The 60,948-nt window shown below is 40.6% G+C and overlaps 1 protein-coding gene across 1 annotated transcript; it reads left to right on the top strand.

Moving 5' to 3' along the window:
• The first annotated feature begins 284 nt into the window (after positions 1–284).
• LOC143735797 (protein shisa-4-like) lies at positions 285–28,246 on the top strand. Its single transcript, XM_077226053.1, has 5 exons — positions 285–354; positions 528–691; positions 8,124–8,239; positions 8,343–8,546; positions 23,696–28,246. Exons 1-5 carry the CDS (start codon positions 301–303, stop codon positions 23,818–23,820), a joined length of 663 nt encoding a protein of 220 aa, XP_077082168.1. The 5' UTR covers positions 285–300; the 3' UTR covers positions 23,821–28,246.
• The last annotated feature ends 32,702 nt before the right edge of the window (positions 28,247–60,948 follow it).

Raw genomic sequence — 60,948 nt, 5'->3', positions numbered from 1 at the left:
CCTAAACGTAACTATCAAACAAATCAGGCACTGGATCGACAAAAATGAGCTCCAAATTAGACTTATTAATTCGAATCCTTTTTCATATAACATTGTTGTTCTTAAAGGTGCACAAAAAAACAAGAAACTCTGTGTGATTTTTAGATTTACACACTCAGACTTTTTTTCTTCTTCTTTCGCTTTCGTTTCACCGTGCAGTTGAAGAAGTCTAGTCGGTTCCTTATATGCCCACCTACTTAAATATTCACAAGGCTCAGATGGATTTGTTAATGCTGCAGAGGTTTCATCAGAAGAAGAGCTATGGGCTCCACCGTCGCGGTTCTTCTGCTCCTGTCTGCGGGTTTATTCACAGTCACAGACGGTAAGTTAGACGGGCTGTTACAAAAATCTAAAGAAACACTTTTATCTTTTTGGGCGATTTACAGAAAATAAATACATCAATTCTGATACTTTTGTATTCAGTAATTCTGATAATTTATCGGTTATTTGTTTTGTATAAAATGTGTCACATTTCCTCTGCTCTTTAAGGTTTTGGGGATGACTGTAGAAGCTACATCACCAGCAATAACGAGTACAAAGCCTCGATAAGTTGTGGTTTTGGGCAGTACTGCTGTGGGACTTGCGATAACAGATACTGCTGCTTCATTCCTTATTTGAAGTTAACCCAGCATGAGCAAAACATGTGCAATATGTAAGACATTTTAATTTGATTCTGTCTTAATTCAAATGTCTTTTAGACCGGAACGTCCTTTTTACACACCCTCCTGTCGTTCCAAGCTCGTATGATTATCTTTCGCCTGCTGAACGCAAAAGGAGAGAACATTTGAAGTATTTTAAAAAGAACATCATTTTAATTTTGGGGTCAGTTATTGCTTTTATTTCTCCCTCATGATCTGAAACTATTAACTATAGTGATAGCCTAAATCAGTGAACTGTAAAGTCCATATTGATTTCTTCTAAAATGTTTGGTGTGTATTTAATTGATGAGGTTAATCTCAAATCTGCAACCTAATCAAATGTACTTGTTTTGTAATGTTTTTGCGATGTGTGTTACTTGGAGGTTTTATCTCGCTGTGTGTCGTTCCGCCCATCGTTTCATACAGAGGTTGTGGTCGTTTTGGTAACAATTTAGAATATGGTTCTTTTGTTAATGAATAACTACACAGGAACAAATGAGTAACACAATATTAACAATCTAGAAACCACTATTAACTAACAAGACATTCTGATTAACAAATTAGCAATTAGCTTCTAATCCTTCAAAAGATATTCGCACACTCATATATGAGCTAGGAGACATACATAAAAACGTATTTTTTTGCGAGGTAAATAATAAAATCACTGTATATGGTATTTGGATGGCAGATAACTCAATATGTTCCAGTTGTCACCGTGACTATGATTCAATGCCAGTCCAGAGGAATGCCGGAAAATTGGCCACAGGACAAAGGTCCCGGCAACTGCATTTAAAAATTAATTTCTTAAAAATTATTCAGTTGATAAATTGTTAGAGAGCATCGGCTAATTATTTCCCAAATCAGTCTGCTATGCTATTACATATTGATAAACCTTGTGTATTGGTTTACAGTAGCAGTTAAAATGTTAATGTAGTGCTAGTCATTTTTCCTGCATTAGTTATTGATGAGTTTTGAAGGACCTTTTTCAGTAGTTCTCTGGGAAGCATTAAAAAATAGTAATTATTGATTAGTTAATAGTGATTAGTTAATAGTAAACTACCACTTTCATCTGTGTGCCATTACTTACTAATTCGTTAATCAGAATTTCTTGTTAGTTAATAGTAGTTACTAGATTGTTAATATCGTGTTACTCATTTGTTCCTGTGTATTTATTCATTAACAAAGGAACCATTCAAAAGTGTTACCGTCGTTTTTACTTAACCGCAGTTTGCAAGATCCCCCAGATTGACACGATCATATGCGTGGATTTCGGTGGGGAGAGTGGGTACGTGTCCCCGCCAGATTTCGTCATGATGAGTCATTTTGTACCCACCACTTTTGTTGTTGTTGAAAACCTCAAACTCAATTTAGCCGTTCTGCTGCTGCGCTGTTCATAACACTGCAACGACTGTAATCGTTTGGTGATCGTTGTTTATGTAGGCCTACATTAAACCACGTAAAGCTTTTTCACGTTAGGACTTAGTCTAACCTAGACTGTCTAGTTTAATTTACCAAACTATGTTATTTATACACACACACTCAAAGTCACAAGTTTTCCATTGGTTTAGTACATTCTGTTCAAATTTTAGATGTTAAATAAGGTTAGATGTTAGAAACATGGTTAGTTTAATATACAGTAAAAATTCCCACAACAAGCGTTTTCAGTGGTTATGAGGAGCAATATGAGAGAGATATTTGGTAATCAATGTTTATACATTAAACCACGTCATGTCATATTGTCGACATGGTAGCCATGGTAGGTTCTTATGAAGCAGAATAATGGGTCATAGGCTATGTGTCTAATGCTTTTTGAAAACTTTCTTCTTTATAAAACGTGTCGGACATCATCACATGTTTGTATACATTTTTATTTATTTACATTAGTAAGCTACAGGACATCGTCTTTCAAAACGCGCGAAAGAGAGAAAAAAATGAATGCGTCATTGTACCCAGCACTTCTAAAAATGCACTTCCGAATGCGTCTCTGTCCCTCCCCAGCACATTTCAAACCAAACTGACGCCCATGCAGGCTATATATAAAGCCCATGAGAACCGTGGGGAGGCAATCCACACCCAAACACATTTATGTTGTGGCAATGTCTTTGGCACGTTGCATTTCTGCTATGGCAACGTCGCTGTCTATGCAACAGGGCTGTGTAGCAACGTTGTTGCGCGACATTCAGCAACTGAGAGACGATGTTCTGACAATTAAATTGTTTAATATGCTACATAGATATCACCCATTTAGCATGTTATGTTTTGTGGTGAATTTTTATTTAGTCATATGTAAGATAATTATATAGGCCTACTTTTAAAACATTGTTTATCCTTATTAAAATTTATGGGCCTTATGTCAGATAACGTCCATAATAATTGGACTTCGGGTTAAATTTTTTTTAATGTGTTGTAGATTTTTTTCCCTAAACCTAACTATACTACCATAATTTATACTCTAGCGCGTCTATATATTGACGTTAGCTAAGTTCACACTTCAGCGAGTCGAGTCGACTACAGCATGAGTCTAAGGCCACATCCACACGAAGCCAGAGCTCTTCTATCCAATCTTTTTTTTTCGTAAACACGGATTCTTCTCAAGAAATATGCTGACTCGTGGTGTGATGACATCATCGTTTCACAAAATGTACGGATTGGCCCTACACACGAAAACGCAAGGGTGTCGGTTTCAGATTTATCCACCCTGGGACCCGGTTTAAAAAAATAGCGGTTTCAGTGTCCCAAAACGCCGGATCCGTCTGGACGAAACGCCAATACGAAAGAAAATATGTACGTATACAGCTAAACGCGTCTCTGTGTGGACAGGCCCTAATACTCCTCTAGCGAGTCTACAGTCGACTACAGCCGAGGCGATAATTCTAACTTAGGCTACTTGTTTTCTTGATGCGCAGCTTAAATGACAGACAGACTTGAGTAATTGTCCTTTAAATGCTCTTTATTACGGCCGGGAATTCTCGAGCAGTTCTCAGAGAATCTCCCAAAAAGAAGCAATAAGCATGGCCGGAGGATCTCAGACAAATCCTATTGAGAATCCCACCAGTAAACACAAACAGTTTTTATAGAAAAGGAGAATGGGCGAAAATGACATGACATAATTCCCCTACAATTTGATTGGTTCTTCATTACTTCATAATCACAAGTTTTCAAACCTAGACTGTCTAGTTTCATTTCCCAAACTATGTTATTTATACACACACACTTCAAACCAAACTGACACCAATGCGGCTATATATAAAGCCCATGAGAACTGTGGGGCATCAAACCACAGCTGGCCGCTGCTCTGCTGAAAATGTGAAGCAGAAACGCTTAATGTCAGATAATGTCCATAATAATTGGACTTTGGGTTAGATTTTTTTTTTACCGCTTTCAGTGGAGGAGCAATATGAGAGAGAAATTTGGTAATCATTGTTTAGGTAGCTACATTAAACCACCTCATGTCATATTGTCAACATGCTTGAAGCAGAATAGAGGGTCATATGTCAAATGCTTTTTGAAAACTTAAGGCTTTCTTTTTCATAAAACGAGTAGGACATCACATTTTTGTATACATATTTATATATTTACATTAGTAAGCTACAGGACATTGTCTTTCAAAACATGACCTGCGCGAAACAGAGAAAAAAATGAATGCGTCATTGTACCCAGCACTTCTAAAAATGCACTTCCGAATGCGTCTCAGTCCCTCCCCAGCACATTTCAAACCATGGACACGATACAATTTAAACATCCACTTTGTGGTGGGAAAATGCTTTGCTTGATATTTAAAGAACAAAGGATGAATAGTTAAAGTTTTTGGCTGTGAAAGCTGTAGCTGTAAAATATGGACATATTTTATCATGGTACAGTTCAGTCTATTATTGATTTTTATTTCCACTTCCCTTTTATCCAAAGAGACGTAACTATTTGCACTGTATTTATTGGAAATAGCCTACATCATGCTAAAATAATATGCATATATGTAGGCCTACTGTGGCTCACTTACATTAATAGGGTCGCTTGCAAGTCGCAGCAGCACAAGTTACGTGACCAGCAACATATTTCTGCTTCAAATATTGTGCGTAGTTAACAGTGAGTGGTGGTTTCAGACATTATTTTATTAAAGTGCATTTTTCATTACCACACTCGTGACTCTTGTTCTGCCTGACAGAAAGAAAAGCTATACTGAAAGTGAAGCAGTTTGACCATGGGTTTGACCAATCAGATAAAAGGGGCGTTTCAGCTCCGCCCACGTGTGCAGATGAAATATCGAACCCATAAACCGATTTGTAAACCACAAACGAAAAATGAAAAATCAAGCCAAAATCTAATTTTTCGTTTTTTAAACTAAACAAAAACAAACGATTAAACGAGCTGGTTTTCATTTCTCGTTATTCCATTCCAAACAGGAAATTAAATGATCAAAAGATACACAGACCGGGTCCAAGGCAAGAAAAGGCGGGACCAAAGAAAAAGTGTTTTTGTTAAATAAACAAATGTTTTTAGTAAACATGTATACTAAAAAAATATATTTGTGCCAGTCTAGTGGCTAAGTTTGCAATTAGGGCCCTGGGTTTGAATCCTGATTCGATATTGTAGCCTACATTTTTAATAATCCAAGCACAATGCAACTATCAGGGCTGCGTTTCTCAAAAGCATCGTGAGCTAAGTTGATATTAGAGCCCAACAGCCCATGGTTCTACGATCTAATCAGGCCTACGATGCTTTTGGGGTAATGCAGCCCTGTAATACCATGTGTTTTCATTATATGAAAAAAGCAGCTTTTGAATTTTGACAATAACTCCTTTTGTGTTCCACAATACAGGTCCTTCTCAAAAAATTAGCATATTGTGGTAAAGTTCATTATTTTCCATAGTCTAATGATAAAAATTAAACTTTCATATATTTTAGATTCATTGCACACCAACTGAAATATTTCAGGTCTTTTATTGTTTTAATACTGATGATTTTGGCATACAGCTCATGAAAACCCAAAATTCCTATCTCAAAAAATTAGCATATTTCATCCGACCAATAAAAGAAGTGTTTTTAATACAAAAAAAGTCAACCTTCAAATAATTATGTTCAGTTATGCACTCAATACTTGGTCGGGAATCCTTTTGCAGAAATGACTGCTTCAATGCGGCGTGGCATGGAGGCAATCAGCCTGTGGCACTGCTGAGGTGTTATGGAGGCCCAGGATGCTTCGATAGCGGCCTTAAGCTCATCCAGAGTGTTGGGTCTTGCGTCTCTCAACTCTCTCTTCACAATATCCCACAGATTCTCTATGGGGTTCAGGTCAGGAGAGTTGGCAGGCCAGTTGAGCACAGTAATACCATGGTCAGTAAACCATTTACCAGTGGTTTTGGCACTGTGAGCAGGTGCCAGGTCGTGCTGAAAAATGAAATCTTCATCTCCATAAAGCTTTTCAGCAGATGGAAGCATGAGGTGCTCCAAAATCTCCTGATAGCTGCATTGACCCTGCCCTTGATAAACACAGTGGACCAACACCAGCAGTTGACATGGCACCCCAGACCATCACTGACTGTGGGTACTTGACACAGGCATTTTGGGATTTCCTTCTCCCCAGTCTTCCTCCAGACTCTGGCACCTTGATTTCCGAATGACATGCAAAATTTGCTTTCATCCGAAAAAAGTACTTTGGACCACTGAGCAACAGTCCAGTGCTGCTTCTCTGTAGCCCAGGTCAGGCGCTTCTGCCGCTGTTTCTGGTTCAAAAGTGGCTTGACCTGGGGAATGCGGCACCTGTAGCCCATTTCCTGCACACGCCTGTGCACGGTGGCTCTGGATGTTTCTACTCCAGACTCAGTCCACTGCTTCCGCAGGTCCCCGAAGGTCTGGAATCGGTCCTTCTCCACAATCTTCCTCAGGGTCCGGTCACCTCTTCTCGTTGTGCAGCGTTTTTTCCCACACTTTTTCCTTCCCACAGACTTCCCACTGAGGTGCCTTGATACAGCACTCTGGGAACAGCCTATTTGTTCAGAAATTTCTTTCTGTGTCTTACCCTCTTGCTTGAGGGTGTCAATGATGGCCTTCTGGACAGCAGTCAGGTCGGCAGTCTTACCCATGATTGCGGTTTTATAAACAGTAATGAAACAGGCTGGGAGTTTTTAAAAGCCTCAGGAATCTTTTGCAGGTGTTTAGAGTTAATTAGTTGATTCAGATGATTAGGTTAATAGCTCGTTTAGAGACCCTTTTCATGATATGCTAATTTTTTGAGGTAGGAATTTTGGGTTTTCATGAGCTGTATGCCAAAATCGTCAGTATTAAAACAATAAAAGACCTGAAATATATCAGTTGGTGTGCAATGAATCTAAAATATATGAAAGTTTAATTTTTATCATTACATTAGGTAAAATAATGAACTTTATCCCAATATGCTAATTTTTTGAGAAGGACCTATATAAGAGTCATACGCATTTCAAGCAACCTAAGAGTGAATGGACAGATACTTTTTATTTACTACCTACAATTTGCAAGCCTCTTAATTATTAATGCTGCAAATGTTTTATTTTGGAAGTTACAATCAAATTTTGTCCCTACAATCTTAATAATAATGGTCCCAAAAGAGGATTTTAGCAACCATGCCATAGAAGAACCATTTCTGGTTCCCCTAAGCAACATGACATCATGACTTTGCGGTCAACATACACGCCACTTTCAAGTCAAGTGGCGTGTTATCTATACGCATTTTGAGTTATCCGCGTGTATGTCCACGCCGAAATCTTTTGCGTGTATGTCTACGCCATTAAATGTCCAAGTGATTCCGCGTGTATGTGTACGCCGTTAAATGTCCGAGCGAAACGAAGCAAAATCTATATCTACATTTGTGGAGCGATATTTCTTTTCCTAGGATGGTAGGAGAACACTCATAAATGGTATTAACCCCAGTGACGGGTAGGTTTAGGGACGGGGTTGGGGTAGGTCATATATTTATATATACATAATACATTAATATAACGTTAGGTCAAAGGCGTTGATAAACACGCTGAAAAGCGGTTATGCGTGTTGATAGCACGCCAAAAATGGAAATACGAATTGGCGTGTCATACATACACCATTTCATGAGATCAGTCTGCCCTAAGAGACTTTCAGTTAACGGTTCTAAAAATAACTTTATTTTTTTCAGTGTGAAGAATATTTTAATAATCTAAAGAACCGTTTGTGCAATGTAAAGTTTCCATGAGTGTAAGGCATGTATTGTCATGAAACAATAGATGCCAATAAAGAGCCTTTATTTTTAAGAGTGTAGAAGTATTATTAATGTCCAGTCTCCAAACTAACTGCAGGTACATAGGAAAATAAATATTTAAAAAAAACTAAATAATTAAAAATAAAATTATTATATATAAACACGATTTTACTGATCAATTATAGTGTATATAATGCTTGTTCCTTCATATTTTTTCATAATCTGTCCAATGTCAAAAGCAGTGGTGTCGCCGCCATTGTTTCAGGAATAATGGGGATTGTGTTCATATGCGTTGTGTTCATCGTCTGCTTCTGCTGCCCCTCCTGCTGGATCTATCAAATGTGCAGAACACCCAGACGTAAGTGTTTTAGTGTCAATAGAACGTTACAATGTTACATTATTTAGGCTGGTAGTAAAATTATAAGAATTGTATCTTTTTTTTTGTCTTGTTTTTCCCTCAGCTGTGCCAGGAGCACATATAACCACAGTCGTGAATACACAATCCATTCAGCAGCAGCAGCAGCAGCCGGTCATACAGCCAGTTCTGTATCCTGCATACCAGCCTGTGCCGACTCAACCGGGCTACGGCGCTCAGCCTATGCAGACGGGACCATATCCGGGACAGCCATACGCACCAGGACCCCCACCCCCATACCACATGGCCGGTAAGAAGACCTAGCACTAGAGCCGGGGAGAAAAAATTATTTTGTTTCAGTTTAGTTCCAATCCTGTTCCAACACACACATACCTGTAGTTTTCAGATAAGCCTGAAGGACATGATTAGCTGAATCAGGTGCATGTTGAAGGTGCGTTCACGCCATGTCGTAATTACCGTAATGATTCTAAACTGTAAAAAGCCTTCATGTACTTGTAGAACTTGTAATTACAACGTGTAAACTGGTCATTTTCTGAGAGCTACGACTTAGCATGTGGTGTGCACGCAGCCTAGAGCTGAGTTTTGTACCCCTGTACTAGAGATTGCATTCACTGGTTGGTTGGGTAGTTGAATACTTCAACCAGTAGTCGCGGCTGTCGGAAGCCATCGAGGACTCGAGCGTACAATAACCATAACAACGCACTTGTTTTTATTTACTAAGAGCAAACCAGCAAGCCATGAATGCTTGCGAATTCCATGAATGAGTCCGAAATCTCATACTTCCATAGTAGGGGGAAAACAGTTTGTGGCAAAATAAGTATTTTTGAACTCATAGTATCCAGATGACCTACTACGTCCGGGGAGATTCTGAAGTGTGCATAATTATGGACACTTTACTATCCCATGAGGCCACAGGAGAGGATTTGTGAATGGCAGTGAAGCTACACAACTGACACTGGTAGATCACATGACAATGAAGTGAAAGTGAAATCTAATGGCCAAGTATGGTAACCCATACTTAAAATTTGTCATCTGCATTTTAACCCATCCAAGTTAGTGCACACGCTCACAAGTGAGTAGCGAACAGACACACACACACACACACACACAGGAGCAGTAGGCAGCCATTTTGCTGTTGAGCCCTGGGAGTGATTGGGGGCTGAGCCTTGCTCAAGTGCACCTCAGTCATGTCCTGCTGGTATTGAGACTCGAACCCTCAACTTCAGGTTACATGTCTGACTCTCTAACCATTAGGCCATGACTGCATAATGACAACATGGTGAATGTAGTATGAATACATATAATGACAACGTGAAAGGAGCGTGTTTGAAATCTGTCCATAAAATCGCTTATAGAGAGCAACAAAGATCATATTCCAAATTACTCAGTCAGGCACGGTCACAATATTACTCCAATATTATTAACAATAATCCAAGAAATCCAAAACAGCTCTTTAAAACAATAAATTATCTTCTCAGTCCACCTGCTCTGACGCATAAAAACAATACTGACGACCAGTGTAATAAATTCCTTGATTTTTTCACAACAAAAATAACTACCATCCGCGCTGACCTAATACAAAGCAATGTCATTCCATCCACCACCCCAACCTCTGCACCAACACTCTTTCATTTCACTCTTCCTACACATAGACAGGTTGAGACTCTCATACACAGTATGAGACCCTCAACCTGCTCATTGGACCCTTTTCCCACTGACATGATCAAATCAAATACTAATTCTTTAAGTCCTCTCATCACTACTATCATTAACTCTTCCCTGCAATCGGGTCATTTTCCAATCTCGCTTAAAACTGCGCTTATCAACCCTCGGCTTAAGAAACCATCCCTCGATCCGGATATCTTCTCAAATTATCGGCCCATTTCCAACCTTCCATTTCTCTCCAAAGTCATTGAAAAAGTTGTCTCAACTCAAATTCATAATCGTCTTCATTTACATGGTCTCTATGAAAAATTTCAGTCTGGTTTCCGCTCCGGCCACAGCGTAGAGTCAGCCCTGGTCAGAGTCAGAAATGATCTTCTTGTGGCTGCTGACCAGGGCTCTCCATCTCTCCTTATTCTCTTGGACCTCACAGCCGCCTTCGACACTGTTGACCATACTATCTTACTCCATCGTCTGCAACACTTCATTGGCATCTCACATACAGCAATTCAATGGTTTCAATCCTACCTGACTGATAGAGTTGAGTATGTGGCCCAGGTCGAGGCCCTACACAGTTACTTGTGGAGTGCCCCAGGGCTCCGTTCTCGGCCCTACTCTCTTCTCAGAATCAGAATCAGAATCAGAAAGAGCTTTATTGCCAAGTGTGCTTGCACACACAAGGAATTTGTTTTGTACTGAGGCTTCCAGTGGACATATACAAATACAACATGAAACATAATACTACAAATTATAAGAATAAAAAATAAAAATATAAATATATGAGAATATTCTCCATTTATATGCTCCCACTGGGCCACATCATCAGCAAGCATGGCGTTGCTTTCCATTGCTATGCTGATGATACTCAGCTCTATGTCAGGCTGGACCCCACTTCATCTACACCTTCACTCTCCACTCTAAATGCCTGTCTGGAGGAGACGAGGGCATGGATGACGGATAATTTCCTCCAGTTAAACAGCACCAAAACTGAAGGTCTCCTCATTGGGACCCCACACCAACTCCGATCTTCCCCCCTGACAGTCTACTCATTTGCTGGCCATGATATTTCTTTGACATCCTCTATAACCAACTTGGGGGTTCGATTTGACGCCCATCTATCATTTAACACTCACATCCAACACACCTGTAAAACCGCACTTTTTCATCTCCGGAACATTTCCAAACTCCGCCCCTCCCTCTCTTTTTCTGATGCAGAGATGCTGGTGCATGCCTTCGTCTCCTCCAGGCTTGACTACTGCAATTCACTCCTTGTTGGGATCCCTGGCAGGAGCATGCAAAGATTGCACTACATTCAGAACTGCGCTGCCAGGGTCCTGACGGGGGTTCGCAAATTTGAGCACATCACACCCATCCTCCAAAAACTTCACTGGCTCCCTGTTAGATTCAGGATTGATTACAAGATCTGTCTCCTGACCTATCAATGTGTCTACGGTAGTGCACCAGTGTACCTCAAAGAACTCATTAGAACTCATGTTTCAAAAGAACTCATCTTTGCATAATCCACCCCGACATCTCCGCTCTTCTGACAGCCACAAACTTCAGGTACCTAAGTCCAAACTCCGTACTATGGGAGATAGGGCCTTCCAGGTAGCTGCGCCTCGAATGTGGAACGCTCTCCCTAATCACCTGAGGGCGCCACAGTCTATAGAGGTCTTCAAAAATAAATTAAAGACCCACTTATTTTTAACTGCTTTTTCTTAAAACATATCTTGTTCTTGTTGTCACCAACTGTTCTTAATTTTGTTATTGAGCGTTTTAATCTATTTTATTGTTTTATCTGTGTACTTGTAGCACTTTGAGATATGTTCCTTCATGTGTAAAGTGCATTACAAATAAAAATTATTATTATTATTATTATTCGTAAATGGAAGAAGTTCGGAACCACCAGGACTCTTCCTAGAGCTGGGCGCCCGGCCTAACTGAGCGATCGGGGGAGAAGGGCCTTAGTCGGGGAGGTGATCAAGATTTAAATTTATTAATTTATAAATTACAAATGTATTAAATGTTTTTAGGTTCCAATACAATAGTATATACACTCAGAAAGTTTAGTAGACTGAATTTAGCATTTGAAGTATAAATGATGATATCAGAATTATCTGTAAGAGATTCATTGCCAGTCCTGATCTCTCTATTGTAAGTCAAGCAATTCAGGTGTCGGACATTAGCTTTTGTTTGTATGCACTTCCTGGCCATTAAGATTGGTGATACAGTCGGGCAGATTACTGAAACTCTCACCTTTTGTTCTAATGGCTCTCGGAGCCACTGTCCCAGTCGGTGAAGAGTCTGGCTGATTGGATTAGGATATTTACATTTGAATCACCCTGTTATGCTGACGAGATTAGGGCTGTGGAACTTCCGGTAAAGTGCTGATTCCTGTACTTCACATTTACATGCTTTGTTCAGATTGCCTCCCCCCTTTTATGTAAATCCCTCCCCCTTTGGAAGGATAAAACACTGTGTTTTTAGATATTGAGTTAGACCTGGGTACGATTTTGGACGAAGCAGACTACAGCAAATAAATAATCCTGCTTAAAAATAAGCCAAGTCTCCAAGTCTCAAGTCTTCGCTTCTGAGTTTTTCTACACTTAAGAAGAACAAGGTTTACAACACCACTCTTCAGTAAAAGGCACATGACAGCCCGCCTGGAGGTGCCAAAAGGCACCTGAAGGACTCTCAGACCATGAGAAACAAAGATTGAACTCTTTGACCTGAATCGAAAGCGTCATGTCAGGAGAAAACCAGGCACCCCTCATCACCTCGCCAATACCATCCCTACAGTGAAGCATGGTGGTGGCAGCATCATGCAGTGGGGATATTTTTCAGCGGCAGGAACTGGGAACTGATGGAGCTTGAGAGGTTCTGCAAAGAAGAATTGGAGAAACTGCCCAAAAATAGGTGTGCCAAGCTTGTAGCATCATACTCAAAAAGACTTGAAGCTGTAATCGGTGCCAAAGGTGCTTCAACAAAGTATTGAGCAAAGGCTGATACTTATGTACATTTTTTATTTTTATAAATTAGCAAAGATTTCAAACAAACTTCTTTCACGTTGTCATTATGGGGTACTGTTTGTAGAATTTTGAGGAAAATAATGTACTTAATTAATTTTGGAATAAGGCTGTAACAAAATGTGGAAAAAGTGAAGCACTGTGAATGTAGCACACGTGTCAAATAATATTGTACTTGTCACTAATATTAACCATAGGCCAGTAGGTTCGGCTATGGAGGTGTCATAAGGATTACTCTGGTTAAATAATAATGAAAATCTTTATATTTAAAATGAATGCTTGGAGTAATTGTTGATATTCAAAATAAAATCAACAAATTGTCAGTTATTTTTGTTCAATATCAAACCACAGTTATAGGGATTCAATTCACAATAAGTGAACAATTTCACATGACTCTATTGTTCGTTCAATCAGTTGGGTGCACCTCTACGCTATAAAGATTCCTAGTATACTACACCTTCAATATAAAATACAACCCTATAAACATTGATAAATGTTCACAATTGTAAAATTGGACAGGTCACTAAATCACATTCAAGAAGATAAAAAAATTAACAAAATGCAAAAACAACAGTTCAGAAGAAAACAATTCACATAAATCAGTTCAAAAGACTCGTTTGAACTGTTCAGTTCAAAAGGTTGAGTTTGAAAAGTTCAAACGATTTCATTCACTGATCCAGTTCAGAGAATTCAAAGTTCCTTAGAATCGTGGAAAAAAATGATTCTACAGTTCCAAAGAATATCTGTTTGCGCAGGAAAACAAAATACTACGAGCAGTCTTTCCTAAACAAAGCAAAGTCCCGTTTAAAAAAAAAACTAGCAGGCAATCAGAACTTTCCTACCCAATTCAACAGGTGTTGGTTTAACTAAAATCTTGCATTAATCAACGTTTATCTCGCTGGGAAGGCTCACCATCTTAGATCGTAACGCTGAAATGAACGCAGTTCCAGCGTAGGACAAAGACCTGACCAAATCCAAGGAAAATAGATCATATAAATAGGCTTGTTTGAGATGAGCAAAATCTGCGCAGAACCGATCACCGGTGATCAGCGCGCAATGCATGCTGGTTAGAAATGTGTCCGAATGCGGTCCGCCTTGCTCTGATGTCATGCTGACGTGTGTCAAAAAGCTCTCGCGAGCGCAAGGCGCACGTGTCGGATTCTGCAGTCGCGGCAGTTGCTCTCCACCACAGACAGTAAAAGAAATGGACAGAGCGACCCCGTTGATTTCAACGGAGAGAGTTGAAGCCAAACATGGGTACTCCCTTCCTGATAGCCAAGCGTTCTCCGCAGGCTCAAACTGAGCTTGATGACGTAGATGTCACGTGAGCAACCTGACTGGGAGTTGTAAATCTTCTAGTAGCTGTGCCAAGAAAATAAGGGCTTTGACTAGCAGGTGTTGTCATAAAGCGCAATCAAGCTAATCTCGAGCGGTCAATGACGCATCAGAGAAAACTCACATTGATGTGTGTGTGTGTGTGTGTGTGTGTGTGTTTTGGAAATCAAATCGTATAGTAATAATATAATAAAAATTTTATTAATATATTACAATAATATTAATATAACTACTTACGCTATATAATTACAATATGACATCTTACATTAAAACATTATAGGCCTGGCAAAAGAAGTGGCTAAAATCGACTTTAAAATAGCCTACTTTTGGATTGTAATCGTTTGAGTAGCCTGCAGTTCTAGTAATTTTAGTTAGTTAGTTTATTTAGCTTATTTTGAACATGTTTATATATATATATATATATATATATATATATATATATACACACACACACACACACACACACACACACACACACACACACACACACACACACACACACATATATATAATACAATCAAAAATAACAGATAAATAAGTACATGTAGGCTACATCTCAGCACAATCTTCCAAAATTATTAAAAGTGATTCAAATAGGCACATACATACATAAACGCACACATTTACAATTGTTCTTTTTCGTTTCCTTCTACATCAAACAGAATAATAACCCATCCAAAAAAGACTTATTAGTATATAAGCCCAGGAACCATACTATAAAATACTATCCCCTCGCGTCATTTTCGTATATTCAATGTGACCATATAATATTCCAAAATATAAATCATGTAGTTTTGGCTAATAAATCATGATCAAAAACACTTGAACAAAAACGTTTTTCTTTATTTCACGTTATGTAGGCTAGGACATTTGTACATGGCTTCCGAACGGGATCACATTCATCTTCAAGCGTAGATCTATAAATAAATAAAGGAACAACGTTAACCGCGATAGACATTGAGATGGGTTTTTTCTTCTTCCATTGCATGTATAATTTCCTGATAATTTCCCCATCCCCCGTTAATATATATAGGTGAAGTAGATAAATAATTTAAAGTTCGTGGATAAATGTTACTTCATATGTATTCACTTGCCACATATCAAATTATTTCGAATAATTTCAAATTCATCAAAAACGTTGTTGAAATATTTTGTCGCGTTGATTTTATGGACTCTATCTATGCCATGGGCTGACTTTAGACAGTAAAAGATTGCCTGCGAGCTTCTCCTCCTGTCTATACGGTAATGTCTCTATTGTGCGACAGAAAGTCGCGTGGTTATGACGCAATTTTTAGCCTATTTTTACAAGAATGGCTTCTACGGGGCCATAACGTAAGATACAAAGTAATGGAGCCTTTTATACATTGTCGTGTTTCTTTAGAAATAAATAATGGACAAATGGAGTCTTTGGACGCCTCAGATGTAAAGTTATTCGCTGTCAAAGTGACGCCAAAATGAATGGGAGTCAATGGGATGCTAACAGCAGGTGATAGCCAGCTACAATGGCGGCCCCCGGAGGCAGCTTCAACTTCCGGCTGATGGATTACCCCCTTGCTCTCCACCGACTGCGCTGATCAAAAGCATGATGGGAAACGTCATGCTGACGACACAGCTTAATGTTGATTGGTTTAAACAACCGTGATGTATTGTTCTCTTTTAAAATGTTTGATTTAAAAACTCGGATATCATGTTTTATGTGTAGGCCTATATAGCCTACATATAAATATGTTATGTGTGAATATTCCCGAACTCTCGGACATTGCGATCTCTATGGGTTATGCAATGTCATTTTATTATATATATGAAGAGTTCAGATGCAAAAGCCTCTAAGTGCCATCTGAAAATTTCTTCTAGAATGATCATTTTTATCAAGCTCGTATATTTTAGTTCATTAATTTCAATTAAATGTCAATGAAAATTACCTGTTAATTGTCATTTAAGTGAAATTACTTAACTTAAATATACGAGCTTGATAAAAATGATCATTGTAGAAGAAAATTTCAGATGGCACTTAGAGGCTTTTGCATCTGAACTCTTCATATATATATATATATATAGCCACATAACACATAGCCTATGTCTGTATTAAAGAAAAAATGATTGATAAACACTTATTTGGAATGGAATTAAATAACAAGTAGGCTACTTTGGGTGTCTTGGTCATTATATTTATTTTCATATAAAAGCAACAGAACTTAAATTACATCCAGTTTATTAGCAACACTGTGCACGAGCGTGAATCCCGCGATATCCATCATTGATCTCGCAGGTGTCAGATCCACTGCGAGAAGCGAGAACTGTCCGGCTTGCCTGCGCTTTTTTCACTCCTCCCCTCACTGCAGCCGCCTACTCTCGCCTATATTTAAAGCGAGGCAAGGCGCATCTCAAACAAGCCTATCTCTTTTTCAATCCTCTCTGACGATCTTAACTAGTGATGTGACGTTCGGCACCGAGGTTTCGAAGCTTGTATAAAAAAAACAAAAGGCTTGTTCGACTTGAACCGGTGCTGCACAGACCGATTGGTTGATGACATCAAAGTACTGCGAGAGCGATTAGAGAGCAGACGGCTCCTTATGCTTTTGAATCGCTCTCGCGGTATTTTGATGTCATCAACCGATCGGTCTGTGCAGCGCCGGTTCAAGTCGAACAAGCCTAAAGGTGTGTTCGACATCGGCTGCGGCTGGATGTAACCGATCGGCGAGAGTTGCCGCGTGCAGGCAGAGCTGCAAACAGAGACGTGAAGCCGGACACTTTCTGCTTCCCGTAGTGTGACCGCTCACGTGGTGTTTGCATACTTTACCAAAGCTGAAGTGAAATAAATACAATATTTGCAAAATACACAGATGTTTCAGAGACATTTCCATTCAATACTTTATGTACTGCTTTATACAGCGTCTGTTTGAACAAGAATAAAGTTACTACTATCAATGAAGTGGAATCAACGTTTTTTAATCAGTTTTATTTTGATAAACATGACACAATATAACATCGTGATTACATGGAAATAGTTATGAAAAATGGTTTGTGAGCTTTAGTGGAACTAAAGGTGTGGGAATAAACAGGAAACACATGTGATTGTTGTCATGCTGTGAATCCGTACAATCGTGGAACAGTTGTGTCGTCATCTGAGCTCATGCAGCTACTCTTGAGAAACTGCCGGCTGCTCTCGAATCGCTCTCGCGCTACTTTAATGGCGTACGTCACAGTCATGTGGCGTCGGCGCTGCATCAAGTCGGACAAAATTTCTAACCGGCATGCACTGCTTCAAGTCAGCCACCGATCGGTCTTCGCAGAGCTGCATGAAGTCGAACAAGCCTTAAAACATCTCACATGAACCACTGTACCGGAGCTTGATTCGTCTTGTGATAACCATGTGACCAGTGACGTCCGAAGCTTCGTTTTGACACACAGCCACGTTGCTGCTTCATATTCTGATTCATAAATAGCATAGATATCATATAGAGACTAGATGCCCTATTGGCCGCTGTGGGACAAGAAATGCGGCCGCCATCTTAAACCGGCCATACTCCTATTTGCGTTGCATAGCAGCAGTAGATGCCAGAGCACTGTGCAGCATATTCCTGCTCAAATCGGCCGACCATCACTCGGGGATTACTTTTCAGAAGTAAGATTTAACATTTAACATTACTGTACTATTGGTTGTATTTTGTGAACAAAATATTCAATGTGTCCTGTATCGTAGCTACGTGTATGACCTTTGCAGCAAAAAAAAAAAAAAAACGCGTGAAAATCAGTTCGGTATTCAGTGAGATATGATTAATTAAAGCTGCAGTAGGGAGTTTTGAGAAAATGTTGACTTAGCCTGAAAATTTGAACAAGCACAACTTACAGGTCCAACCCCCTTGCTCTCTGCTGCGCTACAGCCCTCCCTCCACAGCTCCTCCCCCACAGCTCCTCCCTCCACAGCTCCTCCCCCACAGCTCCTCCCTCCACAGCTCCTCCCCCACAGCTCCTCCCTCCACAGCTCCTCCCCCACAGCGGAGCCTGCCTTGAACGCGCAGCCTAGTAAGCAGGACCACCGATGACGGCGGATTATAAACAGTTATGGAAAATTCACTAATAGGGACGAAACATCAACAATATGCTTTACATTGACTATGGCCTTCCCATACTTTGACTACAAACTTGGTCCTCAAATCATTATGTATTTAGCAATACATGTAACTTTATAACGTTGCACTCTTTCAATAAGTTATAAATAGATAGTAAGATAACGTTAAAGGATTAGTTCACTTTTAAAAAAACTTTTGCTGATAATTGACTCACCCCCATGTCATCCAAGATGTCCATGTCTTTCTTTCTTCAGTCGAAAAGAAATTAAGTTTTTTGATGAAAACATTCCAGGCTTTTTCTCCATATAATGGACTTCGATAGTCTGACACAAAAGTTTCAAGGACAAAATGACAGTTTCAGTGCAGCTTCAAAGGGCTTTAAACGATACCAGACGATGAATAAGGGTCTTATCTAGCGAAACGATCGTTCATTTCAAAAATAAAAAAAAACTTTAAGTTTTATAAGCACAAATGCTCTACTTGCTCTGTTCTGTGATGCACGTTCGTGATCCTGTTCGAACTCGTTCATCAAAATGAACAAATCTTTTTTCGAAAAAAGATTCTTTCATTTGGATGAACGAGTTTGAACAGGAGAGTCACGAACGACGGTAAGCGCTCGCGCTGTGCAAGAGAGGGTAGATCAGCGCGTACACGAGCGTGATTGACACTGCTAAGACATTCCTCCTGGCTCTGATTGGTTGTTTCTGACCGGGCGCGGTTTATTTCTGCAAATGGCAATAGGACCACAGGGAGGAGCCAGAGGAGCTTGATTTTTTCACAGATTATCTGTCTCATATTCTACTGTCAGGACATAATGACAGTTTTAACAAATATTTGTTTACAAAAGTTACCTACTGGAGCTTTAATTAAATGCGCTGGCAGCTCATTGCACCTGCCAAACAGATTACACTGAGCGGAGCGGGTGACCGGTTTAAGATGGCGGCCCCACGGCTTGTCCGCGCCAATAGGCAGTAGTGGTCGATATCTCTATATGATGTCTATGATAAATAGCGCGAACCTTGCGCAGGTTTCGAGTGTCATGCGCTTGGGTAGTGAACTGAGACCGACTGAGACTGAAACAGAGAGTGAGCTCTTTTGAATTTTCAGCATGGAACCAGCCAAGCGTTTTCAGGTCGTATCCACAAATTCAGTAAGCTAATTATTATTATTTTTTTTGTCATAAGAATATGATTTTAAAATGAATTATGATTTTCAAATTTATATTAAAATAATATAATAATTAATTATGTAAATTGATATTTACATGTCATTTTATGCATATTCAGTGTATAATAAACAGTATATTATGTATATGAAAAATAAGTACTTAAGTTAATGTGACCTCCTTCTGTAGGTTGAGTGCCTAATATGTTCTCAACAGCTTTCTCATAATAACAACATATCGTCACTGTTGAGACATAGAGCTAAACATGAAAACACATCTTCTGGAAGTGGACCAACAACTATAAGACTTTCTGATCAGTCATTCATTTATTTGTTTGTCAATTTCTGTATTTATAATGAGAGATCTTAAATAGTGCATAGTTATAATACTTATGGAGTTATATTTTAAATACTTTACTGTATTGCAGGGATCAGAAAACAAATGATTGATGAGGCTACTCAAAAGTGTGTCTATCCGCATCTTCATCGTCTTGCCCTGGGATGTTTATGCACTCCTGCCTCCTCAGTCCCGTGAGAGAATATTCTCAAAGGCAGGGGAAGTAGTAAATAAAAAAAGAAATAGACTTAGCCCCCACACTGTTGAACAAGTCCTGTTCCTTAATAAAAATCTGTATTTCTTCAATTACCCAACTCCCCAGTTCACAAGCACTTTCACAGCACTTCACCATTCCACAATAGTTTTCTTTTATTTTGATTATGCCTATATGAGCCTTGCCTATGAACTCATAGGTTTAGGACTACGGCTAAAGTTTAAGGCTGCATTTGTTGAACAAAGCAGAGTTAATTTGTCCTATGTATTAATTCTTTCATAAATTAATTCATAGACTCATTTGTTTATACATTGTGTAAACGTCAACACTAACACTAATGATTTTTATTGCTTTGTGGTTTTCATAGCACAAAGTGATTTATTACATAAAATTTAAAAAATTGGGAAAGGTAGCTTTTCCACCTTTTGACCACAAGATGACGTTAGTGTTCACCGTGTTGAAAAGCTTCGAGTAATGAACCAATTTACGATAGACTTGATGGGAAAGCCCATAGACATCATAGAGACTAGATGCCCTATTAGCCGCTGTGGCGCAAGAAATGCGGCCGCCATCTTAAACCCGTCATACTCCTATTTGCCTTGCATAGCAGCAGTAGATGCCAGAGCCCTGCTCAAATCGGCGGACCATCACTCGGGGATTACTTTTCACAAGTAAGATTTAACATTTAACATTACCGTAGGCTACTATTGGTTGTATTTTGAAAATACAAAAATACTCCCACAATAATCTTAAGTCTTTTTTTTATTACTGAAAGGTAAAAATAGTAGCAATAACACAAATATGAGAAATATGTAAATTCAAAATGGCGAAGTAGCAAAATAAAAAAGTATGAGCATTTCACTAAATCTTTACAGGGCCTGAAATAGCTCCCTCTGACGTAGATGGCATGTATAGCTAAGTTCACATCAATGGTGTGGTAGGCTGCCCCTAATAGCAAAACGTGTTTGATGTAGGCTACGTAGCCATATTATCACCGTTACTCTACTCGTGCCTTAAAGGACAAGTTCGGTATTATACACTTAAAACCCTGTTTTAAGATCGTTTCTGATGAAATAGAACGGTTAAGATTGAAATTTGGACAAATGCTGCTGTCCCGAGAATTTTTGGTTTCTGTGTTAGCACCCCCCACCTCTACAATGGTTTCATAGGGGCACTGGAAGAATCATTCAAAAAACGTATTAAACTTTAGTCTACAAATACATGAAACTCACAGAGTGATCTGGGGTGTTCACTGATATGCTCACACAAAAATCGCTGCAAAAGATGCTTTCCAACAGGTGTTTTACCATTCGTTCTATTTTTCCAAACGCCTCAGAACCAGACATTCTATTGTTGAGAGCTTGAATAATAGACACTCCAGCCCAGTTGGTGGCGATAATGCACCTTTGCCAATGTTTGGATAGCATAGCCTACGATACCGCGACTGAAAGACTACAGAAAGAATACAAACAACCTCATTTCCGTTTCCGTCGGCGGAGTAATACCGTACCTCACAGAACATCCAATACAAGTCAATGGAGTTGGACAAAAACTACAATAAAACCTGTTGGAAAGCATCTTTTGCAGCGATTTTTGTGTAAAAATAACAGACAGAATTTTCATCACAAAATCAAAATTCCATTTTAATCATAATATATATGATTAATCATATTAATCATAATATGTGTGGGTTTGTATTACACACAAGACTCTAACTGCCCAGACCGCGTATGCCTTTTCCATAGTAGAATCGCGCTGTGTGCGCAATTACTGAAAAACAATAGGATTGATGATTATTTTATACGAAATCAATATTTCTCATATGTAATACTTTTAAAAACGTGTAAAAACTGCAGATGGATGTTATATTGTGAACGCTTGCTTAGCATGGAGATTTCAGTGGAGTTACGACAGACGCACTGTTTCATAATAGGTAGGGGCCTATGATGTCCTTTTATGAATGACAACACAGTGCATTGGTCTCATAAGGCACAATTATTTTCTCTATAATGTCGTTCAGTGTGCAATATGTGTGTGTGTAGAGACTATATATTTGTCACAAAACACTTAACCTTAATGCCGTTTTAATGAGTTAAAAACTCATACACTTCTTGGAGGGAGCCTGGTCGACAGGATGTCACGTGATTTTCGTGCATCTAACCTGGACATTGCCATTGCCAACATCAGACCGAAAATATGGCAAAATCATTTACTATGGTGATTTTTCTTAAGTATTTAAGTATTTGAAATACTCTAAATACACTCCCTCAAAATATTTTGTTACAAACTACATTTTATTTTTTCCACACCTGCAAAATACAAATGACAAAATACACTAAAGTAATTAAATACGTATTTAAAATACATTTAATTGAAATACTGCCCATGTCTGACCAAGAACCAGCCAGGGGGGGCCCATGGGAAATCAAAAAATTCAACTGGAAATAAATACTTGTTTAGAAAATATTAAGCACGATTTAAAAAATCTTTACGATGCCCAGTGCAAATTATATAGATAAATATAGATGGTATTAAATGTGGCACTGAACAAGAGCCTGAAAATCATTTTGTATTTTACATGGATTTGACCACACAGTTTTTTTCTAATAAATAGAAAACATCACCTAGGCATTCATTAGTAATTTAACATGCTTTCTCAACACAAACATTGAATGTATGTGTGTGTGTGTGTGTGTGGTGTGTGTGTGTGTGGTGTGTGTGTGTGGTGTGGTGTGTGGTGTGGTGTGGTGTGGTGTGGTGTGGTGTGGTGTGGTGTGTGTGTGTGTGTGTGTGTGTGTGTGTGTGTGTGTGTGTGTGTGTGTGTGTGTGTGTGTGTGTGTGTGTGTGTGTGCGAACGTTCTCTGCATGAAATCTGTCTCTGACATGGTTTCTTCTTAAAGAAACCTTGGATGTCCTGTTGCTATGTAAAAATAAACAAAAACCCATAAAGTATCTAAATTACACAGAGTTGCATAGCTATGGTGTTAGTTAACGTTGTCACATTTTAATGTTTATCACGGTACGGCTTTTTTGGAAAAGGTTATTGAGCCTATTGAGTCTTTAAAACAACAGATAAAGTAATATTTATCTATTTTATATGTGGTCGTGTGCGCTGCCGCGCTGAACAACACTGACAAGTCATCATTAGCTAATCTAACGTTACTGGCTTGATCAGTCACACATGAAAGTAATCAGACTAACATACTGTGTGATATTTCAAAATATAGGCTATACTGTAATTGAATGTGTGTATACCATAAACAGTGACGTGTCGAGGTGTCTCTCTCTTCTACTGTTTGAAAAACATGGACCAGTGATTCAGCCTTACGAATCGCAAATCAAGCAGTGATTGACAGTGCTCTGATCCAGAGGGGGCCAATCATATTCTAGGGGGGGCCAGTGCCACCCCGTGCCCCCCTTCTAGACACACCCCTGACTAGGAGATATCAGTAGTCGTGAATATAAAAAACGACTACTGGCACTACCCCACCCCGGCACCAGAGGGGGCCAATCATATTCTAGGGGGGGCCAGTGCCACCCCGTGCCCCCCTTCTAGACACACCCCTGACTAGGAGATATCAGTAGTCGTGAATATAAAAAATAATTAGTGTCTTTTTGCATTTCCAGCAAACCCTGGATATCCAAGTGTTCAGGCTCCAAATGATGTAAGTCAGGTCACGTACCCCATGATGCCCCCTGCCCAGCCCGGTCTTGGTTATCCGCCCCCAGGGAAATTCGATCAGCTGGCCTAGAACCCTGCCTACATGCAGCCACCAAAGACCGGATACTAAACCACAAGCGTCTGTGGATTGTGGAGGTTGACGCACTTGCGCTCGGCAGTAAGAAGAATGCCCCGGATTCTATGAAGATTATACAAGATGAGTGCATGTGTTTTAGTCAGAGTTATTTCTGTTTTAGTTTCAATCAATCCTTTCAGTTTAGGTTTTGCTCTGCGACACACTGTAAAAGTAAAGATTTTAATAAAACAGGGGAAGGAGCTGCTGGATATGTCCCGCCCTGGGGCCTCATTTATAAACGTTGCGTACGCACAAAAGAAGGCGTACGCTGCTCTCTATGCAATAATTGGTATTTATAAAAAGCAAACTTGACGGTAAAATGTGCGGTCCTTCACGCAAGCTCTAACCCAGGCGTACGCACAAAAACGGGTGAAATGAGAAATGGAGATGGAAGAAACACGTGAAAGTGTGTGAAACTGTAGACCGTTGTGTAAAATAAATGGCAATACTGCCTCTCATAAATAACACGAAGACTTCACAAAGCAAGTGCTACAATTAACAGCCTACACGAACACCCGTTTGATCGATCTGCAACAGAAATGCAAATTAACACATATTTGCAAAAAGAAAAGTGAAATATGTTCTGCAATAATATTGGCATGTTGTACAATTCATCCTCATAAATAAGACGGTAAACAGAACGAAATAATGTACAAAACTGATATTCTCTGCAATGTGTCCATCTGGCGGAGCGGAGCGGATGGATGGATGGATGGATTATTTGTCCACTGGGTAAAAATGTCTTCATCAGCTAAGGAATCATGGTATTCATGCATATGCCTTTAGTTTGTTTTATTTGAGATAAAATGACGTAAGTCTCAACCATTCAGAAAGCTGCTAGAAATTACATTAGCGCTGAACTATTTCCCATTTCCAAGTAGATTATAACCGACATCTGTAGCTTGTCAGATGCAATTAAATGGATGGAAATAAAATGCCCCATCACAATGCGTAATGATGCACAATGGCTGATCTTGTGCTCTTAGAAGATGTGGAAAATGGAAGGATTCGGAGTGAACGCATCTTCAGACAGCAAGAAGACTTGCTAGCAAATGAGGACGAGTGGCTTATGAGCCGGTTCTGACTTCCTCGAGACGTGCTGTTGGACCTCTGCGGTCTTTTGGGCCCAGCGTTACAGAGGAGCACTCGGAGGAACCACGCCGTGCCAGTCCCACTTCAAGTTCTAACAACACTAGGATTCCTGGCGACTGGCACTTTTCAGAGGGAATTGGCTGACAGGTCAGGTATATCTCAGCCGACCCTTAGCCGGGTAATGCCAAACGTGTTAAAAGGCATAATAGCTTTGTCCCATGATTCCATAAAGTTTCCATACACGGCGGGTGAACAGGCAAACAAGAAAGCTCAATTTACAGCTATGTACGGTTTCCCAAATGTAATCGGTGCTATTGACTGCACTCATGTTGCCATAAGGGCACCGAATGTTAATGAAAATGCTTTCATTAATCGAAAGCATTTCCAATCAATCAATGCCCAAATTATTTGTGATGCAGACATGTTGCTCACTAATGTAGTAGCTCGGTGGCCTGGGTCAACCCATGACTCATTCATTTTAAGACACAGCAGTGTTGGACGCAGACTCAAGGCTGGTGCTGTGCGTGATGGCTGGCTTCTAGGTACGTTTGATTAATAGACATTTCACATTTTACTGTACTTCAATGTCTTAACCCAGGGGTAGGCAAGTTCGGTCCTAGAGAGCCGCTGTCCTGCAGAATTTAGTTCCAACCCTAATCAAACACACCTGAACAAGCTAATCAATGTCTTCAGGATTACTAAGGGTATAGGCAGGTGAGGTTTTTTTCAGTGTTGGAGCCAAACTCTACAGGACAGCGGCTCTCTAGGACTGAACTTGCCTACCCCTGTCTTAACCCTTTCACTATCCTTGCAGGGGACAGTGGATATCCCCTCAAACAGTGGCTGCTTACGCCTTTCCTCAACCCACATAGTGCAGAGGAAAGGCACTACAACATGTGCCACAGCCGAGCTCTCGCTATAGTGGAGCGCACCATCAGCCTGTTTAAGGGCAGATGGCGCTGCCTCAACTGCACTGGGGGGAGGTTATTGTACACTCCTGAAAAGGTGTGCCAAATCGTGCTGGCATGTGCTGTGCTATACAATGTGGCACAGCTTAAAAACGTGCCTCTACCCCCTGACGCCGATTGCTGTGTTGGCCCCGACCCTGACCCCCATCCCCAGGCATTTGAGCCAAATGCTGCTGCTGTGTGCCAGCGTTTGGAAGTGATGCGTCGCTTGTAAAGAACAAAAGGTGTGAAAAAAATATATTATTTATTCAAGAATTCCCTCATTGTGCAGTTTATTTCAGTCAGTCTTGATTTCGCCCAACTCCTTGGCCACCTCTCTGACTGAATTAATGACTTGCATTTCGAGGACTGCATCGGTGAGGACACGTCCGCTGCTGGAGGGTTGAGAGCCGCGTGCCGTGGAGACACTGGGTCGAGATGGCTGCTCAGCTGCAGCATCGTAACCACTGGCCCTGCTGGAACACCCAGCGACTGAAATAAAGATTGTTCTATATGAATAAACTGTAATCGTGTAGCCTAAATACATGTGACTTGACTGCATTCATTTTACTTATTTCACTTACCTGTGTCATCCGGTGCATCTGGCGTGCAGTGTCACCCTCCGCCTCAGTCACCACTCCACTTAATAGGGATTCCCCCATAATTGCCGCCAGTCTCTCATCAAGAGGGGTCAGCCCCGGTGTCCCCTTTCCCCCACCCGTGGCAGACACACTCTGGCGATGGAGCGTTAGATGCTTTTTTGCCTCGACTTTGATGTCCGACCATTTCTTTTTCATTTCGGCCACAGTCCGAGGCTGTGAGGCTACAGCATTTACGCCGTCTGCAACCTTTTGCCTCTCAAGTGCCTTTTTGGCATTAGTAATGCCCTCCAAAGTGTGGGGCATTAGTGTGCCCTCCAAACAAAATTTTTCTCCTCTTTTCCACCTCGCCAACGATAACTTCTACTTCACATTGAGTTAAGTTACGTTTTTTTTTATTTCCTCTCTGTGTTTGCCATGATTTCGCAATCGATGAATATTTACTTGTGGGCGTTTCACGGACTACTTATGGGCAACTATGGGCGTGACATGAAGACGCAAAAGCTGTGCTACATTTAGAATTGATTGTGATTTATTAAGGGAAAAATGCGTAGGATGTGCTTGCGCACGGTTTTATAAATCCGAATATTTCTGTGCGTACGCACGTCCTATGTTTCATCCGTACGCCACTTCTGACGCAAATCCTACGCAAAGTTTTATAAATGAGGCCCCTGGGGAGATTATTGAAGTAAGTTTTAAAATAAAATACCATTCGAAACTTTCTACTATTTAAAATTTCAACTCAATTTGACATTTCTTTGTAATTGTGAAAGTTTTACTAGCGATTTACGAGTGAAAATTGTTTCTACACAATTTTTTTTTTTTTAGCTTTCAGGGTTAATTATTCTTGTATTATATTGACTAGAATTACATTTTGCTTTTGTATTTTCGTTTTCATTAACAGCACAACACTCACAGAAACATGAATGTCTTCGATTTTTACATTTCAACTAGCAGGATCAGTGTTTTTTTTTTAAGAAAGTGTCAATGTTTTTCATTTTAAATTCTTTCCTTTGAGGGTCTAAAATGCAGTTGCATTTGAATAACAATGAGTGATGCTGAATTTCCATAATTTTGTCTCAACGACTTGTTTTGACAGTTGAAAGGGTATTTTATTAAAGGAACACTTTGTTAAAGCATTAGGAAACCACATATTTTTTGTACAGTCTTTCACAGTTCCTTTTCAGATTATATTGTTTCGGGTTACAGTGTTTATTTAAATGAAGCCTATTTTTAACTGTTATAGATTAAACTGCTGTTTTATATTTCATTTCTATATGTGTAAGAAATGTAGAAAGCTTGATTGTTAAAATAAATATCTTACAATAATATCTCTATTTAAAAAAGAGGGAATTTTGAGAAAGTTCTACAGGAGAACACCAAAATGGTCAAACTCAACAAAGTCGACAACGGACAGCAAACCGGCTGGAGAAGATTTTGGACTCTTTTTTTATTAATGTTTGGTGAAGTTACACCTGAACGTTTATAGGACCCCCTACTGGTGAAAAAAAAAGAAACAATTTGTTGTGCTTGTATTCATCTAATTGTTATAGAGTATTTTTCATGTATTTAAATATTTCTAAATTCTGTGCATGTACTTTTTAACCTGATTTTTACAGATTAGTAGAGTGAATGTTTTTTTACTGTTTTGAATATGATGTTAAATATATTCAAATATATTAAATATATTATTCCTCCCTGTTCCTGTTTTTGGCTTTTGATATTCAATAAATCAGTTATTCCTGATATTGATTCCTCCTCTTTTCCCACCCTGACAAAACGGTTACGTACGACAGCAGTGATGTAGCCCTCGTATTGGAAGAAGTCGTCGTTCTAAGAAGTCTCAAGTACCAAAAGTTATTTTAAGTATTGTCACCTTTAAACAATGAACAATTGAAATGTTATTTTCTTATACAAAAAGAGACCTGTTATTTTCCTGTTTATTTAAATGTTAAACACTGGCTATTGAAACTCTTGGATATTTGACAGTTTTGACCTTTAAACTTGTTAATTTGTAAGGGAAACAGTTGACAGAGTCGTTTAAGTACAGACAACTTGAAAAAGCAAGTTTTATAATATTTCAACTAAAATTTTTAAATCCAGTTTACATAATAAGTAGTTGGGTCAATTATTTAATTATGCCAACAAAACTTAAGTTTATGTTTCACTTTTTTAATTTTCTTTGACCTCTTAATGTTCACTCAAAATGTCTCTCTGGTGACATGTCAGGCTTCTTCAATCATCAGTGGGGAAAATCAAAGTGGCTCTTGTTCCTCATATTTACTTTAATATAATAGTAACAGAATTTAAATGTATTAGCAACTGTGATTCATGAGATCACTTTGATGTTATAGATGGCTGATTCACTAGTCACGGATTTATGATTGAACCACTAGTTTTAAAATCTTCCTGACATTTGCTATGACATCTGCTTCAAACATTACAATGCTCATGATAACTTATTTTATTCTACAATATGTAAATCCACTTCACCAGCTAATTACTCTTTGACAGCGAGGCCATAAAAATATAAGGAGATACCTCAAAAACGGAAGTTCAAAGTCAAAGTAAAAAAAAAATAGCTGCACTTGTTTCTCTCAAGGGGGTAATCCATCAGCCGGAAACTGAAGCTACCCTGGGGTCTCCATTGGTTAGCATTGTGATCGAGCTTTTGCAGTGGCTGGCCCTAAGTTGTGGAATAACCTGCTACTACATGTCAGAACTGCTTGTACATTTGCTTAAAACTCATCTTTTCTCTTGTGCTATTCAATTCTTTGTAATTCTACTGCGTTTCTGGTCTTCATTTTTATATTATTAAAAATGTTCTATCCATTTTTGGCTTTTCTGGTTTTCTTTCATGTACAGCACTTTGGCAAACCAAGGTTGATTTTAAATATGCTTTATAAATCAAATTTGATTTGATTTTGATATTCAATAAATCAGTTATTCCTGCAACTGATTCCTCCTCTTTTCCCACCCTGAGAAAGAGTGGCGGTTACGTGCGACTGCAGTGATGTAGCCCTCGTATTGGAAGAATTCGTTGTTCTAAAGTCTCTGTGAAGTACCAAATGTAACTTCCATTTTGATCCTTTTTCATTGTTTTAAGTATTGTCACCTTTAAATACTGAGTAATTCAAATGTAATTTTATTAGAAAAAAAGAGACCTGCTTTCCAAAAGCAAGCGATTCATCGTGGAGAGGGAAGAACAACGCAAGAAGTGCTCAGAATACAAAGTTCAGGCATTGCTCAGAGTAGCAAGAGCCAGACAAGGAAAGATTTAAAAGGGAAGGAAAGATTTAAAAGTGAAGGAATTTTTTTTTTTTTTTTATGTTAAGTACTCACGGAAGAGATGAGTTTTCAGTTGTCTTTTGAATGATGTCAGGGATTCTGCATTACGGACGAGGGTGGGGAGATCATTCCACCAGCATGGAACCGTGAATGAGAATGTTCTGGAGAGTGATTTAGTGCCTCGCTGTGATGGCACCACAAGCCGTCGCTCCTTGGCCGATCATAGGCTTCTGGAAGGGATGTAGACTTGTAGAAGGGAGTGAAAGTAGGACGGAGCTGAGTCTGTGGTAGATCTGTAAGCAAGCGTCAAAGCTTTGAATTTGATGCGAGCAGCGAGTGGTAGCCAATGCAGTGAGATAAACAGAGGACTAACGTGAGCCCTTTTGGGCTCGTTGAAGACAAGGCAGGCTGCAGCATTCTGGATCATTTGTAGAGGTTTAGTAACACATGATGGAAGTCCAGCCAGAAGAGCATTGCAGTAATCGAGCCTAGAAATAACCAGGGCCTGGACGAGAAGTTGTGTGCATGCTCAGTTAGGAAAGGCCTGATCTTCCTGATGTTATGCATTGCAAACCTGCATGATCGAGCTGTCTTTGTAATGTGGTCTGTGAAGGTTAGCTGGTCATCAAATATTACTCCAAGATTTCTGACCGACCTTGATGGGGTGATTGAGGATGACTCTAGCTGGATAGTGAAGTCGTGCTGTAGAGACGGTTTGGCAGGGAGAATGAGAAGCTCAGTCTTTGCCAGGTTGAGGTGCAGGTGATGTTCCTTCATCTATGCGGAGATGTCCGCCAGACAGCTTGAGATACATGCAGCTACTGTGGGATCATCTGGTTGAAATGAGAGGTGGAGCTGTGTGTCATCAGCATAGCAATGGTAAGAGAAACCATGTGCCTGTATGATGGGTCCCAATTATGTGGTGTAGATGGAGAAGAGGAGCGGTCCAAGAACTGAACCCTGAGGAACCCCTGTGTACAGTTGATGTGCTTTGGATACCTCACCTCTCCATGCAACACTGAAGTACCTACCTGTGAGATAGGACTCAAACCAGTGGAGGGAAGTTCCTTTGATGCCCAGTGATGAGAGGGTGGACAGAAGGATTTGATGATTCATAGTGTTGAAGGCAGCAGAAAGATCCAGCAGAATGAGAACTGAAGATTTGGAAGCAGCTTTTGTGATCCGCAGGGATTCTGTGAACGACAGTAGTGCAGTCTCTGTTGAATAGCCTTTCTTGAAGCCAGATTGGTTGACATCTAGCTGGTTGGTCAGAGACAGGAAAGATGACACTTGGTTGAACGCAACTCGTTCAAGTGTTTTCGCAATGAATGGTAGGAGAGATACAGGTCTGTAATTTTCTAAAAGTGATGTGTCTAATGTTGTTTTTTTAAGCAGTGGAGTTACCCGAGCCTGCTTGAATGCTGTAGGAAAAATGCCAGTGTCGAGGGATGAGTTGATGATGTGTGTGAGTGCTGGTAGAAGTGTGGGAGAGATGGCTTGTAGAAGGTGTGAGGGGATGGGGTCTAGAGGGCAGGTGGTAGGATGACTGGAGAGGAGAAGTTTAGATACTTCTTCCTCGGTTAGCGGGGAGAAGGTAAAGAGAACGTTTCTGGTAGTGGGAGAGGATGGTTTGGGTTCCTGTGTGTGTGGAGTTGAGAACTGACTGCTGATAGAAGTTGTTTTGTTGGTGAAGAAATTAGCAAAGTCATCAGCAGTTAAAGAGGATGTGGGTGATGGTGGAGGTGGACAGAGGAGAGAGTTGAATGTCTTGAAAAGTGTTCGTGTGTTAGAGGCGCTGTTGATCTTGTTGTGGAAATATGAAGATTTTGCAGCGTGAACCTCAGCAGAAAAAAGAAGAGAGCAGAGATTGATACATACTCAGGTCAGACGTGTCTTTTGATTTGCGCCATTTCCTCTCCATTACCCTGAGTTTGGTCCAGTGTTCACGAAGAACCTTGGATAACCAGGGGTTAGAGGGAGTGGCGCGTGCTGGCCTGGAGGAGAGAGGGCAGATATTGCCTAAAGAAGAAGTTAAAGTGTAGCATAAAGCATCTGTTGCGGTATTCACATCTAGAGATGAGATTTGTGAGGGTGAGGGAAGTGAAGATGACACAGCAGAGGAAAGATGGGAAGGAGAAATTGAGCGCAGGTTACGTCTGAAAGTAACTGGTAGGGGAGTTGTTGGAGCATGGGTAGTGAGTTGTAGATTGAAAGTGATGAGGAAATGATCTGAAACATGGAGAGGTTTCACCAAAATGTTGTCTGTGATGCAGTTGCGCGTGTAAACCAGGTCCAGTTGGTTGCCTGATTTGTGAGTACATGTGGTGATGAGCCGTTTGAGATCGAATGAGGCTAGAAGAGAGATGAAGTCTGTTGCATACGCCTTTTCTAGATGAATGTTGAAATCACCAAAGACTACGAGTGGGGTGCCATCCTCAGGGAAAGAGGACAGCAGCACATCCAGCTCCTCAACAAAGCCTCCCAGTTGACCTGGGAGGCGATAAATAACTACAATATGGATCGTAATGGGAGTTGTAAGTGTAATTGCATGATATTCAAACGAGTTGTTATTGCATAGAGAAGAGAGAGTTGAGTATTTCCAGTTGTTAGAAATGAGAAGACCAGTACCCCCACCCCTCCCAGACTGGCGAGGGGTGTGGGAGAAAGAGAAGTTGTTAGAGAGAGCAGCAGGGGTTGCTGAGTCTTCTGGACAGATCCAGGTCTCAGTCAAACCCAATATATTAAGAATAGAATGAGATGCAAAGGCTGGAATGAAGTCAGCTTCATTGACTGCTGACTGACAATTCCATAGACCCATAGAAAGAGAGAGAGGTGTGCGTGTGGATCAGAGAATAGGACGCAGATTAGCAGTATTGCGCTGCCTTCTGTGCGTGATGAGTGCACGTTGTCGAGAGACAAAGGAATGTATTGAAAGCACATATTGAGGAAGGGAAATACGATACAAATGGGAAAGGAAAAGGAGAGAAGACGATACTTAAGTGCCTTGCCGGAGTCCTTGCTCGGTGGAGTCGCACAGGTAGAGTCGATGGTCTTTACCCGAGTCGGTCTTCACACAGGAGACTGAACGCTTCTGCTGGCGCTTCCGCGACAGCGCGCAACACTACATATACCCCTTTTCCACCAACAAGAACCAGGTGCTGGTTCAGAGCCAGAGCTAGTGCCGGTTCGGAGTTGGTTCGACTGACGAGCTTTCAAAGAACCGGTTTGCCTTTCCACAGGCTAGAGAGCCATCACAGAGCCAGATCTTACGTCACTGTATACATCTCATGTTGCCCAGCAACGCTTGCACGGCACACACAAACACACCAGGCTTGTTCGAGATGGTTCGGCACTGTGAATCTCGAACTGCGAGAGCGATCCAAAAGCAGAAGGAGCCGTATGCTCTCCGAACACTCCTGATGCATCTCGAAAAAGCCTTCCAACAACAATGGCGGTCGTTGCGTTACTATTTATGCTCATGGCTTTGCAAACCTACATCGGTGTCCAAACACGGCGAATACAGCACGTTCGTGCAGCTCGCCGTAACTTACATTAACGGAGATTACAATCGAGCTGCTATTAGCACGATTAGCTGCTATTTAAAAAATGGCGGTCACAAGTTTCTGTTTGTCTAACCCCGCACCCAGCCGCTGAAGTAAGCGGTTCTTACTTCTAGACCAGCAATGATTTGGTGCTACTTAAGAACCACTTTTACTGGTTCGGAGCTGGTGCTTTGGTGGTCGAAAAACAAAGAACCGATTTGAAACTAGGCTCTGGCTCCGAACCAGCACCAGCTCTGCCTTGGTGGAAAAGGGGTAAGAGATATAATGCGTACTAACGCCTGAGTGAGGACTGCTGCTTCGGCCCAGCAATTAATACAGCAAACGCAAATTACCCGAATAATGGGAGAAATCGAAACTAGATGTTGGCCAGCGCTCACTTAAGTGCTATAAAATTTAAACTGCAATACTATTCAGAGCGGCTGTTATATAAAGTGGGAAGGCGTCTAATTAAAATACAAATTTGTGAGAAGGCAAAAAAGAAAATAACCAGAGAATCGAAAACAACCTTACCTTGTGGTAGATACTACACTGAAACAACGGGAGAACTGGATATTCAGAAAAACGACGACTTGCGCGCTCTTGTCTTGTCCACGGACTGACCGCTTGTCCTGGCCTTGTTCTGGATCTCTTCGAGTTTATGTCTGTTTTACAGTTGCTAGTTCGGCCCAGCAATTAACACAGCAAACGCAAATTACCCGAATAATGGGAGAAATCGAAACTAGCTGTTGGCCAGCGCTCACTTAAGTGCTATAAAATTTAAACTGCAATACTATTCAGAGCAGCTGTTATATGGAATGGAATGGAAATTATTTTATTTGAAACAAGGACAATGCACAAATAAACATTAAACTTGTTAAACAAGAGAATATGTCTTGGGCCAGGTTGTCACGATCCACACACGGGAAACAGGGGTTAAATCCAAAAGCAGTAGTTTTATTAGGGATAATCCAAAATAGTAAACCAGTCCAAAGCAAGGGTCAAAATCCAAAAGGCAATCCAACAGGAACAAGAAGCAAGGAAACTGGATGACAGAAGTAGCGTGATACATACAAGGACTCCGTGACACATACTGAAACAGACAGGGTTATATACAGGGAATCGACAATGATAATGGGGAATTGGCTCAGTGCAATGATCAGTGATAAGGAACAGCTGAGTGCAATGATGAGACAAAGGATCGTGGGAAATGTAGTTTATAAGTGAAGGACACCGTGGGAAAGGAGGACATCTAGTGGACATCAGGGGAACACAAACCCAACACTGTGACACAGGTTGTAGCAACAATTGCCTGTAGTCCCTGGGCAGGTATGACAAATTTAAAATTAAATAATAATTTCACAGGATTATGGATAGAGTGTTGTCCATCTTAACTACAGATATACAGGTTTACAAAACCGAAACGGTGGAGACCTTTACACTCTCTGTTTCACCCCTCCCCAACGAACACACAAACAAATTAACAGCATCTTAAACACATTATAGCACAATCCAACTCTAGAAACTCATTCAAACACAACACACACACACACACACGCTCACACCATCTTAACAATGTGTGCAAACTTGCTTACTTAGCAACCAACTTTTTGCCAAGCCCGAAAAAGTGCGAAAATCTGTGCATAAACTATGTTCCGTGGGAAGGGTATTCCACTGTCTCATGGCCACACATGAGAAGGAGGAGCTCCCAAATTGTGTTTTACATTGTGGGAGGCTACACTCACCCCTTGTGACAATTCTAGTTGTTCGCATAGTTTTTTCGGCGCAAAGTGTTACAAACTTTTTCAGAGGGGGAGCAGTAGCACTATATATGATTTTATGTATCAAAGACACATTTGAGTGTTTTATTAGATTATCAAGACTAATTAGCTCATATTTGACCAGTATATGACAGGGATGATAGTGACGTGTTTTTTTATCATGAATCTTGAGGCAGTTTTTATACAGAGATTCTATGGGTTTTATGACTGTCCTACATGCTTGAGACCAGGATGTAATACAGTACAAAAGGTGGGAAATTATCATTGCATTTAAATATGTATTGGATGCAACAGTGGTGAGAGAGTTTCTTATGTATCTATAATTTACTAAGTTAAATTTCAATTTATTGCACATATTTTTAACATGACCTTTAAAACTAAGTGTCGAATCTAGAGTTACCCCCAGATATTTAAATGTATCTACATGTTTTATATATTGGCCACTTACTAATATTTACGGATAAGTATTAAGTTTAGACCGGTTTGTGAAAAACATAGTTACAGTTTTCTCAACATTTAATGTGAGGCATGAGTCATATAACCAGTCACTGACCTTGCTCATAACACTTGATAACTTTTTGGCTACTTCTGTTGCACTTCTCCCATGGGTATGTAAAACTGTGTCATCAGCATACATAACAATGTTTATGCCCTTGCAGACCAAAGGCAGGTCATTAATATACAAGCCAAACAACAGAGGCCCTAAAATTGATCCTTGTGGTACTCCCACTGTGGAGGCAAGAGACGTTGACAATGTTCCATTTATTTGCACACATTGTTTTCGATTTTTCAAGTAAGATTTTATCCAATTTTGGACATTTGTTGAAATATCGTATTTGACCAGTTTGTGTATCAGCACCTCATGGTTAACTGTCTCAAAGGCTTTGCGTAAATCTAAGAAGACTGCTCCCACCACTCCTCCTTGATCTAAGCTAATTTTAATTTCTTCAAGGAAGTAGCAGCATGCAATTTCAGTGGAATGTTTTTCCTGAAACCAAATTGCATCGGATGGAAAAAACACTTGGAGTTCAGATTTGCTATTAGTTGTTCTGCCACAACCTTTTTTTAAGCCCACTGGGAAAGAAATTTTCATTAAAAGAATTGTTTATAATCATCGCTAGAGGTGTCATAATAGATGTCTTGTGTTGTTTAAAAAAAGCTGTATCACAACCATATACTGTATATCTTTAGCTTTACTATTAGATAGAAGTGAGATTACATTTTCCACTTTCTCTGGGTTGATTAAAGAGAACTTGAAGGCAGAATCACTACAAGTTAAAGCTTGTTTAAGTTGAATTTTTGGAAATCTTAGACTCAATTCTTGTACTGAATTTATAAAATAATTGTTAAAACATTCCCCAATAATCTGATCATCATCCTGAATACAGCCATCCCCCACGAATTTTAAGTGTTTATTTGCTGATTTTTCCCTTCCAAGTAATTTGTCAATGCTTTCCCATAATTTTTTAGGGTTTCCTTTTGCCTCACTAATATCATTGAGGAAGAAATTTGCTCTAGCATTTCTAAGTTGTTGTGTGACTTTATTTCTTAAACTTTTAAAAATCTGATGATCAGTATTTAAATTTGTTTTTAGAAACTTTTTCAAAGAAGCATCCCTTTTTTTCATTATTTCTCAAAGATTAGTGTAAAACAGGGTAGATTATTTTTTTTATTGGTTTTCTTGCCCCTTTTCCTGGTGTATTTTAATATAATGTCTTTAATGGTCGACATTAAATCAGCACAGGCTGACTCACAGGGCATACTACCAATTGTGTCATACCAGTTTACTTGCTTTATCTCATTTTCAATGAAGGCCATGTCCTTTGGAGCGATAAAAGGCATGGATTTACCCCTCATTGAATTCTGATTTTTAACCCTTTGATGCACAACATGGGTCTAAATAGACCCGACTAAGTTTTAATTTTCTATATCTTTGCAAGAAATTAATTTCATCATTCAGTATTCCAGGTATTCCTCAATTAACTTGTTTTTGATAATCACAAATCCTTATTTTTATTTTTACTTTCTTACTTTTTGAATAAAATTTTTTTTAAAATAAGTTTTTGTATCTCAACCCTTCTAATGCACAACATGGGTCTAAAAAGACCCGCATTCATTTCCTATGTTATTTCAGTGATGACTGAGTATTTTCTTTGCTGAATCTTTAAAATATATGTATTTTATCATTTGTTATTCCAGGTATTCATTAAATATCTTGTTTTTGATTTCCACAAATCATTATGTTTATGTTTCCTTTCTTACTTTATAAACAAACACAGTTTTTGTATTTCTACATCAATTTTACATACATGGGTCTAAAATGACCCGTATTCATTTCCTATGTTATTTCAATCATGGCTAAGTGTTTCTTTGCTGAATCTTTAAAATATGTATTTTATCATTTGTTATTCCAGATATTCATTACATATTTATATTTATGTTTCCTTTCTTACTTTATATACAAACACAGTTTTTGTATTTCTACATCAATTTTACATACATGGGTCAAAAATGACCCATATAAAACCTTTGATATTTGCACATTTTTGCAAGTAGGAACATATTTACTGCATAAATACTATTATTACATACTACTATTCACCTGCCACACATTTCACAACTCAACACAGCTGCTTTTGTATATTTGATGCAAGTCTTATTTTATTTTAACAACAGAAAATATTTGATATTTTGTAAAAAAATAACTGGACATAATATTTGAATATTAGGCTATAGTAACCTTGACCATGAAATCCTTTTGTTGTCGCATGTTTTCTCAACGAGCTCCTCCTACAGCCGTGGGACGTATATTTCACAACAATGTTGTAAAAAAACTCACTTGAGGCCCCTCCTCCCCCTTTCTACCGCTGCTCATGTGCATTTGTTATTATCGGAGCCGGCCAACTTTATCGTGTGGAGCTATACCGAAGTGGGTAATACATCATACACATTGAGGGCGCCGTGTGTGTTTATGTCGAATTGCCGTTAAGCAGTTTGTGTTTCTCGGCAACTTGCTCACAAGACTTCCTGTTTCCAACCCACTGGGACGTTAGTCCCCATGTTGCAAGGTTGGTTTTCCACCTAGGAACGTTGGGGGGAGCGGGGAAAGTCACCATTCTCACCAGAACAGGTTGTTAAACCATCCAAATGATTTCTAAACGGTTTTGTTAAGTTGAAATACTTGCCGAATGCCCCTTTAAAGCTTATTTACATGTAATAGGCCTAAAAGTTCTATTAAGAACCGTATAGTCTTGAATAAGCCATTATGCTGAAATGTTTCAATGTGTTAAGAGTTTAGGGTCCTTTTTTTCCCGCCTTTTTGATTTTAAAATCTGTAACTGTCAAAGCCACCTGAAATAACATAGGAATTGAATATGGTCATTTTAGACCTGTGTAGGGATGGGAATTGATAAGAATTTAACTATTCCGATTCCATTATCGATATTGCTTATCGATTCGATTCCTTATCGATTCTCTTATCGATTCTCATTGGGTGAGGGAATAAGTACAAATTTGTTTGTTTGTATTAACTTATTGAACTTATAACTTAACTTATTTGTTTGTTAATTATTATTTACTCGCTGACACAGCACTGAGTATAGGGGTGTGAACTTACACTGGTCTCACGGTTCGATTACGATTATCATGTCATCGATTCAGTTCAATTCGATATCTCGATGCATTACATGCACTGCATCCTCAATTTTCAATTTTACTTCAAAGGTGATGTGTGCGTGCGTGTTCGCCTGTCACAGAAACAGTGACATTCCAGTTTAAGTTTCATGGGACTAAAGTCTGTTCATGCTGTGTGTGTGGTCAAATGTTTCTGCATATTGGAGGTAGTTCCCCCCTTTGACGAAATGGAAATTTAACAAGTGTTGCAAGTGACCATATTGTTTTGAGGCGCCGTCATACTCTCATTGAGTATGTGCGCGAGTTTGAGTGTGTGTGCTCGCGTCTCATATGAGGTGCGTGGAGAGTTTGTGTGTGCGCGCGTCTCATAGGAGTATGTGCCTGGAGAAGAGTTCCGCGCATCTCGTGTGTGTAGAGTTTGCGTGTATTTGCGTGAGCGACTTTAGGTGTGTCGTTGTGCATTTCATATGCATTTGTTTGAGCATTCAGCAGTGTACATATGTTTGACTACTTAGCATACGTGTATGCAAGTGTTTCATATATGTGTGCGTGAATGAAGTTTGATTTAAGCCCTAGACGGCGCCTCATATTGTCGTCTTTTCGCGTAAAATATAACCAAACTTTAGAGCGCTTCTGCCTCGATGCCATGTTTGCTGTGTTCTGAACCAAAACAAGGCAGCGCGTGTGTGACGCCATGACACAGTTGCAACGAGCGGAACCGATAAGCGGAATCGTTGAGCAGGCATACTAACGGTTCCAAGGAATTGGTTCACTGGGCACCGGTTCTGAAGAAGAACCGGTTCTCGATTCCCATCCCTAGACCTGTGTATGTAAAATTGATGTAGAAATACAAAAACTGTGTTTGTTTATAAAGTAATAAAGGAAACTTAAACATAATGATTCGTGGAAATCAAAAACAAAGATATTTAATGAATACCTGGAATAACAAATGATAAAATACATATACTTTAAAGATTAGGCAAAGAAACACTCAGCCATGATTGAAATAACATAGGAAATGAATACGGGTCATTTTAGACCCGTGTATGTAAAATTGATGTAGAAATACAAAAACTGGTGGAGAGATCCTTCCTCAAGTGGAGGAGTTTAAGTATCTTGGGGTTTTGTTCACGAGTGAGGGAAGGATGGAACGGGAGATTGACAGACGGATCGGTGCAGCTTCAGGAGTAATGCGGTCGATGTACCGGTCTGTTGTGGTGAAGAAGGAGCTGAGCCGTCAGGCAAAGCTCTCGATTTACCGGTCAATCTACGTTCCTACTCTCACCTATGGTCATGAGCTTTGGGTCATGACCGAAAGGACAAGATCCCGGATACAGGCGGCCGAAATGAGCTTTCTCCGCAGGGTGGCTGGGCGATCCCTTAGGGATAGGGTGAGAAGCTTGGTCACTCGGGAGGAGCTCAGAGTAGAGCCGCTGCTCCTCCACATCGAGAGGGGTCAGCTGAGGTGGCTCGGGCATCTGTTCCGGATGCCTCCTGGACGCCTTCCCGGGGAGGTGTTCCGGGCACGTCCCACTGGAGGAGACCCCGGGGAAGACCTAGGACACGCTGGAGAGACTATGTCTCCCGGCTGGCCTGGGAACACCTTGGTGTCCCCTCGGAAGAGCTGGAGGGAGTGTCTAGGGAGAGGGAAGTCTGGGCATCTCTGCTTAGACTGCTGCCCCCGCGACCCGGCCCCGGATAAGCGGAAGAAGATGGATGGATGGATGGAAATACAAAAACTGTGTTTGTTTATAAAGTAAGAAAGAAAACATAAACATAATGATTTGTGGAAATCAAAAACAATATATTTAATCAATACCTGGAATAACAAATGATAACATACATATATTTTAAAGATTCAGCAAAGAAACATTCAGCCATGACTAAAATAATATAGGAAATGAATACGGGTCTTTTTAGACCCATGTTGTGCATTAGAAGGGGTATCCATAGCTTGTGCATCAAAGGGTTAAAGCGTGTTTTTGACAGTTTTTTTGAGTCTAGAGTAAGATTATGATCTGATAGCCCAGTGATGAGGTTATAAATCTTTCTAATTCTATCTAGTTTATTTGTAAAAATTAAATCTAAAAGTGTTTGGGAAGATTTTGTTATTCTTGTAGGCTAATGGATTAACGACTCGGTTACTAACGTAACCTCGGTTCCCTGAGAGGAGGGAACGAGTATTGCGTAAGTAGCTTACGCTATGGGAAAACTCCTTTTCTCGAGAATATTGAAGTCTTTATGTAAAACGCATTGCAGCTGCACAGCTGACAGCAATGAACGAAGGAAGCTCGATCATTGGCTGTGCTGCGGCAACTTGCTCGAACCAATGACGGGGCGACTCTGAATGCGCGACCAATGAGCGCGCTTCGCGCCCGCGCGTGTCAGAGCCCGCCAAGATGGGCGTGGCCAAGAGCTATTTATTGGGCGCCCCGTCATGAGAGTTCTTTAGGTTAAAACGACTGAAGCGAACTAACCAAGCACAAGCACGGCAGCTTACGCAATACTCGTTCCCTCCTCTCAGGGAACCGAGGTTACTAACGTAACTGAGTCATTCCCTTTCGAGAGGTCTCTCCTATTGCGTAAGTAGCTTACGCTATGGGAACACCATGCAAAACGCCGTGCGTGCTGAACTTCGCCTTATGATAGCCAGAGGCAGGTGCCTGAGCTGAAAGTTATCATCCAACTAGCCGGCAGAGGCGAGCTTTATATGTGGGAAAAATACAGAGCGGCTAGAAGGCGCTCAGTGTGACACAAGCACATACATAATCTAGATACGAACTCGTAGTTCAACTAGTATCATGCTGATAGTACATTGGAATGCAATGTCGGGACCTGTAGGTTGTAGAACCTGATAAATGTGGACGGTGAGGCCCAGCCTGCCGCCGCACAAATATCCTCGATCGGTATCCCGCTCGACCATGCCCAGGAAGAAGCCACACTCCTGGTGGAGTGTGCTTTGACTCCCCAGGGGCATTGAAGTCCCTTAGCTTCATAAGCCAGCGCTATAGCCTCAACTATCCAGTGAGAGATTCTCTGCTTTGAAACGGCGGAACCTTTCGTACGGCCGCCAAAGCATACAAACAGTTGTTCTGTCTGTCTGAATAGGGCAGAACGCTCCAAATACACTCTGAGAGCCCTAATGGGACAGAGTAGATTAGCGTCGTGTTCGTCTGCTGGAGACGATAGCGCAGTTAGGGAGATAACCTGTGCTCTGAAAGGAGTGGTGAGCACTTTAGGAATATACCCATGTTTCGGTCTAAGGACGACCCTGCAGTCGTTAGGTCCGAATTCTAGGCAGGCAGCGCTTGTCGAAAGCGCGTGCAGGTCGCCCACTCTCTTGACCGAGGCGAGTGCCAGCAAGAGTGCAGTCTTGAGTGAGAGCTGTTTAAGGTGCACGGTTCGGAGTGGTTCGAACGGGGGCCCTTTAAGAGCGTCTAGGACAGTAGCTAGGTCCCAGATCGGCACTGAGGGGGGGCGTGAAGGGTTCATCCTCCTAGCGCCCCTTAGGAAACGAATAATTAGGTCGTTTCTTCCCAATGGACGTTCCATTACAGGGTTGTGTGACACTGTGATGGCCGCCACATATACTTTGAGCGTGGAGGGGGTGCGGCCCGCCTCCAGAAGCCCTTGTAGAAAAGCGAGTACGTTCGTAATCTCGCATGTCTCAGGGTTCAGGCCCTTGGCATTACACCAGTCACTGAACACTTTCCATTTCTGGGCATATAAGCGTCTCGTGGAGGGCGCCCGCGCCTCAGCGATGGTTTTTAGCGCTCCGCTCGTGAGGTTCCTGGGAACCCGTTGATGGGCCATGCATGAAGGGCCCACAGATCGGGGCGGGGATGAAATATCATCCCGCTGGCCTGACTGAGGAGGTCTGGCCTCAGTGGAATCGGCCGTGGTGCAGATTGCATTTGCATCAGATCTGGAAACCATAGTTTGGTTCTTCCAGAGTGGGGCTATCAGAAGCACTGCGTTTTTCTCTTCTCTGACCCGACTGATGACCTGTGGCAGCATCGCGATCGGGGGAAAGGCATATAAGGGGCGGATCGGCCAGCTCTGGGCGAGCGCGTCCGTGCTCTTCGTGAAGAAAAGAGAGCAGTGCGCGTTCTCCTTGGAGGCGAAGAGGTCGATCTCCGCTTTGCCAAAGGTTTTCCATAACCACTGAATCGTCAGCGGGTTGAGAGCCCATTCTCCTGGGAGAATCTTGTCTCTGGATAGCATGTCTGCCCCCTGGTTCAGGGCGCCTGGCACATGCGCTGCTCTCAGCGTGCGCAAGTTGTGCTGGGACCATAAAATGAGTCTCCTGGCCATTGAATGCATGGAGCTCGACCTGAGTCCACCCTGGCGATTTATGTACGACACTACCGTCATGTTGTCCGTTCGGACCAGGACGTGTTCGTTTTTTAGATGTGGAAGCAGGGCTCTGAGAGCCAAAGCAACCGCTTTCATCTCCAGACAGTTTATGTGTAGGCGCTTCTCCGGGTTTGACCAAATATCTCCGGGTTTGCTGGTATTGAGACTCGAACCCTCAACTTCAGGTTACATGTCTGACTCTCTAACCATTAGGCCATGACTGCATAATGACAACATGGTGAATGTAGTATGAATACATATAATGACAACGTGAAAGGAGCGTGTTTGAAATCTGTCCATAAAATCGCTTATAGAGAGCAACAAAGATCATATTCCAAATTACTCAGTCAGGCACGGTCACAATATTACTCCAATATTATTAACAATAATCCAAGAAATCCAAAACAGCTCTTTAAAACAATAAATTATCTTCTCAGTCCACCTGCTCTGACGCATAAAAACAATACTGACGACCAGTGTAATAAATTCCTTGATTTTTTCACAACAAAAATAACTACCATCCGCGCTGACCTAATACAAAGCAATGTCATTCCATCCACCACCCCAACCTCTGCACCAACACTCTTTCATTTCACTCTTCCTACACATAGACAGGTTGAGACTCTCATACACAGTATGAGACCCTCAACCTGCTCATTGGACCCTTTTCCCACTGACATGATCAAATCAAATACTAATTCTTTAAGTCCTCTCATCACTACTATCATTAACTCTTCCCTGCAATCGGGTCATTTTCCAATCTCGCTTAAAACTGCGCTTATCAACCCTCGGCTTAAGAAACCATCCCTCGATCCGGATATCTTCTCAAATTATCGGCCCATTTCCAACCTTCCATTTCTCTCCAAAGTCATTGAAAAAGTTGTCTCAACTCAAATTCATAATCGTCTTCATTTACATGGTCTCTATGAAAAATTTCAGTCTGGTTTCCGCTCCGGCCACAGCGTAGAGTCAGCCCTGGTCAGAGTCAGAAATGATCTTCTTGTGGCTGCTGACCAGGGCTCTCCATCTCTCCTTATTCTCTTGGACCTCACAGCCGCCTTCGACACTGTTGACCATACTATCTTACTCCATCGTCTGCAACACTTCATTGGCATCTCACATACAGCAATTCAATGGTTTCAATCCTACCTGACTGATAGAGTTGAGTATGTGGCCCAGGTCGAGGCCCTACACAGTTACTTGTGGAGTGCCCCAGGGCTCCGTTCTCGGCCCTACTCTCTTCTCAGAATCAGAATCAGAATCAGAAAGAGCTTTATTGCCAAGTGTGCTTGCACACACAAGGAATTTGTTTTGTACTGAGGCTTCCAGTGGACATATACAAATACAACATGAAACATAATACTACAAATTATAAGAATAAAAAATAAAAATATAAATATATGAGAATATTCTCCATTTATATGCTCCCACTGGGCCACATCATCAGCAAGCATGGCGTTGCTTTCCATTGCTATGCTGATGATACTCAGCTCTATGTCAGGCTGGACCCCACTTCATCTACACCTTCACTCTCCACTCTAAATGCCTGTCTGGAGGAGACGAGGGCATGGATGACGGATAATTTCCTCCAGTTAAACAGCACCAAAACTGAAGGTCTCCTCATTGGGACCCCACACCAACTCCGATCTTCCCCCCTGACAGTCTACTCATTTGCTGGCCATGATATTTCTTTGACATCCTCTATAACCAACTTGGGGGTTCGATTTGACGCCCATCTATCATTTAACACTCACATCCAACACACCTGTAAAACCGCACTTTTTCATCTCCGGAACATTTCCAAACTCCGCCCCTCCCTCTCTTTTTCTGATGCAGAGATGCTGGTGCATGCCTTCGTCTCCTCCAGGCTTGACTACTGCAATTCACTCCTTGTTGGGATCCCTGGCAGGAGCATGCAAAGATTGCACTACATTCAGAACTGCGCTGCCAGGGTCCTGACGGGGGTTCGCAAATTTGAGCACATCACACCCATCCTCCAAAAACTTCACTGGCTCCCTGTTAGATTCAGGATTGATTACAAGATCTGTCTCCTGACCTATCAATGTGTCTACGGTAGTGCACCAGTGTACCTCAAAGAACTCATTAGAACTCATGTTTCAAAAGAACTCATCTTTGCATAATCCACCCCGACATCTCCGCTCTTCTGACAGCCACAAACTTCAGGTACCTAAGTCCAAACTCCGTACTATGGGAGATAGGGCCTTCCAGGTAGCTGCGCCTCGAATGTGGAACGCTCTCCCTAATCACCTGAGGGCGCCACAGTCTATAGAGGTCTTCAAAAATAAATTAAAGACCCACTTATTTTTAACTGCTTTTTCTTAAAACATATCTTGTTCTTGTTGTCACCAACTGTTCTTAATTTTGTTATTGAGCGTTTTAATCTATTTTATTGTTTTATCTGTGTACTTGTAGCACTTTGAGATATGTTCCTTCATGTGTAAAGTGCATTACAAATAAAAATTATTATTATTATTATTATTCGTAAATGGAAGAAGTTCGGAACCACCAGGACTCTTCCTAGAGCTGGGCGCCCGGCCTAACTGAGCGATCGGGGGAGAAGGGCCTTAGTCGGGGAGGTGATCAAGATTTAAATTTATTAATTTATAAATTACAAATGTATTAAATGTTTTTAGGTTCCAATACAATAGTATATACACTCAGAAAGTTTAGTAGACTGAATTTAGCATTTGAAGTATAAATGATGATATCAGAATTATCTGTAAGAGATTCATTGCCAGTCCTGATCTCTCTATTGTAAGTCAAGCAATTCAGGTGTCGGACATTAGCTTTTGTTTGTATGCACTTCCTGGCCATTAAGATTGGTGATACAGTCGGGCAGATTACTGAAACTCTCACCTTTTGTTCTAATGGCTCTCGGAGCCACTGTCCCAGTCGGTGAAGAGTCTGGCTGATTGGATTAGGATATTTACATTTGAATCACCCTGTTATGCTGACGAGATTAGGGCTGTGGAACTTCCGGTAAAGTGCTGATTCCTGTACTTCACATTTACATGCTTTGTTCAGATTGCCTCCCCCCTTTTATGTAAATCCCTCCCCCTTTGGAAGGATAAAACACTGTGTTTTTAGATATTGAGTTAGACCTGGGTACGATTTTGGACGAAGCAGACTACAGCAAATAAATAATCCTGCTTAAAAATAAGCCAAGTCTCCAAGTCTCAAGTCTTCGCTTCTGAGTTTTTCTACACTTAAGAAGAACAAGGTTTACAACACCACTCTTCAGTAAAAGGCACATGACAGCCCGCCTGGAGGTGCCAAAAGGCACCTGAAGGACTCTCAGACCATGAGAAACAAAGATTGAACTCTTTGACCTGAATCGAAAGCGTCATGTCAGGAGAAAACCAGGCACCCCTCATCACCTCGCCAATACCATCCCTACAGTGAAGCATGGTGGTGGCAGCATCATGCAGTGGGGATATTTTTCAGCGGCAGGAACTGGGAACTGATGGAGCTTGAGAGGTTCTGCAAAGAAGAATTGGAGAAACTGCCCAAAAATAGGTGTGCCAAGCTTGTAGCATCATACTCAAAAAGACTTGAAGCTGTAATCGGTGCCAAAGGTGCTTCAACAAAGTATTGAGCAAAGGCTGATACTTATGTACATTTTTTATTTTTATAAATTAGCAAAGATTTCAAACAAACTTCTTTCACGTTGTCATTATGGGGTACTGTTTGTAGAATTTTGAGGAAAATAATGTACTTAATTAATTTTGGAATAAGGCTGTAACAAAATGTGGAAAAAGTGAAGCACTGTGAATGTAGCACACGTGTCAAATAATATTGTACTTGTCACTAATATTAACCATAGGCCAGTAGGTTCGGCTATGGAGGTGTCATAAGGATTACTCTGGTTAAATAATAATGAAAATCTTTATATTTAAAATGAATGCTTGGAGTAATTGTTGATATTCAAAATAAAATCAACAAATTGTCAGTTATTTTTGTTCAATATCAAACCACAGTTATAGGGATTCAATTCACAATAAGTGAACAATTTCACATGACTCTATTGTTCGTTCAATCAGTTGGGTGCACCTCTACGCTATAAAGATTCCTAGTATACTACACCTTCAATATAAAATACAACCCTATAAACATTGATAAATGTTCACAATTGTAAAATTGGACAGGTCACTAAATCACATTCAAGAAGATAAAAAAATTAACAAAATGCAAAAACAACAGTTCAGAAGAAAACAATTCACATAAATCAGTTCAAAAGACTCGTTTGAACTGTTCAGTTCAAAAGGTTGAGTTTGAAAAGTTCAAACGATTTCATTCACTGATCCAGTTCAGAGAATTCAAAGTTCCTTAGAATCGTGGAAAAAAATGATTCTACAGTTCCAAAGAATATCTGTTTGCGCAGGAAAACAAAATACTACGAGCAGTCTTTCCTAAACAAAGCAAAGTCCCGTTTAAAAAAAAAACTAGCAGGCAATCAGAACTTTCCTACCCAATTCAACAGGTGTTGGTTTAACTAAAATCTTGCATTAATCAACGTTTATCTCGCTGGGAAGGCTCACCATCTTAGATCGTAACGCTGAAATGAACGCAGTTCCAGCGTAGGACAAAGACCTGACCAAATCCAAGGAAAATAGATCATATAAATAGGCTTGTTTGAGATGAGCAAAATCTGCGCAGAACCGATCACCGGTGATCAGCGCGCAATGCATGCTGGTTAGAAATGTGTCCGAATGCGGTCCGCCTTGCTCTGATGTCATGCTGACGTGTGTCAAAAAGCTCTCGCGAGCGCAAGGCGCACGTGTCGGATTCTGCAGTCGCGGCAGTTGCTCTCCACCACAGACAGTAAAAGAAATGGACAGAGCGACCCCGTTGATTTCAACGGAGAGAGTTGAAGCCAAACATGGGTACTCCCTTCCTGATAGCCAAGCGTTCTCCGCAGGCTCAAACTGAGCTTGATGACGTAGATGTCACGTGAGCAACCTGACTGGGAGTTGTAAATCTTCTAGTAGCTGTGCCAAGAAAATAAGGGCTTTGACTAGCAGGTGTTGTCATAAAGCGCAATCAAGCTAATCTCGAGCGGTCAATGACGCATCAGAGAAAACTCACATTGATGTGTGTGTGTGTGTGTGTGTGTGTGTGTTTTGGAAATCAAATCGTATAGTAATAATATAATAAAAATTTTATTAATATATTACAATAATATTAATATAACTACTTACGCTATATAATTACAATATGACATCTTACATTAAAACATTATAGGCCTGGCAAAAGAAGTGGCTAAAATCGACTTTAAAATAGCCTACTTTTGGATTGTAATCGTTTGAGTAGCCTGCAGTTCTAGTAATTTTAGTTAGTTAGTTTATTTAGCTTATTTTGAACATGTTTATATATATATATATATATATATATATATATATATATACACACACACACACACACACACACACACACACACACACACACACACACACACACACACACATATATATAATACAATCAAAAATAACAGATAAATAAGTACATGTAGGCTACATCTCAGCACAATCTTCCAAAATTATTAAAAGTGATTCAAATAGGCACATACATACATAAACGCACACATTTACAATTGTTCTTTTTCGTTTCCTTCTACATCAAACAGAATAATAACCCATCCAAAAAAGACTTATTAGTATATAAGCCCAGGAACCATACTATAAAATACTATCCCCTCGCGTCATTTTCGTATATTCAATGTGACCATATAATATTCCAAAATATAAATCATGTAGTTTTGGCTAATAAATCATGATCAAAAACACTTGAACAAAAACGTTTTTCTTTATTTCACGTTATGTAGGCTAGGACATTTGTACATGGCTTCCGAACGGGATCACATTCATCTTCAAGCGTAGATCTATAAATAAATAAAGGAACAACGTTAACCGCGATAGACATTGAGATGGGTTTTTTCTTCTTCCATTGCATGTATAATTTCCTGATAATTTCCCCATCCCCCGTTAATATATATAGGTGAAGTAGATAAATAATTTAAAGTTCGTGGATAAATGTTACTTCATATGTATTCACTTGCCACATATCAAATTATTTCGAATAATTTCAAATTCATCAAAAACGTTGTTGAAATATTTTGTCGCGTTGATTTTATGGACTCTATCTATGCCATGGGCTGACTTTAGACAGTAAAAGATTGCCTGCGAGCTTCTCCTCCTGTCTATACGGTAATGTCTCTATTGTGCGACAGAAAGTCGCGTGGTTATGACGCAATTTTTAGCCTATTTTTACAAGAATGGCTTCTACGGGGCCATAACGTAAGATACAAAGTAATGGAGCCTTTTATACATTGTCGTGTTTCTTTAGAAATAAATAATGGACAAATGGAGTCTTTGGACGCCTCAGATGTAAAGTTATTCGCTGTCAAAGTGACGCCAAAATGAATGGGAGTCAATGGGATGCTAACAGCAGGTGATAGCCAGCTACAATGGCGGCCCCCGGAGGCAGCTTCAACTTCCGGCTGATGGATTACCCCCTTGCTCTCCACCGACTGCGCTGATCAAAAGCATGATGGGAAACGTCATGCTGACGACACAGCTTAATGTTGATTGGTTTAAACAACCGTGATGTATTGTTCTCTTTTAAAATGTTTGATTTAAAAACTCGGATATCATGTTTTATGTGTAGGCCTATATAGCCTACATATAAATATGTTATGTGTGAATATTCCCGAACTCTCGGACATTGCGATCTCTATGGGTTATGCAATGTCATTTTATTATATATATGAAGAGTTCAGATGCAAAAGCCTCTAAGTGCCATCTGAAAATTTCTTCTAGAATGATCATTTTTATCAAGCTCGTATATTTTAGTTCATTAATTTCAATTAAATGTCAATGAAAATTACCTGTTAATTGTCATTTAAGTGAAATTACTTAACTTAAATATACGAGCTTGATAAAAATGATCATTGTAGAAGAAAATTTCAGATGGCACTTAGAGGCTTTTGCATCTGAACTCTTCATATATATATATATATATAGCCACATAACACATAGCCTATGTCTGTATTAAAGAAAAAATGATTGATAAACACTTATTTGGAATGGAATTAAATAACAAGTAGGCTACTTTGGGTGTCTTGGTCATTATATTTATTTTCATATAAAAGCAACAGAACTTAAATTACATCCAGTTTATTAGCAACACTGTGCACGAGCGTGAATCCCGCGATATCCATCATTGATCTCGCAGGTGTCAGATCCACTGCGAGAAGCGAGAACTGTCCGGCTTGCCTGCGCTTTTTTCACTCCTCCCCTCACTGCAGCCGCCTACTCTCGCCTATATTTAAAGCGAGGCAAGGCGCATCTCAAACAAGCCTATCTCTTTTTCAATCCTCTCTGACGATCTTAACTAGTGATGTGACGTTCGGCACCGAGGTTTCGAAGCTTGTATAAAAAAAACAAAAGGCTTGTTCGACTTGAACCGGTGCTGCACAGACCGATTGGTTGATGACATCAAAGTACTGCGAGAGCGATTAGAGAGCAGACGGCTCCTTATGCTTTTGAATCGCTCTCGCGGTATTTTGATGTCATCAACCGATCGGTCTGTGCAGCGCCGGTTCAAGTCGAACAAGCCTAAAGGTGTGTTCGACATCGGCTGCGGCTGGATGTAACCGATCGGCGAGAGTTGCCGCGTGCAGGCAGAGCTGCAAACAGAGACGTGAAGCCGGACACTTTCTGCTTCCCGTAGTGTGACCGCTCACGTGGTGTTTGCATACTTTACCAAAGCTGAAGTGAAATAAATACAATATTTGCAAAATACACAGATGTTTCAGAGACATTTCCATTCAATACTTTATGTACTGCTTTATACAGCGTCTGTTTGAACAAGAATAAAGTTACTACTATCAATGAAGTGGAATCAACGTTTTTTAATCAGTTTTATTTTGATAAACATGACACAATATAACATCGTGATTACATGGAAATAGTTATGAAAAATGGTTTGTGAGCTTTAGTGGAACTAAAGGTGTGGGAATAAACAGGAAACACATGTGATTGTTGTCATGCTGTGAATCCGTACAATCGTGGAACAGTTGTGTCGTCATCTGAGCTCATGCAGCTACTCTTGAGAAACTGCCGGCTGCTCTCGAATCGCTCTCGCGCTACTTTAATGGCGTACGTCACAGTCATGTGGCGTCGGCGCTGCATCAAGTCGGACAAAATTTCTAACCGGCATGCACTGCTTCAAGTCAGCCACCGATCGGTCTTCGCAGAGCTGCATGAAGTCGAACAAGCCTTAAAACATCTCACATGAACCACTGTACCGGAGCTTGATTCGTCTTGTGATAACCATGTGACCAGTGACGTCCGAAGCTTCGTTTTGACACACAGCCACGTTGCTGCTTCATATTCTGATTCATAAATAGCATAGATATCATATAGAGACTAGATGCCCTATTGGCCGCTGTGGGACAAGAAATGCGGCCGCCATCTTAAACCGGCCATACTCCTATTTGCGTTGCATAGCAGCAGTAGATGCCAGAGCACTGTGCAGCATATTCCTGCTCAAATCGGCCGACCATCACTCGGGGATTACTTTTCAGAAGTAAGATTTAACATTTAACATTACTGTACTATTGGTTGTATTTTGTGAACAAAATATTCAATGTGTCCTGTATCGTAGCTACGTGTATGACCTTTGCAGCAAAAAAAAAAAAAAAACGCGTGAAAATCAGTTCGGTATTCAGTGAGATATGATTAATTAAAGCTGCAGTAGGGAGTTTTGAGAAAATGTTGACTTAGCCTGAAAATTTGAACAAGCACAACTTACAGGTCCAACCCCCTTGCTCTCTGCTGCGCTACAGCCCTCCCTCCACAGCTCCTCCCCCACAGCTCCTCCCTCCACAGCTCCTCCCCCACAGCTCCTCCCTCCACAGCTCCTCCCCCACAGCTCCTCCCTCCACAGCTCCTCCCCCACAGCGGAGCCTGCCTTGAACGCGCAGCCTAGTAAGCAGGACCACCGATGACGGCGGATTATAAACAGTTATGGAAAATTCACTAATAGGGACGAAACATCAACAATATGCTTTACATTGACTATGGCCTTCCCATACTTTGACTACAAACTTGGTCCTCAAATCATTATGTATTTAGCAATACATGTAACTTTATAACGTTGCACTCTTTCAATAAGTTATAAATAGATAGTAAGATAACGTTAAAGGATTAGTTCACTTTTAAAAAAACTTTTGCTGATAATTGACTCACCCCCATGTCATCCAAGATGTCCATGTCTTTCTTTCTTCAGTCGAAAAGAAATTAAGTTTTTTGATGAAAACATTCCAGGCTTTTTCTCCATATAATGGACTTCGATAGTCTGACACAAAAGTTTCAAGGACAAAATGACAGTTTCAGTGCAGCTTCAAAGGGCTTTAAACGATACCAGACGATGAATAAGGGTCTTATCTAGCGAAACGATCGTTCATTTCAAAAATAAAAAAAAACTTTAAGTTTTATAAGCACAAATGCTCTACTTGCTCTGTTCTGTGATGCACGTTCGTGATCCTGTTCGAACTCGTTCATCAAAATGAACAAATCTTTTTTCGAAAAAAGATTCTTTCATTTGGATGAACGAGTTTGAACAGGAGAGTCACGAACGACGGTAAGCGCTCGCGCTGTGCAAGAGAGGGTAGATCAGCGCGTACACGAGCGTGATTGACACTGCTAAGACATTCCTCCTGGCTCTGATTGGTTGTTTCTGACCGGGCGCGGTTTATTTCTGCAAATGGCAATAGGACCACAGGGAGGAGCCAGAGGAGCTTGATTTTTTCACAGATTATCTGTCTCATATTCTACTGTCAGGACATAATGACAGTTTTAACAAATATTTGTTTACAAAAGTTACCTACTGGAGCTTTAATTAAATGCGCTGGCAGCTCATTGCACCTGCCAAACAGATTACACTGAGCGGAGCGGGTGACCGGTTTAAGATGGCGGCCCCACGGCTTGTCCGCGCCAATAGGCAGTAGTGGTCGATATCTCTATATGATGTCTATGATAAATAGCGCGAACCTTGCGCAGGTTTCGAGTGTCATGCGCTTGGGTAGTGAACTGAGACCGACTGAGACTGAAACAGAGAGTGAGCTCTTTTGAATTTTCAGCATGGAACCAGCCAAGCGTTTTCAGGTCGTATCCACAAATTCAGTAAGCTAATTATTATTATTTTTTTTGTCATAAGAATATGATTTTAAAATGAATTATGATTTTCAAATTTATATTAAAATAATATAATAATTAATTATGTAAATTGATATTTACATGTCATTTTATGCATATTCAGTGTATAATAAACAGTATATTATGTATATGAAAAATAAGTACTTAAGTTAATGTGACCTCCTTCTGTAGGTTGAGTGCCTAATATGTTCTCAACAGCTTTCTCATAATAACAACATATCGTCACTGTTGAGACATAGAGCTAAACATGAAAACACATCTTCTGGAAGTGGACCAACAACTATAAGACTTTCTGATCAGTCATTCATTTATTTGTTTGTCAATTTCTGTATTTATAATGAGAGATCTTAAATAGTGCATAGTTATAATACTTATGGAGTTATATTTTAAATACTTTACTGTATTGCAGGGATCAGAAAACAAATGATTGATGAGGCTACTCAAAAGTGTGTCTATCCGCATCTTCATCGTCTTGCCCTGGGATGTTTATGCACTCCTGCCTCCTCAGTCCCGTGAGAGAATATTCTCAAAGGCAGGGGAAGTAGTAAATAAAAAAAGAAATAGACTTAGCCCCCACACTGTTGAACAAGTCCTGTTCCTTAATAAAAATCTGTATTTCTTCAATTACCCAACTCCCCAGTTCACAAGCACTTTCACAGCACTTCACCATTCCACAATAGTTTTCTTTTATTTTGATTATGCCTATATGAGCCTTGCCTATGAACTCATAGGTTTAGGACTACGGCTAAAGTTTAAGGCTGCATTTGTTGAACAAAGCAGAGTTAATTTGTCCTATGTATTAATTCTTTCATAAATTAATTCATAGACTCATTTGTTTATACATTGTGTAAACGTCAACACTAACACTAATGATTTTTATTGCTTTGTGGTTTTCATAGCACAAAGTGATTTATTACATAAAATTTAAAAAATTGGGAAAGGTAGCTTTTCCACCTTTTGACCACAAGATGACGTTAGTGTTCACCGTGTTGAAAAGCTTCGAGTAATGAACCAATTTACGATAGACTTGATGGGAAAGCCCATAGACATCATAGAGACTAGATGCCCTATTAGCCGCTGTGGCGCAAGAAATGCGGCCGCCATCTTAAACCCGTCATACTCCTATTTGCCTTGCATAGCAGCAGTAGATGCCAGAGCCCTGCTCAAATCGGCGGACCATCACTCGGGGATTACTTTTCACAAGTAAGATTTAACATTTAACATTACCGTAGGCTACTATTGGTTGTATTTTGAAAATACAAAAATACTCCCACAATAATCTTAAGTCTTTTTTTTATTACTGAAAGGTAAAAATAGTAGCAATAACACAAATATGAGAAATATGTAAATTCAAAATGGCGAAGTAGCAAAATAAAAAAGTATGAGCATTTCACTAAATCTTTACAGGGCCTGAAATAGCTCCCTCTGACGTAGATGGCATGTATAGCTAAGTTCACATCAATGGTGTGGTAGGCTGCCCCTAATAGCAAAACGTGTTTGATGTAGGCTACGTAGCCATATTATCACCGTTACTCTACTCGTGCCTTAAAGGACAAGTTCGGTATTATACACTTAAAACCCTGTTTTAAGATCGTTTCTGATGAAATAGAACGGTTAAGATTGAAATTTGGACAAATGCTGCTGTCCCGAGAATTTTTGGTTTCTGTGTTAGCACCCCCCACCTCTACAATGGTTTCATAGGGGCACTGGAAGAATCATTCAAAAAACGTATTAAACTTTAGTCTACAAATACATGAAACTCACAGAGTGATCTGGGGTGTTCACTGATATGCTCACACAAAAATCGCTGCAAAAGATGCTTTCCAACAGGTGTTTTACCATTCGTTCTATTTTTCCAAACGCCTCAGAACCAGACATTCTATTGTTGAGAGCTTGAATAATAGACACTCCAGCCCAGTTGGTGGCGATAATGCACCTTTGCCAATGTTTGGATAGCATAGCCTACGATACCGCGACTGAAAGACTACAGAAAGAATACAAACAACCTCATTTCCGTTTCCGTCGGCGGAGTAATACCGTACCTCACAGAACATCCAATACAAGTCAATGGAGTTGGACAAAAACTACAATAAAACCTGTTGGAAAGCATCTTTTGCAGCGATTTTTGTGTAAAAATAACAGACAGAATTTTCATCACAAAATCAAAATTCCATTTTAATCATAATATATATGATTAATCATATTAATCATAATATGTGTGGGTTTGTATTACACACAAGACTCTAACTGCCCAGACCGCGTATGCCTTTTCCATAGTAGAATCGCGCTGTGTGCGCAATTACTGAAAAACAATAGGATTGATGATTATTTTATACGAAATCAATATTTCTCATATGTAATACTTTTAAAAACGTGTAAAAACTGCAGATGGATGTTATATTGTGAACGCTTGCTTAGCATGGAGATTTCAGTGGAGTTACGACAGACGCACTGTTTCATAATAGGTAGGGGCCTATGATGTCCTTTTATGAATGACAACACAGTGCATTGGTCTCATAAGGCACAATTATTTTCTCTATAATGTCGTTCAGTGTGCAATATGTGTGTGTGTAGAGACTATATATTTGTCACAAAACACTTAACCTTAATGCCGTTTTAATGAGTTAAAAACTCATACACTTCTTGGAGGGAGCCTGGTCGACAGGATGTCACGTGATTTTCGTGCATCTAACCTGGACATTGCCATTGCCAACATCAGACCGAAAATATGGCAAAATCATTTACTATGGTGATTTTTCTTAAGTATTTAAGTATTTGAAATACTCTAAATACACTCCCTCAAAATATTTTGTTACAAACTACATTTTATTTTTTCCACACCTGCAAAATACAAATGACAAAATACACTAAAGTAATTAAATACGTATTTAAAATACATTTAATTGAAATACTGCCCATGTCTGACCAAGAACCAGCCAGGGGGGGCCCATGGGAAATCAAAAAATTCAACTGGAAATAAATACTTGTTTAGAAAATATTAAGCACGATTTAAAAAATCTTTACGATGCCCAGTGCAAATTATATAGATAAATATAGATGGTATTAAATGTGGCACTGAACAAGAGCCTGAAAATCATTTTGTATTTTACATGGATTTGACCACACAGTTTTTTTCTAATAAATAGAAAACATCACCTAGGCATTCATTAGTAATTTAACATGCTTTCTCAACACAAACATTGAATGTATGTGTGTGTGTGTGTGTGTGGTGTGTGTGTGTGTGGTGTGTGTGTGTGGTGTGGTGTGTGGTGTGGTGTGGTGTGGTGTGGTGTGGTGTGGTGTGGTGTGTGTGTGTGTGTGTGTGTGTGTGTGTGTGTGTGTGTGTGTGTGTGTGTGTGTGTGTGTGTGTGTGTGTGTGTGTGCGAACGTTCTCTGCATGAAATCTGTCTCTGACATGGTTTCTTCTTAAAGAAACCTTGGATGTCCTGTTGCTATGTAAAAATAAACAAAAACCCATAAAGTATCTAAATTACACAGAGTTGCATAGCTATGGTGTTAGTTAACGTTGTCACATTTTAATGTTTATCACGGTACGGCTTTTTTGGAAAAGGTTATTGAGCCTATTGAGTCTTTAAAACAACAGATAAAGTAATATTTATCTATTTTATATGTGGTCGTGTGCGCTGCCGCGCTGAACAACACTGACAAGTCATCATTAGCTAATCTAACGTTACTGGCTTGATCAGTCACACATGAAAGTAATCAGACTAACATACTGTGTGATATTTCAAAATATAGGCTATACTGTAATTGAATGTGTGTATACCATAAACAGTGACGTGTCGAGGTGTCTCTCTCTTCTACTGTTTGAAAAACATGGACCAGTGATTCAGCCTTACGAATCGCAAATCAAGCAGTGATTGACAGTGCTCTGATCCAGAGGGGGCCAATCATATTCTAGGGGGGGCCAGTGCCACCCCGTGCCCCCCTTCTAGACACACCCCTGACTAGGAGATATCAGTAGTCGTGAATATAAAAAACGACTACTGGCACTACCCCACCCCGGCACCAGAGGGGGCCAATCATATTCTAGGGGGGGCCAGTGCCACCCCGTGCCCCCCTTCTAGACACACCCCTGACTAGGAGATATCAGTAGTCGTGAATATAAAAAATAATTAGTGTCTTTTTGCATTTCCAGCAAACCCTGGATATCCAAGTGTTCAGGCTCCAAATGATGTAAGTCAGGTCACGTACCCCATGATGCCCCCTGCCCAGCCCGGTCTTGGTTATCCGCCCCCAGGGAAATTCGATCAGCTGGCCTAGAACCCTGCCTACATGCAGCCACCAAAGACCGGATACTAAACCACAAGCGTCTGTGGATTGTGGAGGTTGACGCACTTGCGCTCGGCAGTAAGAAGAATGCCCCGGATTCTATGAAGATTATACAAGATGAGTGCATGTGTTTTAGTCAGAGTTATTTCTGTTTTAGTTTCAATCAATCCTTTCAGTTTAGGTTTTGCTCTGCGACACACTGTAAAAGTAAAGATTTTAATAAAACAGGGGAAGGAGCTGCTGGATATGTCCCGCCCTGGGGCCTCATTTATAAACGTTGCGTACGCACAAAAGAAGGCGTACGCTGCTCTCTATGCAATAATTGGTATTTATAAAAAGCAAACTTGACGGTAAAATGTGCGGTCCTTCACGCAAGCTCTAACCCAGGCGTACGCACAAAAACGGGTGAAATGAGAAATGGAGATGGAAGAAACACGTGAAAGTGTGTGAAACTGTAGACCGTTGTGTAAAATAAATGGCAATACTGCCTCTCATAAATAACACGAAGACTTCACAAAGCAAGTGCTACAATTAACAGCCTACACGAACACCCGTTTGATCGATCTGCAACAGAAATGCAAATTAACACATATTTGCAAAAAGAAAAGTGAAATATGTTCTGCAATAATATTGGCATGTTGTACAATTCATCCTCATAAATAAGACGGTAAACAGAACGAAATAATGTACAAAACTGATATTCTCTGCAATGTGTCCATCTGGCGGAGCGGAGCGGATGGATGGATGGATGGATTATTTGTCCACTGGGTAAAAATGTCTTCATCAGCTAAGGAATCATGGTATTCATGCATATGCCTTTAGTTTGTTTTATTTGAGATAAAATGACGTAAGTCTCAACCATTCAGAAAGCTGCTAGAAATTACATTAGCGCTGAACTATTTCCCATTTCCAAGTAGATTATAACCGACATCTGTAGCTTGTCAGATGCAATTAAATGGATGGAAATAAAATGCCCCATCACAATGCGTAATGATGCACAATGGCTGATCTTGTGCTCTTAGAAGATGTGGAAAATGGAAGGATTCGGAGTGAACGCATCTTCAGACAGCAAGAAGACTTGCTAGCAAATGAGGACGAGTGGCTTATGAGCCGGTTCTGACTTCCTCGAGACGTGCTGTTGGACCTCTGCGGTCTTTTGGGCCCAGCGTTACAGAGGAGCACTCGGAGGAACCACGCCGTGCCAGTCCCACTTCAAGTTCTAACAACACTAGGATTCCTGGCGACTGGCACTTTTCAGAGGGAATTGGCTGACAGGTCAGGTATATCTCAGCCGACCCTTAGCCGGGTAATGCCAAACGTGTTAAAAGGCATAATAGCTTTGTCCCATGATTCCATAAAGTTTCCATACACGGCGGGTGAACAGGCAAACAAGAAAGCTCAATTTACAGCTATGTACGGTTTCCCAAATGTAATCGGTGCTATTGACTGCACTCATGTTGCCATAAGGGCACCGAATGTTAATGAAAATGCTTTCATTAATCGAAAGCATTTCCAATCAATCAATGCCCAAATTATTTGTGATGCAGACATGTTGCTCACTAATGTAGTAGCTCGGTGGCCTGGGTCAACCCATGACTCATTCATTTTAAGACACAGCAGTGTTGGACGCAGACTCAAGGCTGGTGCTGTGCGTGATGGCTGGCTTCTAGGTACGTTTGATTAATAGACATTTCACATTTTACTGTACTTCAATGTCTTAACCCAGGGGTAGGCAAGTTCGGTCCTAGAGAGCCGCTGTCCTGCAGAATTTAGTTCCAACCCTAATCAAACACACCTGAACAAGCTAATCAATGTCTTCAGGATTACTAAGGGTATAGGCAGGTGAGGTTTTTTTCAGTGTTGGAGCCAAACTCTACAGGACAGCGGCTCTCTAGGACTGAACTTGCCTACCCCTGTCTTAACCCTTTCACTATCCTTGCAGGGGACAGTGGATATCCCCTCAAACAGTGGCTGCTTACGCCTTTCCTCAACCCACATAGTGCAGAGGAAAGGCACTACAACATGTGCCACAGCCGAGCTCTCGCTATAGTGGAGCGCACCATCAGCCTGTTTAAGGGCAGATGGCGCTGCCTCAACTGCACTGGGGGGAGGTTATTGTACACTCCTGAAAAGGTGTGCCAAATCGTGCTGGCATGTGCTGTGCTATACAATGTGGCACAGCTTAAAAACGTGCCTCTACCCCCTGACGCCGATTGCTGTGTTGGCCCCGACCCTGACCCCCATCCCCAGGCATTTGAGCCAAATGCTGCTGCTGTGTGCCAGCGTTTGGAAGTGATGCGTCGCTTGTAAAGAACAAAAGGTGTGAAAAAAATATATTATTTATTCAAGAATTCCCTCATTGTGCAGTTTATTTCAGTCAGTCTTGATTTCGCCCAACTCCTTGGCCACCTCTCTGACTGAATTAATGACTTGCATTTCGAGGACTGCATCGGTGAGGACACGTCCGCTGCTGGAGGGTTGAGAGCCGCGTGCCGTGGAGACACTGGGTCGAGATGGCTGCTCAGCTGCAGCATCGTAACCACTGGCCCTGCTGGAACACCCAGCGACTGAAATAAAGATTGTTCTATATGAATAAACTGTAATCGTGTAGCCTAAATACATGTGACTTGACTGCATTCATTTTACTTATTTCACTTACCTGTGTCATCCGGTGCATCTGGCGTGCAGTGTCACCCTCCGCCTCAGTCACCACTCCACTTAATAGGGATTCCCCCATAATTGCCGCCAGTCTCTCATCAAGAGGGGTCAGCCCCGGTGTCCCCTTTCCCCCACCCGTGGCAGACACACTCTGGCGATGGAGCGTTAGATGCTTTTTTGCCTCGACTTTGATGTCCGACCATTTCTTTTTCATTTCGGCCACAGTCCGAGGCTGTGAGGCTACAGCATTTACGCCGTCTGCAACCTTTTGCCTCTCAAGTGCCTTTTTGGCATTAGTAATGCCCTCCAAAGTGTGGGGCATTAGTGTGCCCTCCAAACAAAATTTTTCTCCTCTTTTCCACCTCGCCAACGATAACTTCTACTTCACATTGAGTTAAGTTACGTTTTTTTTTATTTCCTCTCTGTGTTTGCCATGATTTCGCAATCGATGAATATTTACTTGTGGGCGTTTCACGGACTACTTATGGGCAACTATGGGCGTGACATGAAGACGCAAAAGCTGTGCTACATTTAGAATTGATTGTGATTTATTAAGGGAAAAATGCGTAGGATGTGCTTGCGCACGGTTTTATAAATCCGAATATTTCTGTGCGTACGCACGTCCTATGTTTCATCCGTACGCCACTTCTGACGCAAAT

The sequence above is a fragment of the Siphateles boraxobius genome, unplaced genomic scaffold (genome assembly GCF_051911475.1).
Source record: "Siphateles boraxobius isolate OS27281-9 unplaced genomic scaffold, OSU_SipBor_1 13, whole genome shotgun sequence".
NCBI classification, from domain to species: Eukaryota; Metazoa; Chordata; class Actinopteri; order Cypriniformes; family Leuciscidae; genus Siphateles; species Siphateles boraxobius.
The sequence above is the reverse complement of the archived record's forward strand: the minus strand, read 5'-3'. Positions and strand labels throughout refer to the sequence as shown.

Bases quoted from the DNA above. Each gene is read 5' to 3' on its own strand.
- LOC143735797 (XM_077226053.1), top strand. From the start codon at position 301: ATGGGCTCCACCGTCGCGGTTCTTCTGCTCCTGTCTGCGGGTTTATTC. The intron at 692-8,123 runs GTAAGACATTTT...TGTCAAAAGCAG, and splicing joins GAGCAAAACATGTGCAATAT to TGGTGTCGCCGCCATTGTTT. The intron at 8,547-23,695 runs GTAAGAAGACCT...TTGCATTTCCAG, and splicing joins ACCCCCATACCACATGGCCG to CAAACCCTGGATATCCAAGT.